The sequence below is a fragment of the Lissotriton vulgaris genome, chromosome 2_1, assembly GCF_964263255.1.
Source record: "Lissotriton vulgaris chromosome 2_1, aLisVul1.2, whole genome shotgun sequence".
NCBI lineage: Eukaryota > Metazoa > Chordata > Amphibia > Caudata > Salamandridae > Lissotriton > Lissotriton vulgaris.
The window spans coordinates 603,781,325-603,853,413 of record NC_141687.1 but is presented as its reverse complement, the minus strand read 5'-3'; positions in this window follow the sequence as shown (position 1 = coordinate 603,853,413).

Here is a 72,089-nt window from a genome sequence, read left to right as displayed (position 1 = left end):
AATAGGAGAACTGATGGGCAAAAGTTAACTTCATCGTCGCACATCAAAAGGATCCTAACTTAAGGGTATGCAAACAAAATATCGATGTTTTAATATCGATATACCATAATATCGATTTTTTAATATCAAAGGGACATAATATAGAAGGTAAGTAATATCGATTTTTTTAATATCGAAGGGACAGAATTTCGGAGGTAAGTAATATCGATTTTGTTAATATCGATGTAAGTAATATCGATTTTTATATGATTTTTATGTATATTATTATGTATTTAATATGTTTTCTTTTTTTTACATGTAATTTAAGTAAATTTTGTATTTTAGTACCGTAGCGGGTTGTGGGTTTATAGGGGAATAGGGTGGGAAGTAATTTAATTATACTAAATTAATTATACATTTTTTAGGAATTATAAAATCTTTTAAATTAATTTGCAATTAATTTTTATTAATTGGTAATTTATTTTAATTAATTGATTAATTAATAATTATGTTTGTAGTGGGTTATAGGTTTATAGGGGAATAGGGTGGGAAGTAATTTAATTATACAAAATTAATTATACATTTTTTAGGAATTATAAATTAATTTTTATTAGTTGGTAATTAATTTGTATTAATTGGTAATTTATTTTAAATAATTGATTAATTGATAATTATGTTTGTAGCGGGTTGTTGGTTTATAGGGGAATAGGGTGGGAAGTAATTTAAATGTAAATAAGTAATAATTTATTTTCATTAATTGTTATTGCTAATTATATTGTTATTGAATTAATAATTTGGCATTCATTTTTAATATTTGGTAATACATTTTAATTAATTGATTAATTGATACTTATGTTAAGTGTATTATTTTATTATTGGCATTTGTTGTGCGTTTATAGGGGAATAGTGTGTAAAGTATTTGATATGTAATTAAGTAGTTATTAAATATTTAGTTGGGTATTGATAATTAATTTATTGGATATTAATTATTAATTGGTAAATATTTTATAAATAATTATTTATTGGTTCAGATTAATTCAATAAATAATTTTTTTAAGTAATTTAAAATATTAATTCTTTTTATTAGTATGTTCTTTTTAACTTCTACGCTATCCAACACTTTCCCTACTTTTGCACTTTTTGGAGTGGGAATAGTAATTTTTACCCCTATGCTATCCAACACTTTCCCTACTGTTGCACTCTTTGGAGTGGGAATAGTAATTTTAACCCCTACGCTATCCAACACTTTCCCTACTGTTGCACTCTCTGGAGTGGGAATAGTAATTTTTACCCCTACGCTATCCAAAACTTTCACTACTGTTGTACTCTCTGGAGTGGGAATAGTAATTTTTACCCCTACGCTATCCAACACTTTCCCTACTGTTGCACTCTCTGGAGTCGGAATAGTAATTGTTACCCCTACGCTATCCAACACTTTCACTACTGTTGCACTCTCTGGAGAGGGAATAGTAATTGTTACCCCTAAGCTATCCAACACTTCCCTACTGTTGCACTCTCTGGAGTGGGAATAGTAATTATTACCTCTACGCTATCCAACACTTTCCCTACTGTTGCATTCTCTGGAGTGGGAATAGTAATTTTTATCCCTACCCTATCCAACACTTTCCCTACTGTTGCACTCTCTGGAGTAGGAATAGTAATTTTTACCCCTACGCTATCCAACACTTCCCCTACTATTGCACTCTCTGGAGTTGGAATAGTAAGTTTTACCCCTACGCTATCCAACACTTTCCCTACTGTTGCACTCTTTGGATTGGGAATATTAATTTTAACCTTACGCTATCCAACACTTTCCCTATTGTTGCACTCTTTGGAGTGGGAATTGAAATTTTTACCCCTACGCTATCCAACATTTTCCTTACTGTTTTTTTGGGAGTTTGAATAGTATTTTATTCCCTCTGTTATTTAATATTTTTTGTATTGTTTTAGTTAATGCATTATATATTAATGGAAAAAATATTAAAAGTGGATACTTTTTTATTTGTTTTGCATAATTATTTTAATTTTATTTATGTTATTATTTTATGTGTGTAGATGAATTTGCAATTTATAATATTTTTTATTATTTATAAATTATTACAATAAATATTAAAACTAATTATCAAGTAAGTATATATACATATGTATATGTTTCATCAATTTTGTATTAGATCATGTATATTACTTATTAATTTTAAATATTATAAAATTATTTTAACTATGTTTATTATATTTGTAAGTATTTTTTAATAAATTTTACAATTTTTTTTAATTAAAAAAACGATATATTTTTTTAACGATATTTTTGACAGCGATATTTTTTTTCTTGATGTTTTAGTACTTACCTTGTTGTAGATAGGATATCGATATTGTTTGCATCGATATTATTGCTTTGATATTTTTTTATGTGTATATTTTGTGTTTCTATATTTTGTAATAGATCCAACCTGAGTTGGACACATGCAATATGTCTACCATGCTCAGCATGCGTTGGGAGGGCAAGGACCAGAGCAGACTTTGGCAGCACTGCGAAAGTCACAGGACTGCACTGAGATGGAATATCAGTATAATGCACACAGTGACCTACAGGACAGAAATAGTGCCTTTATGCAGAAGAAAATATGTAACTTGGTGACGTCAGGTGAGTGAACTTCTGCTATGTCGGCCCTTCCCCAGTGCTTACACTTGCATGTGGTGATTTCCTGTGTGATAGCAATCCTACTTATTGCCTATAGTGATTCACTTCGTTGAGCATGACTAGTTCTGCCCCAGCTCTGCCAGTCATTTTGGCGACACGTGCCTCATGGAAACGTTGCCTGATACTCTAGCGCTCCATTTCAACTCTGCTTAGGTTCATTTGAAGGCTTTCAAAATATTGTGGGGCTTATTTACAAGCCCCTTGCAACACTGTTGCGCCGCCGTTACCTCACCCTCTGTGATGCAGCAGCGGCGTAAACAATATATCAGGTTGTGGCATATTTACAACGTGATGCATCTAGGCAGGTGCGTCACCTTGTAAACCTATGTGCCACATTATACCTGCATCCGGTATAAGGTAAGCAGGGTGAGCGTTCCCACACGAGAAACCCTCCTAGACGTGGCGCAGTGAAATCTAGAAGATTTCACTGCGCCACTTCTAGGGCGCCACTTCTTATGCACATTGTTCCTCTCTCCTCCCCAACCCTCACTTCAGTGTCACATCCCTCTCCGCTTCAGAGGGGCAATAGAACTGCAGTCCTGCAGCTCTCACTAACACTGCAGTGTGGTACACAGTTATGGGAAGGTGTATTGTGCATACCCCTAAACTGCATCAGGGAAGAAAAGGTGGAAGGGAATATCAATATCTTATACCTGTTCCAGCTGAGCAACAAAACAAACTGCAGACTGCAAGAGAGTAACATCTGCTCATAGCACCATGTTCACCAGTGCTAAGTGATAAAGATCAGTGGCGTTGCCCAATGCAACAGTCTTTTTTGGCACCTCTCTCTCCAGTGACCTCCTGCTGCATGGATTCCCTCACTACCACCCGTCAACAGTGCCCCGCATCTCTCAATAGGCTCTCTTTCACATGAATTGCATTTGTTTTGTGGCTCTACTCATACCAGTGCAAGATGTTGAAGCACTTTACACCACACACATTATATGAACACAATGAACCATATGGCTGTGAATCGGTATATAGGGAATGTTATAAATGACAGTGAGGACTACAAGGTGTAGGAGCCACATTACATCCATTCTAGTAGGCAGTATGTTTGAAGAGTTTTAGTGTGGAGAAGCACACATTCAGGATGCTGAACATACCACAGTGTTTGGGTTTGGCTTTGCTAATAAGACTATGGGGCAGATTTATGATAACTGGTGCATCCCCAGGGATGCGCCAGCTATTTTGCGCCGCTGCTCCGCCACCCATGGTGCGCCACATTTACAATGCGGCGCACCAATCGGCAAAAACGGCACAGATGCGTGATGCATCTGTGCCGTAAAGGTGGCGCATTGCTGGAGTTGCTTCGCAAGCGCGACGCAGCTCCAGCAAGGTTCAGGGGTGCCCCATCTTTACAATGCTGCATCAAGACCTACGCCTGCTTCAAGCAGGCACAGGGTTTTGACGCAGCATTGGCCTGAAAGTGACTGAGTGCAATCTTATAGATTTCACTCAGCCACTTTTGCGAGGCGCACCTGCCCCGGAACGCCCACCCTGCGTCGGAACGCTCACAAGTGGCGCAGGGCTTTCCAACGTGACGCATCTGCCTTGATGCGTCACGTTGTAAATGGGTCGTAGGGATGCGCCACGTTTACGCCGCAGTTGCGTGACGCAAACGTGGTGCATTCCCAACATAAATCTGCCCCTATATTTCTACCACAACTAACCCCTTTTTTGCAACAGTAGTATAATGAAAGAGTGGGGAAAAACAGAACATTCTAACCCATTTGTTGCAGTTTGCTTGCTGCTCTTTGATGGCAGCTTATATGTCACTCTGCTATATTAGTATTGTAACCAATGAAGTACAAGTGAGAAAAAGATCTCTGTGGCAAAAGCAGTAACTCACTGATATATCCACATAAAATACAGTTCTATCATCTTCATGGTACAGGTTATTTGCAGCAGGTACATTAACCCTCTGCGCTACTTTACGATGAGTTACAACTACCACTAAACAAAATTCCATCTCCCTTCAGCAGGAACAATATTCACCAGCGTTATCATGACATTTTTATTGTTGCTTAAAAATAGCTGGACATATAAAGAACTATGCAGTGGGTGCTTTTAAACACATAAGTTATTTCTAAGGACAGCACTACATCTCAACACCAGGTGCGTTAAAGACAGCCCTGATGTTTCCTCACCACAAAGTTAAATAATTTTATAAATGGTATACTGACACTTGCCTGAAACAACTTTCAACGGCTGTAGGCTCTGATCTCCTTCGATCTACAGCCCCGTGTGCACGTCTGCACACATTTCCCAACTCCTCACAGGACGAGATGGGGACACGGAGGCTTGTCCCATCCTGTGATTAGTTTGGAAATGGGTGGAGTTGCACTGGTACACGGTGTAGCCTTGCTGATTTATCGGGAAACACAGGGCTTAAGCTCAAAACGCCCAGGTTGTTTTCAGTCAGCGGGCTGCACTGCGTCATAGGAGGCAGTGGCCCTGCAGACCTCAGAGGATCAAGTCTGAAAAGAAGTAAGCCCTGTAAATCTTGCCATCACAGGCACCTGCACACTAGCGTCTTTCTAAAGAGCCTGATTTTGCCAGACCTTGCACAGAGCGAGGGTCAAATGCGCCAAATAGTTTAGTATTGTCAAGTTTTTGAAGAATAAATATGAAATGAGAATTGAGGAAGGGGGTGTGGGGCTCAGCCCTTTTGCCCCAATAAAGCAGCCACCTCTGTATCAGCTAAAAAATATTGGGAGGCAGAAATATCGGAAAATAAATATTGTCATACACAAAAATTGTGAATCATGAATGTCGTTGGCAAGAATATCATTTTTTTAGGAAAGTAATATAGTTTTTGATAATATTGATGTTTTTTAATATCATTTGCAAAAATATAGTGTTATAAATATTATTTTTAATTATTTGAATGTGCTTTAGTTAATATATTAATTTTCTTTTATTGTTGTTTATATAAAGGTTATTGTTTTAATATAGCTTGCAATTTTAAGTAGTTTTTAATTTTTATTTAAGTTTTTTATAGTAATTTATAGTGCTGTAGTGGGTTATTGTGTTTATAGGGGGACAGGTTGGGAAGTACATTTAGAAATTACTAAATAACAATTAATTATGAATTGCTAAATAATTTTTGTATTGATTTAAATTATGTAATTTATGAAACACATGTTATATTACTTATATTTTAGTTGCCGGATGCTAGATTTGTAGGGGTCTAGGGTAGGAAGTTCATTAATAACTGATTAATAATTTAATAGTAATCATCAATTAATTATTGAATTAATTTGTTAATATGTAAAATATGAAATACTGATATATTGTACTAATCTTTTAGTTCCGGGTGCTAGGTTTAGTAGGGGTCTAGGCTGATTAGTTAATTAAGAAATAATGACTTATCAATAAATTATTAATTGTCATTCATTTAATTGATTTTAAATATATAAATAATGGCATACCTTTATTAAGTTATGTTTTAGGTGTTGGCTGCTAGGTTTGTAGAGGTATGGGTAGTAAGTTAATCAATTAATAATTGATTAACAATATTTAATAATTGATCTTCAGTTATTTTAATAAATAGTCATTATGTAATTTGATATTATATTACACATATATATTTAATATACAGCCGCGGTCCGTGGAGGGAGTTCCGGTGGGGCAGGCAGGTGGGGCGGGGGAGGGGCAGGGTGGGGGGTGATAAACACCGGAATATAGATGATTGCAGGTAAGTAACCAATTAAATTAATAAAACAAATTTCGTTCTGTGCCCTGCATTGCAAAATGCGATGCAGAGCACAGAACGAAATTCGTTTTATTAATTTAATTGGTTACTTACCTGCAATCATCCATATTCCGGTGTTTATCACCCCCCACCCTGCCCCTCCCCCGCCCCACCTGCCTGCCCAACCGGAACTCCCTCCACGGACCGCGGCTGTAAATATAGTTATATAAGATTAATACTGTGTATTAAATATACATTTTATTACATATATATTTGTTAATTTTATATTAGGAGTTTCAAATTTTTTCTACACTCAAGGTGTTACTTATATATGTAATGTGTTTGAAGTGAAGTACTTTCCCTACATTTGTTGCGGTAAGAATAGTGAAATTAATCTCTCTCTTTGTCATTTGACAACTTCTCTACTGTTGTACTGTTTGGAGTGGGAATAGTACATTTTACCCCTCCAAAGTCCAACACTTTCACAACTGTTGTGGTGACTGGAGTAGGAAAAGTAAATTTCACCCCTCCAAAAGCCAACACTTTTCCTACTATTGCACAGACAAGAGAGAGAATAGTAAATTTCACTCCTCCAACATCCAAAACTTTCTCTACCGTTGCATAAACTAAAGTGCAAATAGTATATTCAATATTCTCTGACTCTAACAGTTTTAATAATATTGGTTAATTAGAGATTATGCTTTGTTTTATTTTTTGTAATAAACATTATTTTTTTTCTTCTAAATGTGTTTCTTGGTATTTTTCAATTGTACATATTTTATTTATTGTGTACATTAAGGAATATATTTTATCTTATTACATTTTTTAGATGTATTATTGCTTTATTGTGTATGTATGACGGGGGTTGACCCATTGCCCCCATGCTTTCTACTGGGGTGAACATAGGCAAGGTGTGAATAGTACTTGAACAGACCAATGGATGAAGTAGGCTGACGAATGACTCTGTATGCACGTACATATGCATATATTTTAACTATATGTATGTGTGCGTGTGCATATAAAAACATGTTTTATTTGAGAAACAACTAAAGATACCTCTAGGCCAGACCTAAAACATTGTGTATGGTACATTATATTACATCTGTTTTTTTACTAGGTAGAATGTCATTTTCTTGAGACCTTTGATTGAGGTTTTTTTTAACCAGTCGGCCTCTAACCATTATGTTAAGTGTAAAGGCCAAGCCTGTTATATTGTTAATTTTGCAACTGTGTGTGTCAATAATTTGGTATCCAGCCTACAATCTTAATTATATATGTTTTTTAAACTACAAACACAAAGCACATTATTTTTGCTCTGCTTCTCCTCGCACCTTCCTCTATTCTGTTTTTACTAGTGACGTATATGATTTCACCTTGCGGGAGCCTCGAGACTGTGCGCTAGGCAGCGCGCTCTTTAAGGTAGGCCTGGATTAGAGGAAGGCCCAGCTCTTTGTGAACGCACAGCAGTCAAGTTCATCTAATAGAGCTATACTGCAGCTTAATTTAAAGGCTAGTGGTAGCCCCACCCTCCTCATAGCCTGGTCAGGAGATGCTTTGACTTCTGCTACTAGTAAGTAACTGTTCTTCACAGCAGCCTAGGGTTTCAACACAGGGGTTTAGTGTAGACTGGGGGCAGAACTTTCTCTGGGGCCGATCTAGGATGCCAAAAAGCTCCTGTCCCCCAAAATATATATATGCCAGCCCTACATTGCACGACAAAAGTCTAATTCTCCTAAGGTAAGCTTTTTCCAACACCTTCTACAAAAATCTTTGGAAAAAACACAAAATGCTGTATTTCACTGCACGTTTTTCAAGTCGTTGCAAAAAAAAAAATTTGTCCTTTTATGAAATTCTGAAATCGACTACTGAATTGCTGCAAAGCTGCATAGGCTGTCGTAGCACCTAAGATTAATAGTTGTCTAAAGCAAATAAACTCACCCTTACTATCAGCATCACTTGCTCATGCTTCCTCTTTCTCCTTCTCGCTTCCACCCATCTTTTATGTCTTGTCTTTAACCCTTCGTTGGGTTTGCTCTCCTTACTTGCCTGCCCATCCTTCTCCATTGATCTGCTGCCACGTAACTTATTCTCACCCATCCCTCTGCTTGTGTCTGTTTTATGAGGAGCACAGTCATGAAACCCTCCATCATCTGGTCCTCAGTCCTAAGATACAATGTGGGGGCTACATCAGCAAAGCAGCGCAACGACGACCTCAAAGGAAGTGACCTCACAGGAGGTGACTTTACAGCCCACTTATCCTAATGTCTGTCTTTGCCTAAGAACTGTGAAGGGATTTATGCCAAAGTGAATTTAAAAATATATATTGAAGGGACTAATTGGGCGAATTTTGCGAATCTCGCGTTCGCGAATTTTGCGGATTTGCAAACTCGCAATCCGCAAAATCCACGAATTCTCGCGAATTTGCGGATTTTTTTTTTTGTGTGTTTGCGCGGGTTTCTGCCAGTTCGCGAGGGTTTTGTACAATGTCGCAAATTGCGAACTTACCTGTCGGGTCGCAAGTTTCGCGAACTTGTTGTTTCTACGTGTCCAGCCTGTTTGGGACACTCTTCTTCATCACTGCCACTCTCTGTCACCACTGCCACTCTCTGACTACTCATGCCACCCTCTGGCCCACCCATGCCACCCTCTGTTTCATCACAGCACCCTCTGGTTGTCCAGTCAGTGTACATTATTGTGGCAACGCAAGCACACCTTCCCTGCCTCAAGTGACCTGAATTAATTTGGGGCTGATTAATGTGTCACAGAATATTTTTTTAGCTGGCACCTGCTTCCTTAGTGCTTCCTGATTAGTGATCTTTTGCACTTGCTAAGTGCTTTCATTGTTGCAAAATTAGTTACAACACCTGCCCTGCCCCAACTGACAATAATGAATTAGGGGCTGATTAATGGATTTGAACTTCCAGCCTGGCTCCTGCTTGTCTCCCTTAGCTGTAATTCAGGACCTTTGTGGCATATGTGTAACTATTCTGAGGTTCAGAGCAGGGTCACATAATAGTTGCAACTGGCAACTGAACTCTGGAGGGGCCCCTCAGGAAGCACTACAGGAAATGGCTACTAATGATGAGCCTGAACTTTTGAACCTGGTAAGTAGTTTCAGTTTTGCTAAGATCGTATTTCTGCAATTTTGCACTTATTCGCGGGGCGCGAAGTTGTACTGGGAAGCCGCGAACTCACGCGAACAGTGCGAACAGTGCGAGCAAAATCCGCTGCTCGCGGATTTGCGGATTTTGCGGGAGATTCGCGAATCTCGCGGATTGCGAATTTACCGAAAATCCGCAAAATCCGCGAGCGAAACGGATTTTCCGCCCATGCTTAGACTAATCAATGAAAGAATAATATGTAGTGTGCTCACCAAGTGCCACAAGTCCTTATAAGAGACTGTCATTTCCATTTAAATGTAAACATTTTGGAACGTATACACTATAGGGCCTGAGTCACAAAAAACTGCAAAGGTACTTTAAGAGAATGACACCTCCCTTATGCTTGAATGTCAAGTTGAGCACAGCAGACACGTCCATTCTGCAGGATATTGTGTCTGGTCTGTGTAGATGCAAACAATCAATCATCATCTTTATCGATTTAAATAAATAAAACATAAATGAATTACAATAAAATAATTACAATATATAATCATCAGCACAAACACAAATTCCATAACTGCATGGATAAAAGAGAAAGTGCATAGTACATCATGAAAAGTCTCTGAGAAAAAGGCACTACCTCCCACAGTGCGCTTCTGAATCCCATTATTAAACAAAGATTAAAAAAACACTCCCTTAAATACACCTCATGAATCTAAAACCCGTACCAAGAAACGAAAATGAAAATCCTATAACACGTTCAGATACCATGGAGCATATCTGCAAATGATCTCGGAATTACAGATTCAAATGCTTGTGACCTAACAGGGAGAGAAGTGCCTCACTTAAAGAAAAACAGAAAGGGGGGGCTCAAATGTCAAGTCAAGTCAAGTCAAGTCATAAAATTTATATAGCGCACTACATACCCAGAGGGTTTCAAGGCGCTTAGGAGGGGGAGGATGATTATTTGTCAAAAATCCACGTTTTAAGCTGTTTTCTGAACACTAGGTGATTCTGGGTGAGGCGAAGGTAAGCGGGGAGTGAGTTCCATGTTCTGGCAGCCAGGTAAGAAAAGGATCTGCCTCCCATGGTGGTCTTGTTGATGCGAGGTACAGTGGCGAGGGCTTGGCTGGAAGAGCGAAGTTGGCGGGAGGGGGTGTAGAAGGACAGTCGAGAGTTGAGGCAATCTGGTCCGATGTCGTAGAGTGATTTGTGTGCGTGGGTAAGCAGACGGAAAGTAATTCTCTTATTGACGGGTAGCCAGTGGAGGTCTTTGAGGTGACCAGAGATGTGTTTGTTGCGTGGGATGTCTAATATGAGCCTGGCTGAGGCGTTTTGGATTCGTTGTAGTTTCTTCTGAAGTTTAGCGGTGGTACCTGCGTAGAGGGTGTTTCCGTAGTCCAGTCGGCTCGTGACCAGGGCATGGGTGACTGTTTTCCTTGTTTCGGTGGGGATCCAGCGAAAAGTTTTTCTGAGCATGCGAAGAATGTTAAAGCAGGAAGAGGATACGGCGCTGACTTGTTTGTTCATAGAGAGTGAAGAATCCAGGATGACGCCAAGGTTCCGTGCGTGGTCTGTCGGGATGGGTGCATTTCCGAGGGCTTCCGGCCACCAGGAGTCGTCCCATGCAGAGGGGGATTTACCTAAAATGAGGACTTCTGTTTTGTCTGAGTTCAGTTTCAGACGGCTTTGTTTCATCCATTCGGCGACTTCTTTCATTCCTTCGTGTAGGTTAGTTTTGGCGGTGCTGGGGTCCTTGGTGAGAGATAGGATCAGTTGAGTGTCATCCGCGTAAGAGATGATGTTGAGGTTGTGTTGGCGGGCGATGGCCGCGAGGGGGCTCATGTATACGTTGAAGAGGGTGGGACTGAGTGAGGATCCTTGTGGTACGCCGCAGATGATTTCAGAGGCCTCAGATTTGAATGGTGGGAGGCGGGCACATGGGCACACGTATAAAAGGTTCACTAGCTTAAGCCCGCTATACAAAAATAAGATCATCAGTCATGGCGTATGAATACGGATTACATTTACTGCTTGCATAAAATATCAATTAAACCAACAGCTCAGCCCTGCATCGATTTCCCGAATCTTACTGCTGCTCTGCTTTAGAAAAGGAACAAACTCAGACATCGGGACTGCCTATGAGCTGAAGATAAAATAACGCATCTTTACTCCCACGAGAGTTTCGTTTCTTAAACATTGACTTAAGATAACATAAAAAGAGAAGTCTGTAAAATGTATTTAAAAAACATAAAGTGCAACAATGCTTGGACAGACGACCCATCGCATGGGCAGGCCAGTGCAGAGAACTTTGGGGCCCCGAGAAACATAAACGTCGGCAAAAGTCCTAAAATGCTCTCCCACTATGTAAGGTCGAGAGATAAATAATAGCAAACTGCGGGGAGGCAGAGAACATAACATAATCTTTGGCAAAGCTCTTCCTGATTTCGGGAACCACTCTTTTGGGTCTAATTATGAGTTTGATGGTGCGGGGGACCGCCCCTCCAGAATTGGCAAACCCATGTTTGAACCGCAGCAAGATTAGGGGTTTCCTCCTGTCTGGCGGGCTGTTCTTTGGTGCTCTCAAGGCGGTGCCTATGAACATAGGCACCCAGTGGTAACGTCAAAGGCAGTACCTGCACGGCATGGACTGCTGCAGTCCAAGCTGTGCAGGTACTGGTGTGTGTGCACACAGGAGGGCACAGGAGATTTACTTACTGCAATTAAAACATTGTGATCCCTCCACTTTGTCTCCATTGTGGAAAACCCTGGGAAAACCATGGTAAAAACTTCCTAGTTAAAAAATGAGATCAATGATTGAAGCCCATCCGCACCATCTAAAGGAGGCTGATCGGGGACCATCTCCGAGGTCAACAAGGTCATGAGCATCTAAATAGTAGCCTAGAGCCCTCCTACAACTGTCAGCAGAAGCTGCGGTCACTTGGCCCTCAATATCAACCACTAGCTTGGCATTAAAGTCCCCACAGATAGGAACATTTGGTTGGTGCAACACCACCCCCCTACAGGCTTCAAATATGTTAAAATAGAAAACAACTGTGCATAATCGACACATTCATAGTTTATAAAAATCATTATTAGAAAAATGTCCCAAATAAAAATACAAGGAACTCTCATTATATTTAATAAGCAGAACATGAAATGCAAGGCTCCCGTGTCTAACACCGTGACTACAACGTTAAGCTTCAGATGGACCCATACGGAAAGGTCTCCCTTTGCTCTGCCACATGTAGAAAAGATTGTGGGACAAGAATAAAAGGAGAAGACAGCACAAAAAATAGGGGTGGCGGTCAAAGTTTCCGGCAAATCAATTAAGTCATATTTGGCCATAAGCTTGCACCAAGCCGGGTCGATGATCTTGTCCTTGATGCCTGCAATGTTCCAGCTCAATCAGGAAAAAGGGCGATAGGAGGAACCAACCCATGTATGTTCTTCCTCAGCACAGCTCCATGCACCTCTAAGTTACCAATGAAAGAAGACACTTCATTCCCATGGAGGAGTCAGTCAATATCAGATAGAACTTCAAAGCCGTTTGCTCTATGAGCACAAATCCGGTCTGCCACACGGGATGAGGAATAGGGTGCCTGATTGGTTGTATGTGAGACCTGTGATTCCAAGGGCATGGTCACGACTTCACTAGGACAGTTGACAGATAATTGGGTTGGAAGATGTTTATGTGTGATGAAAGGAAAGGGGCAGGGTTCGTAGAAGTAACCTGAAAGATCTAAGGCTATACGGCCCCTAACAAGAGCTTTGCTTGGGGCCCCTAACAACAAACGGTGTACCAAGTTGAGAGACTTAATATTTACAATAAAAGTCACCCTAAATATCAACTGGGCCAGACCTCATCCAACCAATCCTTCCGAGTTAACAAAATATCTTCCACGACGAAAAAAGGAAGGCCCCTGTATTGAGCAAGCCAGTCCAATACTTTGTTAAACAATCCCTCGTAGGTCTCTTCCTGATCCCTGCGTAGAGGGGGAGAACCACCACGTGGGGGCAAGCAGCAGGAGGAAGGTTGATAGGCCCGCAATGCTTAAACCAGATCTGCTAACCAAGTTCCCAGTACATTGGGGATTTGTTGAGGGACTAGCTCGCCTTAGATTGAATGAAGCCTCTCTCTGAGACAGTAATCGTGACCTAGAAATTGAAGTTAAGGTAATGATAATAATTCCTATTTGTAAAGCGCGAACATATCACGCGCTTGAGGGTTTCAAGGCACTGGGAGCCATCGGGGGGATGAAGTGAGCTATAGCTCACATTCACAAAATGCTGAGCTGAGCTAATGCCGATGATCAAACAATGAACCCCCTGCTCTGGAGTCAGCCACTCTGGCCACTGTGCCACACCTCTCCCTAGGTAGACCCGGTGTCTGAGAAACAAAGCTGCAACGATCATTACTGAGAAGTAACCACCTTGCTCTTTCAGATGTTTTAGAGCTGAGCGAATTAGGCTGACACACTTACATAAATTGACTGACCACGGTGTCTACACTGGTAAGTGTGGAAATTTGTTGCAGCTGTTGTGGGAGAGATGCTAGATGGGACTCAATGGCTTTCATTTGCTCAACAAGTAGAGAGAGTTCTACTTGCAAGAGTGCCTTAATTTTAATAAAACAACCATCCATAAAAACCTCCATAAGATCCCCGCTGCAGATGACGGCGGAGGAGCCATCTATCCCCGATTCACAACTTGGCTAGTTTGATTGAATGCTTCTCTTGATTTGTTCCAAGTTCCCTGCTTAGCCGTCTTTTGAATAACAGCCTGCTGTGGGCTATTAATGTCAATCATGACCTCAATGATCACACCAATGGTACCAGTAACTGTGATGCTGGAGGGCAAACTGGGCACTGAACTAGGGTTAGAGCATTCTGGGGATGCTCGTCAGGTGGATGCAGGGGACAACACCTTCCAACCCAGGTATTGAATGGGTCACAAACATGCAGTGAATTTACTAACGATTGCTGCAATCTGTTTATCAATTGCCTTGTTATAATTTAAATTGGTGGGTGCTTACATGGCATATGTTTTATATTATTTGTGTAGTTTATGTGTGGTGCAAATGATTTGCATACACAGAAACAATACTTTATGTAATTGAATATTCTTCTGTAGTAGGTACACATAGGGGTCTTCCTGGGTTTGAACACTTTGCTTGCACTGAATACAGTGGGATGATTTGGCGTTCTCAGATTGTAAATATGGTAAATGGGATGTGCTTAAATGTTGCACTGCTTGACAGTTTCTTGGGAAATGTGTCTCATCAAGCACTGGGCTTCCTTTTTTCCAGTGTTGTTAGTATCTATGGCCCCTCCTAAGTAACTCTAGAAAGAGTGTAAAAGCTACATTCATTTAGAGCAGAACTTGAAACTGTTTGTTTCAAGAGGTTTACATCCACAGACGGTATGCAAAAAATCTCTACCAACTATATTTCTTAAATTCCTGCTTGAAAATGTATATTTAATTAAACTTTTACTTCCATCCCTTATGCTTTTTGAATGCTCATTTGCTTCCCACATACATTCTGCCTGCCTCTTCTAATACAAATTTCATTCATGTCTGTCTTAAACTCTTTTTGGAAACCATCATTATATCTATTAATTGAAGAAAGCATTTGCCTCCTCTAGTGATCACACCTAAATAATTAATTATGAAAAAGAAACTAATGCGTGGAGTAGTTTCCTTAAGTGTTCAAAACGAACGTCAATAACTAATGGATTATCCACTAATTTGTGGCTCCCAGGTAGCGTTCTAATCGCTGTAAAGTGATTTAATGCCTCATCTTCCCACCATCTTATTCCTTTTGCTCTGTATAACATGGGAGCCGGACAGAAAAAATACCAATCCACCAAATCTGATATCAATACCCATTTGGGGACTGGTCTAAGCTTAACCCAGAAGCTTGGGGGGATTTTTTTTTAGAATTTTCAGCCCCCAAGATACAGGGCAGTATTGATGAAGCATGTTCCATTTGGCAAAGGTGGATCCTCCAATCAATGGACAAGGTTGGCCCTAAAACGACTCCCAAACTAAAACCGAATACCAAAAAGGCACCTTGGTTCAATGCCTAGTTAGCATCCTTATGGAAAAACTGTAAAAAAGCTGAGAGGGAATGGAGGAAAAACTATGACTTGCAACTTAAGGCCAGCTAAAAGATGGCCTTCAGAATTTACCATAGCAACATCAAAGATGCTCAGGCAAAACATTTTGAAAAGAAGATAACCCGGGCTCAGAATACATCTAAGGAACTCATCAACGTGGTTAAATCCCTAACTACCCCAACCTATGATAATTCTCCATCCCAGGCCTCAAAGGATAAATGTAATGATCTAGATACTTATTTTCATAAACAAGTAATGGACATATGCAGCTCCCTCCAAGCAAGGATTGAGACAATTATAAGCCAAGAAAGAGATCAATGCTGGATCTCCTCCACCCCTGCTGTAACTCATTTCCCACTCACTTATCATAATAATGTTCAAACTCTTATGGAAAAGATCAGATCAGGTTCCCCACTAGACCCGACTCCACCCCACATACTCTGCACGGTCATTGAGGATTTGCTTCCATCAATAGTGAAAACTGGTAATCTTTCATAAAAGGCAAGCAAAGTTCCAAAAGCCTGGAAACAAGCAATAATCAAACCACTTTTAAAAAAAATCAATCCTAGATTCAGCTCAGCCTGGTGATTATCGACCTACATCACTTCTACCATTTATTGGTAAACTACAGGTGAAACGTGTAAATGGAGCACTATCAGAGTTTCTGGAAATTTACCTCTTCACCCCACGCAGACAGACTTTCAGGCACAACACAGCACAGAATCTGCACTATTCGCAGTGGCAGAAGAATTCAATATGACCCAGGATCAAGGCAGCCTAGCCGCTATTCTATCTTCAGATCTAAGTAAGGCATTTGATACTGTCATTCCATTCTGCATAATAGACTTTTGGAAAATGTTATTCAGGACAAAGCCTTGGAGTGTCATGCATACTTCCTAAAGGACAGATCCTTCCAATTCATGGAAGCTAACTTCTTTTCAGACACAATGCCATTGACCTGCAGGGTGCCACAGGGCTCATCAGGAGTTTGGCTTTTCCATGATTTCATATGCAGATGACACACAGTTGGTGGTTTCACTCGACTTTAGAACTAATGGCGAATCAGATTATCTAACGCCTTGTTTGGAAAGGGTAGTGGAATGGATGACAAGCAGCTGTTTGAAGCTGAACGGGGACAAAACTGAGCTGATGGTCCTCGGAAATGAGCGGTCCCTAGCAACCGTAAATTTTGTATATACAGGGAGCTAACAATGGAGACCCAAGCAAATAAACAGGCAGGTTCTTGCTTCAGGCTACTCCGAACACTCCATAAGATTTTGGAGCTTATCCCTTTGCAGGTAAGAAAGACAGTAATACATGCACTGGTCGCACCACTCCTTGACTATGGAAACTCCCTCTATCTGGAAGGATGAAAATGTGTTATAAAAAAAACACCAGGTTGTGCAGAATGCTGCAGTTAGTCTTTTGTGTAAGTTCCAAATTCAGGAACCAGTGGAAAAGCATTTAAGAACACCAAACTGGTTACCGATGGGGCCAGTGTTAAATTCAAGGCACTTTGCCTAACACACAAAGCCATAAATATCAAGGGGCCCAGTAAAATCAAAGACCTTGTGGGCTCATATGTCCCCTACAGATGTCTTAGATCTCGCACTGAACGTCCACTAAAAATGACTAGAATCAAAAGAGCCAGATGGGGCAGTAGACTTTTTTATTTTTTATTTTTATTTTTTAAGTTTTATATAGCGCTGGCTAGACTCAGAGGTATCAGAGCGCTTTATATGATCAAGATAGTATAAGGCAAACATGGTATGAAAGCATAAAAACAGAGAAAGCAGTGTGAAATATCAAAGTAAAAACAACATAATTACAAATCGAGAAGGAATAAAACAGGAGCTGGAGCAATACATTAACAAGTAATTTAGGTAAAGTGGAGAACAGGTAGAAGGACATATAAAACTGAAACAAATATGGTATGGTGAAAAGAGATCAGGAGTTGGGCACATGTTAGGAGTGCAGGTTTTTTGGGAGGGTATTCCAGATAGTAGGGGCATTGCCAGAGAAGGAGCGAGATTGTGTGGTTTTCTTTTTATACAGAGGTGGGATTAGGAGGAGGGCGTTGGTGCTTCTCAGAGGACGAGTGGTACCAGCGATGAGGAGTTTCTTGGAGAGGTACTGCAGAGTGTTTTGGTAGAGGGCTTTATGAGTAATGCAGGCAGTTTTGTAAACTGATCTCCCTTTGATAGGAAGACATTTAAGTGATTTGAGAGCTAGCCCTCCCTACCACAGGGTCACAATGTGGGAATAAAGTGTGAGATGCCCAGTCCGGTCCACAGAACAATCTGTAGGTGTATGTCATCTCAATTATTTCAGCCGATACCCCTCTAAAGTTAATGATCTCTCTCCAAGGTTGATACGAGAGCTCCCTGGATCACACAGCCGAGGTCCAAAGAGAGGGCAAGTACAGAGGTCTGCAGACTGGGTAGAGTGTCCGAACTGCACAAGGGAAGTCATAAAAGCTGAGGAGCTTTGTCTATAGAACATTGGCAGGAGCGACAACCAGTTTGGGTTTTAGGCAGACACAAGCCATCAGCTGCAGTCATTTTCCTGGGCCACACACATCAGGGAAAACCTCCCAGTGCCTCACATCTGCCACTCAGGATTGTCTACTTAGTACTAACAAATGAGGCAGGGGTCAGCACCATCTTGGAGGCACATGCAGTCCCGCTGTTAGAGAATCTAGGATTCTCAAAATCTGCCTTCTGCTGCTACAGCGTACCTTACTCACCAGTATGCCATGGTCATTCGTATTTGTAGTGAGCCAACCAGCCACTACGTAAGTGGTTGGCTATACATGCAAACGGACGGCCGGACACGTTTGGATGATGTAAATAAAAGGTGCCTGGACTGCTCATGGCCACAGCACATTGCATGCTAATTACTGTGTCATCGTGTGTACGTGCTTGTGAGCAGGGACCCATTAAGGCCCCTACCTAAAGGCTTTACATTGGCTACCTACTGCATGATGAAGGCTGCAAGCAGGCGATGAAGACCGGCCTGTCGTGACAGCACCACTAGTGACAGCACTTCCGCTTTGCAATCTGACCCGAGAGGCCCCGCACCGAATGCACACGTGCCCGAGAACTCAGGTGGAGGGCCCACGATGCACGCTGTGGAGTGCTCAAGGCTATGGAGCATACCAACATGAGCCTGTCTACCTGCCTGGTGCATGGGAGGAGAGTCTGCCTTTGTTCTCCGAACCTGAGAAAGCGCCTACACCAGGACGACTGCTCACAAGAACAAGGAACAGGTCCAGTTCACCAGCCAAGTGTAACCCCAGGTAGTGGAAGGAGGTGACATACCAGCATATGGGGAAGTGACAATTTGAAAACGTGGGTGTAAGAAAAGCGAAGGCGTGTGACCCACTCAGCAGCACAGTGTGGCTGCTCAAAACCTTATGCAAGGAAGGGTACCAAGTAGCGATACCTGACCGAGCGCAAGCTGCTACGCCACCTGCAGGCTGCCGGGATCCTTGAAGGAGACCCGCTAAGAGGACAGCCGACTTAGTGCCACAAGAGGCACCGAAGGCAGCCTCCCAGTGTATGGGACGCTCAGGAGTCCGGTGTGCCGTGTCACTTCCCGGTAGAGGGGGCGGGGTGAGGTACATATATCTCTCCCCGCCCACTGGGCGCCCTCTTTGCCCACTACCTCGATGCGGTTTTGTTCGTCCTGGTGACACCGTGGCATCTTGGTCTGGCATCGGTTTGTCTGGTGAGTGTGTGGGCATTGTCGCCCCCTCCCTCCCAACTCTTTCCCATTGTGTCTCTGGCTCCGACTGCGTGTTGGAGCCGGGTCCGACTGGGCAGGGGATTGGGGCTTGTGTGGTCCCTGAGCCCCCTGGCCTGGCAGTGTGTTGTGTGCAGGGGAAGCAGCATGGGCCTTGGGTCCGCGGTCTGGTCGGGCTCGGCTTCTGGCATAGCCCGGGGAGGGGGCGGTCGCGGAGCGACCGTGGTATTGGGCTGTGTGGTAGTGCTCCGGAGATCAGTCGGCCAATAGTAATTGAGGTGGGCCGGACAAGCACTTTGTGAGGTGTGGCTGGATATCGACTGAATCACAGGTTTGTCCCATACAGACCCTGGACTGCCTGGACACGCAGTCCAGCCTCACGAGGTCGTCGTCGGGGTCGTCGTCGCGAGGGCGTCGAATGTTGTGCAGGCCGCCAGGGGCCTTCGCCCGGAGAGACAAGCCTCATTGTAGTTGGACGACTGGGGTCAGACGGTTTCCAGGGTTCTCTGATATAATTATGTGGGAGTTGGGGCCGGTCCGGCAAATGCTGCAGCCTAATTGAGGAAGGTTTTCCGGCTTGCGAGGGGGTTAGAGAGCTGCTTTGTGTGGGCTCGCGGCCTGGTCAGGCAAAGGTCCGATGTGTTTTTCGGCACCTGGGCGGCCTGTCAAGGGTCAGCTGGGGGTGAAGGTACAGTTAGTAGTTTGCGAATCCCCTAGACGGCCTACCCATATGCTTTTCACTGGCCGGAGTTAAGTGGAATCTTGGTTGCAATTTTTTCCGGCCTGGGAAGCTCTCATCCTTTGTTTTACCTTACTTTCTCATGTGTGCACCACCGGCACTTGTTACAGCCTGCCTCCAGTTGGCACTGTCTGGCTAGTTTTAGGGATGACCACTACAACAAGCATTGAGTTATTCAATCACATTAAAATTACTATTGCCTGCTGCCCAAGCCATTCTTTAGCTTTGGGGGCCTGGAATAGTCGGAATTGTCATACTTGGACAAGTGTCAGGGTTAGTAGTTGTAATGTGACTAGGAGCGGCAGCACGGCTGGAGCAATGTGTGGGGCAAACTGAAGTGGCTACCTGACGTCAGTCCTAGCAGATAGTTGCACAAGTGTCAGGGTCAGTAGTTGTGATGTCAATATGCTTGGGAGCATGGTAGGAGCAATGTGTGGGGCAAACTGAAGTGGCCCCTTGACATCAGTCCTGGCTGATAGTTTTCCACAAGAAGTACTTCACGTGCATAATCAGGTGAGGTCCAAACTTGCATCTTTCACTTTTATACCATGCAAATCACAAGAACTAATTCTCAGGCTCCTGCAGTAGGTGTGTGAAAAGGTTGGAGGAACCTGGCAAGGGAACTGTGCCACGTGTGGTTGGTAGCTTGTGTAGCTCAGTTTGGGCATGAGCACGGCCTGTCCTGTCGCCGGTGGTCGGCGGAGTTGGTGGCCTGTGCTTCTAGCAGTCCTGTTTGGTGAATGCGGGGTGACCATATTGGCACTTTCACTTGTTTGTGGTAGGTCACCTTGTTTGGGGTCCGTTGGTCAAAGGACTGGCCAGGCGTCTTCCTGCGTCAGGTTGGTGAGCAATAACTTTGGGTGTTATGGTGTGTGTGGTAAGGTTTGGGCAGGGAGACTCAGGCCAGTCCTTACCCTTTGGTCGACCAGGATATCCTGCGCAAACTCCTTCAGTGGGGATCATTTCAGGGATGGGGCAGAGGGTTCAAAACTTGTCAGCAGGGACACAGCAACCCCTTAGTCGCACCCTGGCAGGGGAATTAAAGCTTCCCCATTGTCTAATTTTCAGTGACTGGAATTTGGGTCACGTCCACAGAAAGAAAAGAAGTGTAAAGGAATAGCAGTGCATGAACTGGGCTCACGTAGCATTAAAGCAAGCATATATGAAGAATTGGTGGGTGTCAGATATTATTTGCAGTAATATCAGGGAGCTGCGGCTATGTTCCAACAGTGTGAGGTAATTGTGACTGTCATGCTTTTTTTTCACATATTACTATAGGTGCAGGGGGAAAGACGGTCACTCTTCCAATAGAGTCACAGTGATACACACTTTTCAGTCGAACTACACATTTGCTTGCACCATGAACTGACAAATGTATCTCTGCCCACCTTATCTTAAGTTGTATCACAACATCACCATCTTCAGACTCGGGCCATTGGCATTTGGTGAAGCAGCAGCAGGTTGCACAGACCTTGGGGCCGGCAGTCGCCTCCCATATACCTCCTCCATTCCAGCCCACACTTAGTTCATTCCGCTCAGACTCCACTGCTGGTCTGGCTGATACAATAGCCTCTTTCTGGTATTATCTCTTTGGACACATATTGGCACAATCGGGCCATGTATTGTTTGTGTCTTCGCATGAGGGCCTGCGATTGGTTCGGCGTTCATTTCCCCATTTGGTGTCTATGCCTAGGAAAGATTTGAAAGGACACTGTCTCCAGGCTCCTAATTGATTTTGCCATTGTCGGACTGGAGACTATGTTAAGTCAATTAGATCAATTAGTTGGGGCAGCTACAGTGCACCAAGCTTTCAGTTAGGCGCATTTGATTACATCAACCATGGCCAGCTATTGACTCCTGGGTGGGTAGTGAGAGGATACCGCCCATCGGGAGTTGTCTGCTACCACTAATTGATCTATGCATGTTGCAGGCCAGGAGGTATGCCAGAAGGCATGATAATCTTCAGTACAGCATGGTCGTGTCAGGCCATATTTGATGCCAACAAGTAAATAGAAAGACAACAGATGGCAGAAAAGTTATTGGCCGGTCACATATTCGGTCCCCTAAATCTTACAGGAAGCAAGGTCAAGGTCCTATCTAGGGGAGCAGGTGCAGTAGGGACTATGCAGAGCGTAGAATTAGACTCGGCCAGCAGTGGTTATTCCAGGACGCTTCCTCTTGGTTATGAGACTGCCTGCCCCTTAGCTGGCCCAGCCAGATGGGTAGGAGGAATGTATGATGTTACAACACATACTTTTACAATGCATCAACTGTTGTTTTTGCATTTGTCACCCCGAGTGGTACGGGTATGCTCAGACGTGAGTCCCGTGATCTCCATGCCACTGGAATCAAGCTATCCTGGCTGATGAGGGCTGAAAGCCCGAAACTGGTCCTAGAATGCTTGTTTGCAGTCCAGGGAGGACCTGGCTTGGCAGTTCAGGCTGGACTGTTCCCATGGGGCACAGGGTCAAGACTGATTTGCATATTGCTGGGTTCAAACTGAAATTGCATGTTGAGCAAAAATAATGATGGATTTAGGCCCAGATCTCTGTACTTGGGTGAATGTGTTCCATTGTTCTGCATTCTGTCCATCAACTGTTTTTGCAATAGGCAACAATTGGAGGCATGTTAATTAGGCTTTTGCTTGCCTAGTCCACAGGGGGTTTTGATGAAGATGGGCTTCACCTGCTAAAAGTGGCCTTGGACTTGTTTGCTGGACCTGGGAGAAGCCCGGGTATCAGCTGGATGTAGGTAAAGATGCCTACCCTTGTCCAGAGGGGGCATGGACAGGTTTGCTGGACCGGGAGAGGGGTTTGAGCAAGAAGGATGTAGGTAAAAATGCTTAGGTGCATACTGGAGTGTATCAAAAGGTGTGCAGTGCTCATTTAAGGGTGTTAAGCAACCCAACATTTCTTTATTTTGCCAGGATCTATGGTTGGGTATATGGTCTTTCGTCTGTCTTCAGGGTGGCACGAGGGGCGGAATGCAGGAACCGGAGACAGGTGTTGTTTCCACCAAAGAGTTAATTTGGTTTGGGGTCCTAGGCTAGTGCTGGAACAGCTTGCTGAAGATAGCTGCAGCACAGACTAGGTGGGGGGTGTCTCCCCTCCTAACAGTGGGACATACACATAAGAGACAATGAGTTTTCTTTCCTGAGTAGGAAGGCACTGCTGTAAGAAATTAAGTCCTCCATGCATAAGATAGCAACTATTGAGGGACATGTGAGTTATAGGGGTCAAGGATAACCCCTTACTTAGTGAAGCAAAGGGTCCGGTCATGGAAGGCCAGGAAGCCTTGCGCTGAAAAATAAACTGCGCCATGCATAAATTCACTGAACAAGAGTAGACATTATTTGGCTGGGATACCCAGGCATGCACTAGATCTGCTTGCTGAAGAAGCTGCAGCAGAGTATGGGGGGGGGGGTGGGGATTCCTACTTCTAATGTGCGGGTCATGCACCTGGGAGGGATCTCCTGGGAGAAGGGCACTGCTTCAAGCATTGTCGTCACCATGTGTAAGTTGAACAACCAGCTGGGGACCTGTGAGATATGGTTGTCTGAGATAACGCCCTGGTGGGTGTGGCAGGGCGCCCATTCAAGAGAAGCCATGGAGGTCTCTCACAGGAAAGTTCAGGCCCCATTGGCTGCTCTCCCACCATTCAGCTAAATAGATGTTCTTCGACTGCCAAGAAGAAGCAAATGGGTAGAAATATTGCAACATTTCTTGAGCACGATGCAGGAAACGGACAGTGCCCTGAAGCGTTACATGATGGTACACATGGGCAGGGACAAACTATATGATCTATTTGAGAGTCTTCCAAACAAGGGGGAGCCTGAGGATTTTATGCAGTCATGGCAGTGTTAAATAGACACTTCGATCCACAAATGAACCCAGACTATTAGAGGTTCAAACTTCGACGTGTATCAGGTGGAAGGAAAATCTGTGGACACTTTCTTTGCGAGGCCAGGCGAGCATGCGCACAGGGATCAACAATCAGGATGAAATCCGAGCGCAACTTGGCCTGACCTCGTCAGTGCCGGTTGCCCAACCCACCACGTGCCTCCTCCTGAGGTCACTTGGTCCCCCCGTTACCGCCGCCTGTTCGCCGCTGCCCCTGGAGTCGAGATCTTCTCTGCCCCCTGGTCTCTCCTCCGTTAGTATCAGTATTTGTCCGCTGTGCCCCTGATTGTGTACTTCAGTTTTTTTTCTGGTTTTCGACGGAGCCCCTGATTTTTGTATTTCTCTATCTCTCGCGTCTGCCGCCTTTTTCCCGCTGTTCCACCCCGCTCCCTGCCGCTGCTCCCCCGCGGCCCCCCCCCTTTCCTTCTGTTTCCTCTCCCCTCTCCCATTCGCCACCCCGCTCCCACCTCCCAGCTGCTCCTCGCTCCCACTGGGCACTTAAGGTTGTGGCCGTGCGACGGGGAGCTGTGACCTAACCTGACCTCGTCAGTGCCGGTCGCTCAACCCGCCGCATGGCTCCTCCTGAGGTCACCCGGTCCCCCTGTTACCACCGCCTGCTCGCCACTGCCCCTGGAGTTGAGATCTTCTCTGCCCCCTGGTCTCTCCTCCGTTAGTATCAGTATTTGTCTGCTGTGCCCCTGATTGTGTAATTCTGTTTTTCAGTATTTGTCCGCTGTGCCGCTGACTGTGTACTTCTGTTTTTCTTCTGTTTTTCGACTGTGCCCCTGATTTTTGTATTTCTCTATTTCTCGCGTCTGCCGCCTTTTTCCCGCTGTTCCCCCGCGGCCCATGCCCCCTTTCCTTCTGTTCCCTCTCCACTCTCCCATTCGCCACCCCGCTCCCCCTTCCCAGCTGCTCCTCCCTCCCTCCTCCCCCCACTCTCCATTTATGGCAGAGACCGCACGTACGCGCAGCGTTCACGTGCAGCGTTCACGCGCAGTGGGTGCGCCGAAGGTGCGCCAAAGGCAAGCCCGTCTATACCTGTCCGCGCCTGGACCGCGCCCATCGCCAGGACCCCTGGCCCTCGTCGAGGTCATCGCACCCGCCGGACTTATGACGCCACCACCCTCAACGCACTCAACACCGGACGGATCACCACCTGCTACTGAGCCTCCCCGAAACGCACCCACGGACCCTTCACCTACCAAGCCTGCAAGTTCACCTGCCTCCAGACCTGCACCGCACCCGCCAAACCGAGCACCAGCAACAACCACCTCAAGTGCATCCTGCTCAATACCCGCTCTGTCCACAGACACGCCGTCAAACTCTGGAACCTGCTCGACACAACATCACCAGACGTCGCCTTCCTCACAGAAACCTGGATGAACGCCTTCTCAGCACCCGACATCGCCATAGCCATCCCGGACGGATACAGGATCACCCGGAGGGACCGTGTCAACCAGACTGGAGGAGGCATCGCCATCGTACACAAGAACACCATTCGCATCTCGACCAACTTCACAGCCGCCGAACACCTCCACTTCCAAATACACACCGATCCCAAGACGACCCTCAGAGGCACCCTCATCTACAGACCCCCGGGACCACGCACACAATTCAGCAAAGACATCGCAGACTTCATCAGCCCACACGCCTTCCCCTCCGCTGACTACATCCTCCTAGGGGACCTCAACTTCTACATGGAGAACAACAAGGACAGCAACATCACCACCCTGCTCGACAACCTCGACAATGTCGGACTCAAGCAACTGGTGAACACCCCCACCCACTACGCCAGCCACACGCTTGACCCCGTCTTCTCCTCCAGAAAGCAAATCTCCTTCAGCCACTCCACCGGACTCCATTGGACTGACCACAGCTGCTCCACTTCAGCTTCAGAAGAACCACCATGCACAACAGGTTCCTCCCCGGAGCTGAAGCAAGATCACTGCCGAACAGCTCACCACCTCCCTCGGCCAGAACCCTCCCGCCAGCACAACGGAACCCAACGAAGCAGCCAGCAACCTCACTCAGTGGCTGACCGCCTGCGCCGACGTCCTCGCTCCACTAAAGAACCCTACCAGCAGGCCCGGCAGCAAGAAAGCCCCCTGGTTTACCGACGAACTCAAGGACTCCAAGAAGAACTGCCGCACCCTCGGGAAAAAGGGGGTGGTGATGGATGGAGCATCTGAATCAATCAAACACTCACACCCAGTCAAAAGATCTGGATTTAATCCATCACCGTTCTTTAGCCCACTCTGCCACCCCAGTTCAGACATGGCTATATGCAAATCAGTCTGACCCTGTGCCTCATGGGAACAGTCCAGCCCAAACTGCCAAGCCATTTCTTCCCTGGACCTGAAACAAGCTTCCGAGGACCGGTTTCTGGCATTCCAGACATCTTCAGCCTGGCTTGCTTGAATCCAGTGGCAAAGTGAGCAAGGGACTCACGTCTAAGCATACCTTGCCACACTTATGCCAAAGCGGTACCGCACCCTCGAGAAAGCCTGGCGCCACGACCAAACCACAGACAACATGACCGCCATCAAGCACGCCACCCGCAAGCACCACCAGCTGATCCGCACCACCAAGAAGACAGCATTCAAAGAACGACTGGACAGCAACACCCACGACAGCAAGGAACTCTTCAGCATCGTCAAAGAGCTATCCAACCCCAACGCCGGAAACAACAACATCACTCCTTCGCAAGACCTCTGCAACTCACTCGCCTCGTTCTTCCACCGCAAGATCGCCGACATACACAACAGCTTCGGCGCACCAACCGCACACCTAACCCCCGAACCAATGCCCCCCACCACCACCCTCTGCAACTGGACCCCGGTCAGCACCGAAGACACCACCCGCACGATGAACACCATCCACTCCGGATCACCAACCGACCCCTGCCCCACCACGTCTTCAACAAGGCCGACTCCATCATCGCACACCATTTCCGGGACATCATCACCACTTCCTTCCACACCGCCACCTTCCCCGAGAGCTGGAAGCACGCCGAGCTCAACGCCCTCCTGAAGAAACCAACAGCGGACCCCACCGACCTCAGGAACTTTCGCCCCATCTCGCTCCTCACCTTCCCTGCCAAAGTCATCGAGAAGACCGTCAACAGACAACTCGCCGCCTTCCTCAAGCCAAGTGGATCCCTCGACTCCTCGCAGTCCGGTTTCTGAGCCAACCACAGCACCGAGACCGCCCTGATCGCAGCCACCGATGACATCAGATCCCTGCTCGACAACGGAGAAACAGCGGCCCTCATCCTCCTGGACCTCTCCGCAGCGTTTAACACTGTCTGCCACCGCACCCTAGTACAGCGCCTCAGCAACATCGGAATCCAAGAGAAGGCACTGGAGTGGATAATCTCGTTCCTTGCCGGAAGAAGCCGGAGAGTCCGCCTCCCCCCGTTCAGATCCAAGGCCACCGAAGTCATCTGCGGCGTACCACAAGGTTCTTCACTCAGCCCTACCCTCTTCAACGTCTACATGAGCCCCCTCGCAGCCATCACACGCCAATACCACCTCAACATCATCTCCTACGCCGACGATACCCAGCTGATCCTCTCCCTCACCAATGACCCCGCCACCGCCAGAACCAACCTACACAAAGGGATGAAAGACGTCGCCGAGTGGATGAAGAACAGCCGCCTGAAACTGAACTCAGACAAGACGGAAGTCCTCATCCTGGGATCATTGCCCTCCGCTTGGGACGACTCCTGGTGGCCCCCTGCCCTGGGCACCACTCCCAAGTCAACGGACCACGCACGCGACCTGGGCTTCATCCTGGACTCCTCCCTCTTGATGACCAGACAAGTCAATGTCGCCTCTTCATCGTGCTTCAACACCCTGCGCATGCTCCGTAAGATCTTCCGATGGATCCCCACCGAGACCAGGAAGACCGTCACCCAGGCACTCGTCACCAGCCGACTGGACTACGAGAACACCCTCTACGCCGGAACCACAGCCAAACTTCAGAAAAGACTCCAACGCATCCAGAACGCCTCCGCACGACTCATCCTGGACATCCCCCGACACAGCCACATCTCCGGCCTCCTGGGAGACCTGCACTGGCTCCCCGCAGCAAGAGGATCATGTTCAGGCTCCTCACCCACGCACACAAGGCTCTGCACAACCTGGGCCCCAAGTACCTCAACAACCGCCAGACCTTCTACACGCCCTCCCGCCAGCTACGATCAACCAGCCTCGCCCTCGCCACCGTACCACGCATCCGCGGAGCCACCGCCGGAGGAAGATACTTCTCCTACCTGGCAGCCGAGACTTGGATCTCCCTCCCCATCCACCTACGGCTGACCCAGGACCATCTCTCATTCAGGAAGCAACTCAAGACCTGGCTGTTCGAGTAGTAGCGGACCCCCCCTCCCCTAGCGCCTTGAGACACTTCTGGGTGAGTAGCGCGCTTTACAAATGCTATGATTGATTGATTGAACTTATTGACGGCTGCCAGTCGTTCAACCTCTGTAAGTTGATTCTGCGCCCACCTAGTCATATCGCTGGACGAAATCCTGATCCTTGCCAGGTACTATTAGCTTGCAGACAGCTAGGCAGGAGCATGGAATCCACCCTTGCTCGCAACGTTCCAGCTGCTTAGGCTACAAGTGGGGTGAGGATTAAAACGCCTTGTAGTCCTCATTGTTTTAAGTAACATTTCCTATACATTGGTTTACACACTTGTATGACCTATTGTCTCTTTATGATGTGTTTGTGATCTGAAGTGCTCTGTCACTCTACACTGGGATGAATAGTGCTAATAAGTAAATATATGTGAGAGAAGGGCTAAGGGGCTATGTGGCGCACCATTGGAGAGTGGTAGTTAAGGAATCTATGAGAAAGGAGGTCATAGGGGGGCCAACAAACATCGTCGCACTGGGCGCCACCAACGATAAACCGGCCCTGGACTTCTCTTTCCACCAATTTCCTTAGTGAGATGCAACAACATTTTACAAATAGTGTTCATTACCGGTTATTGCAAGTCCTAGTAATGTCTATACTTAAGATGTAAGTCTGCCGGACGCTTTGTGAACATTTAAATGATAAAAGACAGCAATAATCAGAGTTTAGTGACCCTGTTTGCTTGTTGGCCCGGTGTCACTACACCTGCTACACCAATGGAAGCTAAACATAGCCATGGAATTTAATTAAGTGCTAAAGCAGGGGTAGAAGTGCATAAAAAGGAGTGTGGGGGCTTGGTTGCCACCTTTGCCAGATTCTCTACTAATAAGGTGAAAAAAACTGCTTTGGGCGATTTTCCTAAGTTTTGTGTCAATGGAACATTAAAATACTGGTCTGCCAGGGGCTAATTCTAACTGAACCAAAGCTTCACATATAATAATTATTACCACCATGAGCCAGTCTGACGAGCGGAGCTCGGATCTAGCTGGCGCTGCAATCATCAGGTCACTGATAGAAAAGGTTTCTTTGCCTACCGGCCTGCTCCCATTAGGCGGCTGTACCATCCACTACAAATGAACGGCAGCTGCATCCGTCATCTTCGATGACGTGATCATGGGAGCACAGTTGCCCCTTTTTTTAAGAAGTCCGATGAGTAATTAACTGGCTGGTTACCGAGGATGGCTAATTAAGCCGTTGACTGACAAGTGACGGGCATTGCACCAGTCCTATTTAGTATATTATGAAGGTGTGATTTTTCTGCTGGACTCAACCGGAAACAATATGGCGACTCTTAATGTTTGAATTTCCATGTGGAGTGAAAGAAGGGGAATAATTGCCGGATATTGCACGCATCCCCTGTAGAGGGGCAGGCACCATAATCGGTGCATGAGTGTGGGAATGGCCTTTTAATTATTCAGTCCATGGATGATTAGCACTATTGCACAGAGTGGGGCTCCTTGCAATTAAATAGCAATCAAGCAAACTGCAAGCAACTTATTGGAAAAGGAAAGGCTAAGATATGATGATCCCTGCACGCACTCAGACAAGCTTTGCTGTAGTAGAATTGTTGCTTTGGAAAAAACATTAAGCGATGGGGCTTTGTCATTAGTTTCCAGATAAAGAACTCTAAGGCAGCACTATTCCTGCTGCATCCCTTATACAACGGACTCTATTAATAACCAATGCAGTATCCATTTTTAGGCCCTTATTGGAGTGTGGAAAAGTGGGAGTCCCACCATATATCTGAGCAGATGCCATGCCACCAGACTAGCAGCTCCACAGCCCCATTTAGAGTCGGGTGGGTGGGAAACAATGGGTTTGTGGCAGCACGGCCACAACTGGCTCCACCCTTTTAAACTCTTGACCTGTTAGTCGAACTCCCATTGTAGGACCACGGACCACGTCACAATGGCAGTCGTCCCACCTTGTTTAGGGCTGGGCAACTGCCACTGCCCATGGTAAGATGCTAACATTAGCCCTCGCAGGCCTGGAGAAGTGTTCACAGCATCAGGGCCCTTGTCATTTTGATTTTTTCCTAAATAAACTCCCCTATGGGGGTCTGCTTAAAAAAAAACAAATAACGAATATGAGGGGCCCTATTATGTAAAATCTTAAAACAGGTGTGCCAGGCGCAAACAGGGAAAGTGCACCCTATTACATGGAATAAGCTGCCTTCATGGAGCACATTCCTGTGAAAAACTGAGCGTCTTTGCTTCTAGATCCGCGTCTGTAATACGGCGGTGTGGTGTGCGCTCTAGTCTACGAGCGTGTACGCGATGACACGTCACGCCGTAGACGAGAGCGGAATGCGCACGCATGCGCAAGAGACACTAGATTGAAGGCGCGAAACGGGCTTTCGGCAGTTGGCGACCGGAGCTCAAGCTGAGAAGACGCTCGGCGCTCTATGCTCATAATAACTTTGTATATCTTAAATAAATAAGTTCTCCACCTACCAAGGCCCAGAGTATTGAGTGTGGGGGCAAGGAAGGAACATTATATTGGCGACGAGGCTGGTACCACGAACACCATCGAGCACAGTGGAAAAGAGCAATCACCCTCCAACAGCCCTACACCAGCCAGAGGGACTGAACAGCTACCAGCACGAGCATAGGGCGTGGCAGCAGCGCGACAGCACCAAGAGCCGGGACACTAGCCACAAGCAATCAGGCCAGTGCTGCCCAAGGGAAAAGAGCCTACAACCAGCACCCTGGCAACCAAAGGCACCACCCCACAGCCAGAGGAGGGGGCGCAAACAGACAACCCCACGCAGGCAATAAGGGACAATACTCCAGGTAGTCCCAGAGGTCAAGGTGACGCGGCAGGGAGTGCAGGAGCATCCAGCGTGCCCGACCAACCCAGTGCCCAAGCAGTAGATCCCAGAGGCGAAGCCAAGATGGCAAACCAAGCTTCAGCCCTGATGGCCCCCATTCCATTCCTACCCCGACCAGGGGAACCTCAGTTAAAATGGGAGGATTCGAGGGAATACTTTAAGAACTACATAGAAGCACTGGAGGACGAAAATGGAGAGGAATACACCCCAGCAAGGAAAAAGAGATTGTTACTCCACAATCTAGGCCCGGAGGGGGTGAGAGTGTTCGCTAACATTGTGCCCAAGGAAAGGGGTGCGACAGAGACGGATGTCTTCAAAAACGCACTGGAAGACCTGGACAACCACTACCGCCCGGCAGTGTGTGTTTCCATAGACCGTTACAATTTCCAACAAAGGAAGCAAGAGGCTGGCGAGTCCATAGACGACTACGTGGCTGCACTCAGACGTCTCGCCATCACGTGCCAATATGGGGTCCTGCAGGATGAGTACATTAAAGACCAGATAGTAATGCATACCACCAACAGGGCCGTCCAGGACAAACTGTGGGCACAGAATGAGACCTCACTTAAGGAAGTCATAGCAATGGTGAAAAAGGCAGAAATGTCGAAACGCTGCGCAGATGCGGCCAAAAGAGAAAGCACGCAGAAGCAGATGATTAACAAGATAGATGAAGCAGCTACATCCAACAAACAAAAAGGATCTTATGGAGAACAGAGGAAGGAGACCAAATGGACCGGGAAACAGACGGGCCGCCCCAGCACAGACAGCAAGTTCTCTTGTTATAGATGTGGCAGCGCAGCGCACTCTGCCCAGGATAAACGCTGTCCGGCGTTTCGCGCCAGATGCGCGTTCTGCGGCCTGGTCGGCCATTTTGAAAAAGTATGCCGCAAGAAAGGAAAGAAAACCACTGTCAAGTGTGTGGAGTCAGCGACGTCGGAAGTCAGCGATGAAGACGACCAAGAAGATGGAGAAATGGTACTGTGTATAGAGGAACAAGTATTGGAGGTGACGGGAAAACGCAGAGATAAGCCCCGCACGGACATGCTCATAGGGGGAGTGAAGGTGCATGTGGCAGTAGACTCTGGTTCTCCCTGGACCATAGTTCAAAGATCCATATGGGAGGAAGATTTCGCACCTGTAGTAGGGCCGGACCTACATCCACCGGACATCAGGCCCATCTCATACACAGAGAACGTCATACCCTTAGTGGGCTGCCGAGACTTCACATTCGAATTCAGAGGGAGGTCAGCCACCTGCACACTGTACGTGGCAGAGAAGGGCCCTTCGGTACTGGGATGCAGAGACGCAGGGGATCTCGGGACCATACTCAACCCCGGCGGGAAAGAACAGATACTCTTAACGGACGAGTGGCCTCTCACCAAAGAAGAAGATTGGAAATCAGCCTACCCCAAAGTTTTCGAGGGTACAGTGGGAAAACTGGACAAATTTGTCCACAAAATGGTCATCAAGGAGGGGGCAATACCAGTGACGCACAAGGTCAGGAACATCCCCATATCCACCAGAGAAGCAGTGAAACAGGAACTGCAGAGACTGGAGAAACAAGGCATCATAGAGCCAGTGGACAGTTCGGAGTGGCTGTCCCCCTTAGTGGTGGCCAAGAAACCGAATGGGAAGGTTCGTCTCTGCGTGGACCTCCGCGAGCTCAACAAATGCCTCATTGTGGAGAAGTTTCCCCTGCCCAGGATTGAGGAGATGCTAGCAAGGACAAAAGGTATTACCCATTTCTCCACCATAGATCTCACGTCAGCGTACCATCAAATAGAGCTGCATCCAACGAGTAGAAAGTACACCTCCTTTATCACGCCCTTCGGGTGTTATCGATTCCGCAGGATGCCCTTTGGGTTGGCGTCCGCGGCGGCGGTATTTCAAAAGTTGATGCATCGGTTGTTTAAGGACATCTCTGGTGTGCAGTATTTCCAGGATGATATTCTGGTAATGGGCTCCACCAAAAAGGATCATGACAGCAAACTAACCAGAGTGCTCGAAGTGCTACAAAACAAAGGCTTAACAGCGGAGTGGAGCAAATGTAAGATTGGGATGCCCTCAGTCACGTACTTGGGACACGAGATTGGTACACATGGAATCTCCCCGAAGGAACAAAATGTGAAAGCCATCAAGGATGCCAAAGCCCCTAGAACCAAAGAGGAAGTGCGGTCATTCCTCGGAATGGCCGAGTACTATAGTAAGTTCGTGAGACACTTTGCCACCAAAACGTACAGAATGCGACAACTCATTAGAGACAAGTCGAAGTTTGAATGGGACACGGAAGCGCAAAACGAATTTGAGACGGTAAAGAACTGCATCAGCCAAGCCGTTCCCTTGCAAGGATACGTACCCTCAGGCAACACCATCTTGACGACAGATGCAAGCGACAAAGGCTTAGGGGCAGTGTTGGCACAGGAGAGGGAGGATGGAGCAGTGGAAACCATCAGTTTTGCTTCACTGGCTCTCTCCCCGACGGAACAAAGGTACAGTGTCATTGAAAAAGAGATGCTGGCAGTCACTTGGGCCATGGGCAAATTTCGACAGTTCATTTGGGGAACTAGGTTCAAGCTCCAAACGGATCACAAGCCCCTTGTCAAAGTCCTGACGTCTTCGGGCCATGACACTGCGACCCCAAGAATAGCAAAAATGACACTAAAACTACTGGACTACACATATGACGTGGAATATCTGCCAGGAACTCAAAACAGGGTAGCAGATTACCTCAGCCGAGCTTCAGCTATGTAGGAAGCACCGGAGGCGGCCCCGGATAAAGAGGAGATGGTAGCCAGCATGGAAGACCATGAAGTGACGATTAGCCGTCAAGAATGGGAGGCTGCCTACGAACAAGATGCGGAGAAAGCGGAAATAAAACGACACCTCACGTCTGGGTGGCCGGACAAGAAGAAGCTCACAGAAGGAGCGCGGAAGTTCTACGAGATGAAAGAGGAACTGTCCTTGAGTGATTCAGGGGTCTTTCTATACAGAGGAGAAAGGGTGGTACCACCAGAAATCCTGATACCCAGAATATTGAGACAACTACACGAAGGACATCTGGGCATTGTAAAGACCAAAGCACGAGTCAAACAAATGTATTGGTGGCCAGGCATGGATGCCCAAATAGAAAGGCTAGTGAGAGAGTGTGGACAATGCAATGGAGCGGACAAAATACTACGGCCACTCAGACCAGCATTGGGAAAGTTCGAGAACCCACAAAACCCATGGGAGAACGTGGCCATCGACATACTCGGGCCCATCCTGGATAGCAGAGGAGTAAACAAATTCCTGTGTGTGGTAATAGACAAGTATTCCAAATGGCCTGAAGTCGATATACAAGAATCCATGGACACCGACACTGTGCTGAAGTTTCTAACGTCCTTGTTCTTAAGAGAAGGAATACCCAAATCCATACTTAGTGATAATGGACCGCAATTCGTCTCGGACAAGTGGACGAGGTTCATGAAGAGGAATGGGATTGAATCAAAACACACAGCCATCTACCACCCGGCATGCAACGGCCAAGTAGAGCGGTTCAACCGCGTGCTCATGGGCTCCATACAAGCAGTCATCTCGCAAGGAAAAGACTGGGAAACTGAGGTAATGAGCATGCTATGGGCTTACAGGATCACCCCCTCTGTGGTGGGGTACAGCCCCTTCCAAGTGTTGAGAGGCCGACTCCCGTTCACCCGGGACAATGTAGTGTGGAGGGAGAAAACCATCACCAGCAAGTGGTCCCCTGCAGTGGTTCAGCACAACCTAGAGAAGGCCCAGAGGATTTATGCTGCACATTATGACAAACGACGCAACGCGAAGGACACAGAGCTGGAAGAAGGAGAATGGGTCAGGGTCAAGCTTCCTACCCTACAAAAGAAAGGAGAAAGCAAGTATAGTCAGCCCTTACAGGTCAAAGAAGTGCGAGGCAGGGCGGCTCTCCTCAGCGACGGCAAAGTGTGGTCCCAAGACCGCATGGCCAGAGTCAACAGGATTGTAACGTGGCCCAAGTCCGAGGAGGAGGAGATACTGGTGGGGTCTGAAGAAACAAGGCCTCCCTTGGGGCATAACTCGAACGATCTGTGGGAAGGAGAAGGAGATGACAGGGTAGTGGAAACTCCCAACACAGAGTCTACCAACAGGGACCATACACCTGCCGGCGAAGTACAGAGAGAAGATCAGAGAGACGGTGAGAGATCACTGAGAGAGAGAGAGATGGAAGAGAACAGTCCAGTAAGGTACACCCGCAGTGGCAGGGCAGTTACTGTGCCCTCCAGATATAGAGACTTTGAAATGAGTGGACACTAGAACAAGACTGGTATTGTTATTGCAGTTATGTTGCCCTCCAGATATAGAGACTTTGGGAACAGTGGACACTTGAATTTCATAGGGTATTGTTATCTTTGTTATTGTTAAAGGGGGGAGATATGTGGTGTGCGCTCTAGTCTACGAGCGTGTACGCGATGACGCGTCACGCCGTAGACGAGAGCGGAATGCGCACGCATGCGCAAGAGACACTAGATTGAAGGCGCGAAACGGGCTTTCGGCAGTTGGCGACCGGAGCTCAAGCTGAGAAGACGCTCGGCGCTCTATGCTCATAATAACTTTGTATATCTTAAATAAATAAGTTCTCCACCTACCAAGGCCCAGAGTATTGAGTGTGGGGGCAAGGAAGGAACATTATAGGCGGCGCGGGCCCAGAAGCAAAGGATTCCCTAATTTTTGGGCATGCCCTCATGCAAATGAGGTTACACCCCCTGAAGATAGCCCTTTATGTGCGCCAGCATCGGTATTACAGAATGGGCTGCACACGCGTCTGTCGCCTCTTCTGTAATACCAAAGTGCCCAGGGGGCGCACTAAGCTGGCGGAAACGCCTGTTGAACCCTCGAGGCACATATTTAACACGGCTCCAGGTGGACCAAATAAACAGAGCACCACACCAGCGGGTGCACTGAAGGCTGCGGGACCACAGCCAGGTACTTGGGGATCTCTTAACATGACGAGTGGGTCTCACTTGGAGAAGCGATGGAGTGGGCCTCCGTGGGCCTGATGGGCTTGCAGGCCTTCCGCCATACCTTAAACGTGGCCTTTAGTGTCTTTATGAGGATAACAACAACAACAAAAACCAATGGATATGGTATGTAATAAGTACATGCTAACAGAAAAGGAAAGAAATAATGAAGATGTAAAGAATAATGTGGTATCTGTCAAACATATGAGGAGAAACCATTGAACTTCAAAATTGCAATACAAATAATAAATAGAACCTCATAAAAATGAAACAAGAAAGCTCTTTATATAATTTTGTATAAAGTGGTAGAGTGCAGTTACAGCCCAAAACGGATTGTTGTACTTCAAACTCTCCCTGCTGGCCCCCTTGACAAAGAATGTGAATGTGGCAAAGGGGCTCCTACACGCAAATGAAAATTAAATTCCGATCCATGGGTTGAGTTAAGCCTCCTGTGTTTGTACTGCAGACTCTGGAGGGCTGTGCTCGATCACAAACATATCTGCAGCAAGGGATATTGTGTGAACAAACTGCTCAGGGGTGCCTTTCAGCCTACCGCGTTCTGGAGCCAGATCCATGGGAGAGAGTTCCCCAACCAGCTCATTAGAATAGAGGCAAGAGGATTGTTTTTCATAATGTCCATTTTGTCCATGTTAGACACGTAGGCCAGGATATATGCCCACTCCTGTGTGGATTAGCACAATACAGAGCCATGCCATGGGAGCGCCATGCAAGGGAGGTGTATAGAGCACCATGAAGAATCCAGGAGCACAGGAAGTGATGCCCAACACAGCACAGGTGCTACTGTGGCAGGCCCTCTTGTGGCAGGGAAGGGGATATACATGTTCATCCAGCCTGCTGGACCTCTAGAGAACTTTTGGGTGGGACCCCCAACAACAACCTTCAGGAAGATTGTCACCTTACCAGTGAAAGACAAAGACAACTTGAGAGGGTCTCACATGTTACAAAGGCACTCACAGTGTGCTCTATGGATAGCTCTCACCCTGGTCTTATTGAAACAACACGTGTGTAACGCAGCAAATGTCACACCACATGCCCTGGGAGGGGAAGAAGGACCAGTGGGTATGAAGACTGCGCAATTCAGACTGGAAAGGATAAAGGGGGGTAGCCTCTGTGCATCCATCTCTAAAGTCATCTGAAACAAATCATCATTCAACCATTGTTTAATATGAGGTCTCAGTAGCTACACTCCGCCTTGGGTATATACTGTGAGAATAACCCCTGGACAGCTCTGACGTTGAAAGTTTCTGATACATTTGTAGCCCTTCTGGTGGACCCACAGGTTGCTGAATGCACTTTGTGAAATACCTGGGGTAGAGCAGAAAGAGTGGGGCGGCGCCTGGGTAGCACGGCTATTGAATCATGGGGGGACCTTTGTCACTACGGGTGGTATAAGGCAGCTGGTGGACACAGGAGATGTTCACTGGCAGCTGATTTTTTTTATTTTGGGTCCTGTCATATATGCCATGGTGTGACCAGTCTGGAAGAGCACATCATGGTTGATTGCTCATGTGGAATGTGCTGGGCTTGCACTTTCACTCTGTCACCTGGCATTCTGTAGCCTGTCCTCATGCTGAGACCGAAGAATCGCCTCTGCTGTGCACATTTGCTAATATCAGGCCGATGATGCAATGAAAGCCAGCCCTGAGGAGTGAGGCCTCTTTAACCAGAAATGCCCGCCCAGTCTCACTCTTTTAGAAAGTCAGATAAGGCGCTGTGGGCCAGACCTGTCTGTGTAGTCAACAATGATGGTCATGCGGGGACTTGGGGGACAAAACCTACATTGGGAAAAGTCAAGTTGGAAGTGCCAGGATGCAACCTTCTATTGATTGGAAGGACAGGGCTGGACGTCGTCCCTCTGGATACCTGGGCCGCCGGGGAGCTCTGCCTGCGAGTCCCTTGTAGCAGGGCTCACATGCACATACAGCTGCAGCCGGTGGAGGACACTGAGGGGGATGCTTGTGGGCGCTTTCGCGTACTCCTAGCATGCTACTGCCTACTTCTGGGAGACACTAATGGATGCTTGAGGTCGGATCGTGCTTCCATGTGACTGCTTACTGTCACCAGTCATACATTCCTCTAGCTCAGTGCAGAAGTGTCACTCATCACTGGCACTGAAGTCTCATCCCTCCCAGCATCAGAAAGTTGATGGTGAACATTTTGAGTCAGAAAAAAAAAATAGCTGCGTGGTGCTAACTTTGCATTGAAATGCGGCAGACAGAAGGTGCTTTTGTCATTTGCTCAGCATGTAGCTGTAGGCATGAACCAATTCTCCTAATTTGCTGCTGAAATACAGATGAGAAAAGTAGGTACCGGCATAGACAAATGTTGGTCTCTGTAATGGAGCTGAATTTCCACCATGGCTCCCTAATGTACTTTAGGTCAGTAGGAGCTCCGGCCGGCACCTCTTGTCATGCCTCAGTGGAGGATTCCTGGAAAGACAAAGAAGGCAAATACTTCGATTACTTGCTGGTAATCCCATTACTATGAATATATGTGCTCCTCTCATTCCGTACATCAGGAGGCACGCACGCATCTTGGAGAGTTGGTCTCAACAGCCCACCTAAAAGAAAAATATCAAATTTGTACCTCACCCTCCAGATGTACCTTTCTATATAAAGAAACCTTCGGAGTTGACCAGCACAGTAAACCAACGCGATCAAGGTTGAGCACAAAATATTTGTGAGGACTGAGATGAGGAAGTAGAATCGAAGAAATATGATTGTGATGAGCAATTTAACTATTACGATTCAGAAAAGGGGGTGGTGATGAACAGAGTGTCTGAATTAGGCAGACCCCTCTTACCCAGTCCAAAGATCAGGGCTTGATCCATCACCGTTTTTTAGCTCACTGCACCATCCCAGCTCAGAACCTGGCTACATGCAAATTAGTCTGTTCCTGTCCCAGTGCATGATGGGAACAGGGCAAACCAAACTACCAAGCCAATTCTTAAACTGGGAAGGAAACAAGCTTCCGGGGACCGGTTTCTGGCATTTCAGCCGTCGTCGGCCCGGCTTGCTTGAATCCTGATGGTGCAATGAGCAAGGGACTCACATCTGAGTATACACTTCCACGCTTATGGTGGACAAAATGATTCAGAAAAGGGGGTGGTGATGAACAGAGTGTCTGAATTAAGCAGACCACTCTTACCCAGTCCAAAGATCAGGGCTTGATCCATCACCGTTTTTTAGCTCACTGCACCATCCCAGCTCAGAACCTGGCTACATGCAAATTAGTCTGTTCCTGTCCCAGTGCATGATGGGAACAGGGCAAACCAAACTACCAAGCCAATTCTTATACTGGGAAGGAAACAAGCTTCCGGGGACCGGTTTCTGGCATTTCAGCCGTCCTCAGACCGGCTTTCTTGAATCCTGATGGTGCAATGAGCAAGGGACTCACATCTGAGTATACCCTTCCACGCTTATGGTGGACAAAATGATTCAGAAAAGGGGGTGGTGATGAACAGAGTGTCTGAATTAAGCAGACCACTCTTACCCAGTCCAAAGATCAGGGCTTGATCCATCACCGTTTTTTAGCTCACTGCACCATCCCAGCTCAGAACCTGGCTACATGCAAATTAGTCTGTTCCTGTCCCAGTGCATGATGGGAACAGGGCAAACTAAACTACCAAGCCAATTCTTATACTGGGAAGGAAACAAGCTTCCGGGGACCGGTTTCTGGCATTTCAGCCGTCGTCGGCACGGCTTGCTTGAATCCTGATGGTGCAATGAGCAAGGGACTCCAATCTGAGTATACCCTTCCACGCTTATGGTGGACAAAATGATTCAGAAAAGGGGGTGGTGATGAACAGAGTGTCTGAATTAAGCAGACCACTCTTACCCAGTCCAAAGATCAGGGCTTGATCCATCACCATTTTTTAGCTCACTGCACCATCCCAGCTCAGAACCTGGCTACATGCAAATTAGTCTGTTCCTGTCCCAGTGCATGATGGGAACAGGGCAAACCAAACTACCAAGCCAATTCTTATACTGGGAAGGAAACAAGCTTCCGGGGACCGGTTTCTGGCATTTCAGCCATCGTTGGCCCGGCCAATTCTGTTCATCACCACCCCCTTTTCTGAATCGTTTGTGGCCACTATAGGTGTGGCAGGGTATACTCAGACATGAGTCCCTTGCTCACTGCATCATCAGGATTCAAGCAAGCCGGGCCGACAACGGCTGAAATGCCAGAAACCGGTCCCCGGAAGCTTGTCTCCTTTCTGGTGAAGAATTGGCTTGGTAGTTTAGTCTGCCCTGTTCCCATGATGCACTGGGCCAGGGACAGACTGATTTGTATATAGCCAGGTTCTGAGCTGGGATGGTGCAGTGAGCTAAATAACGGTGATGGATCAAGCCCTGATCTTTGGACTGGGTAAGAGTGGTCTGCTTAATTCAGACACTCTGTTCATCACCACCCCCTTTTCTGAATCGTTTTTGGCCACTATAGGTGTGGCAGGGTATACTCAGACATGAGTCCCTTGCTCACAGCATCATCAGGATTCAAGCAAGCCGGGCCGACGATGGCTGAAAGGCCAGAAACCGGTCCCCGGAAGCTTTTCTCCTTTCTGGTGAAGAATTGGCTTGGTAGTTTAGTCTGCCCTGTTCCCATGATGCACTGGGCCAGGGACAGACTGATTTGCATATAGCCAGGTTCTGAGCTGGGATGGTACAGTGAGCTAAATAACGGTGATGGATCAAGCCCTGATCTTTGGACTGGGTAAGAGTGGTCTGCTTATTTCAGACACTAAGTTCATCACCACCCCCTTTTTTGAATCGTTTTTGGCCACTATAGGTGTGGCAGGGTATACTCAGACATGAGTCCCTTGCTCACTGCATCATCAGGATTCAAGCAAGCCGGGCCGACGATGGCTGAAATGCCAGAAACCGGTCCCCGGAAGCTTGTCTCCTTTCTGGTGAAGAATTGGCTTGGTAGTTTAGTCTGCCCTGTTCCCATGATGCACTGGGCCAGGGACAGACTGATTTGCATATAGCCAGGTTCTGAGCTGGGATGGTGCAGTGAGCTAAATAACGGTGATGGATCAAGCCCTGATCTTTGGACTGGGTAAGAGTGGTCTGCTTAATTCAGACACTCTGTTCATCAACACCCCCTTTTCTGAATCAATTTAACTATTACGTCATCAGATCCTTATTTACATCAGGAAGATATACCAAGGCAGACATGAGCAAAATTGATCACTCACACAAGTAGCAAGCCAGAAAGAGTAAAGTTGTAGATCAAAGGAGGAAGGGCTGAACCAACAGGGCCATCCGAGGTCTAAGTGCCAGTGTCAAAAGCAAATGAACAAGTACTAGAAGCCCAAAAGATAGACTTTCCAAGTGCACCCAGAAGAGCAGACCCCTGAAAGAGAGAACACCTGAAACAGTGACCGAAAAGAATCAGAAGAAATCAAAGAACACACTGCCAGCAACAAAGAGAAAGAGAGCCAGAAGAAGCCAGAGGCAGCTGCACAAAGACTATCTAGCGGAGCAGCCACATCCCAATCGAAGCAAAAATGTAAGCTAAGGTCAATTATCCTAAGGGTGAAGTGGATAAGTGTTGGACATGAATAGATCCGAGAGGGAGACTGAAACCTTCTAAAGAAACCCTACTCCAAGATCCCTCTGGGACCCAAGGAGGGAGGACTACTAACAGGCACAATGCTACACTCAAAACTAGGGATGTGTGAAATTGTGTAAATTGTTTCTTGTGAAAATTCACAAACTTCCATGACGATTTTGCAAAATCATGCTTTGCTAGTGAAAATTGAGATTTGCCAGTATCTTACATAACTGTTTTTTAACTGATTGTGCCCTTCACATAAAAAAGTATTTCAAGATATCGACAGGAGACTACCTTGAAAATGTCTTTTAGCTAGACATTTTCTGTACAACATGTCTCCCACTTGCACCTCGCAAGACTTTTTAATGAGAGATGTGGGTTCGAGTAAAAAGATTGCACGAAATCGTGTGATGGGATAGTTGAATATCCTGCACAGTGGAATTAGGGAATTTTGCAAATTTCCTGCATATTTAAAATCCCACTCAGGATTTCTAAAACATGAAATAAAGATACACCATCCTGCCCTTTATACCAAAGACAAACCCAAAGGGAAGCATGGTCAAAAGTCACTCATCACCTACGAGGGAAAGACCCAGCCAGCAGATGAGGTGCACCACGGTAAAAGCCTACCAGAAGGTCCCAGAGAAGAAAACCTCACACAAAGTGGCAAGGTCTGGTATGTTAGAGAAGCATACAAACTTAAAGGGGTATGTTCATGCAAGCTATGCTCATTGCTATGCAATAGGATACAAATCTCTGATCCATAGCATAGGTGAGGGCAGTGAAGTGCAGGGCCTGCTGCTAACAAGGCCAATGACTAAGAGAAATACAATAGAACATGAAGCAAGGAATCAAACAGATCTATACGCCAGGATGCTCAGCCCCTGGTCCATGTCCAAATGAATAAAAGGGACAAGAGTGAGACCAAATCATACAAAAAAGGCAGAGAGCGAGTTCAAAGTCCCAACACAAAAACACTTAATAGTAGGTGAAATACAGTCATGGTATTTCAAGCTCTCACCCATTAAAGAGCATTTGGGAAAACTACCACCAAAACCCAGAGCCAAGAGCCCAGCAAGAACATTTGCAACAAAAAAAGAATACCCAGGACATCCCACGCCCCAAGCTGCAAGGCCCAACTGGCAGCCAGGACCACAGAACCCCAGAAGTCCAAAAGGGAAGCCCATAAGAGGACAACCAGACTGAATCAGCAGAATAAGCAACCCCAAGAAGTAAATACCAGAAATGCACAGGCTAGCAAAGGCAAGCACTGTAGAGTGGAAAGGACAAGACCATCACACAAGACATCAAATTCACAACCCCAGTACAATTCACGAACATGGGGTGGCCCACATAAGCTGCCAATGGCATCTCACATCATCTTGGATAGACTCCAACACAAATATGGCAGGAGAGGCCACAGGAGCAAGAAAAGAAGGTCACACTACAGGAGGTAAAAGCCTTTCCAAGCACCCAGAAGCAAACATCAATGTGTAGAGAAAAGCAAGAATCAAGCAACAAGAAACCAATAGGGTTCCTTAATGGCTAAGATACCGAAAATCCCAAGTTCAACACGGAGCAAGAGCACAAGGCGCAAGCAGCAAAAGGATCCAATGTACAAAGGATAAAGGCATCCAATCCCTATGACAAAGACACCCAGATGCAGACCAGTAAAGAACAAGGAGAGGGACCAACCATAAACCCTTCATTTCAACTGAGACCCAAGCATCCCTCAATATGACATATCAGTAGGCACATTCAAGATGGCCTCAATTCCTGCAGCATAGTCGAGGGAGTGGGTAACACTCCAGAACAAAATCATGCTAAGGGAGACAGAGGGCCATCCGACGAGGGAGCCCCCATAGAATGAAAGAGACCATCCCACGCAAGGTAAAGTAGCACTTGGGGCTACCCTCCACGATACTGCTTGTTATACAAGCAAGAATGTGGAATCACCCACTAAAAAAAAACAGAAACCCCACTGGAAGACTTAAAAGTCAAAATGGTAAGTCTCTGGCACTCAACTTACACAGCACTGGGATATCATCAAAAAACCCTGACAAAGGGAAAAAAGGGGCTATGACTAGCAAATATAAATCCCAAAGCTAATCAGAAGTGAGAGGAGCACTTCCAAAGTAGAACATGAAAGTACAAAGAAGCCCAAGAATAAGAGGACAGTTTTTCCACAATAAAGCAAACATGCCGTTCCCTTCACAGATGCCAGACATTGAATGGAAGCAGGGCAGACTACCCATCAAAATCATGAGCCTTAAAATAGGATAGAGTGGACAAGAAGACCTAGCAACAATGTAGAAATAATTCCCAGGAATGAAATGTGAGGAGCCAAACCAAAGCAGAAACCAATAGGGTAAAACCAGAGCGCAACCTACAAACACCAAGCCCATCAGGAAGAAAGCATAGATAACAACATAAAACCAATCTGTGCATCATGTTGCGCCACTATAAAATGGCCCAGCCCGTGGACCAACCTTATTTTTACTGCAGAAAGCACTGGGAACACCAAGTACCACCAAAATACATAAGGAGTGGAGTAAAAAAGCCAGGCCAGAAGGAAGTAACAACACTCATAGTATGGGAGTATTGCCTCCATACAAACATCAGCCTGGAGACTAAAGGAGGCAAAAGAGCAAAGGTGCAGAACACACAGAGAACAATCAAGCAACAACATGAAACAGAACACAAAGGGCAGCCCCATTACCAACTTTCACACATACACCAACATGGGTGAGTAAGCAGGGATGAAGAGTAAATCAAGGAGGCAAAACTACATTCGACAAACACTATGTCACTCAACAATGACCAGAGATCATGCACAACTACACCTGGCAGGGCTCTAGAAACAGTGCCATAACAAAACTCTGAATCATATCAACCAGAAAAAAAAGGTAATGGAGGTCCAACCATTGGGCCCGCCACAGAGCAAGATAAGTCCCACATTCCACACGTCTGAGTCCCAGATTAAACACAGGAGGAAGACCAGTTGCAGTCTAACCCCATTCAAAGAGTGCATACCCAATCTTAGCCCCATGCACATTAGGAATACAGAGTAGGGAATACCAGACATCAGTACTACCACTAAACAGCCTATCAGTAGATCCAGCAAAAAGGAGCAGCTCCCTATGCTGAGCACGCAATTCAGTCTCTAGCATATAGCCTGATGAGGAGATAACACACATTGGAACAAGTGCATCCCATAATATCCATACCCGGGCAATAATCAATTCTACTTACCTGCGCTAGATTGATTATTGCCCGGGTATGGATACTACAAAGTCCACCCCGTATTATGGAATGGTGGTCTCTGGTCAAAGAAACATATGGTATTGAGTCCTCATTAGCTAAAATAAGAGAAACACGATCATGAATTAAACTGGACAACATTTGGGGTACATTTATTTAATATTTCATATGTATTTTATACGTATTTGTTACTTTTGTTATGTTATTGACCAGCGTTGTTTCGGAAAATAATAATAATATATATATATATTTTTTTTTTAAGTAGCTTTTTTTCTTTCTTCCTTCTTTTCTTTTCTTTTCTAATCCCTATAACATATTTGATTGGACTGTTTCTCATGTTGTTAATAAAAAAAAATATTGAAAATTAAAAAAAAAAGAAGTGCATCCCAGCTACAAACAAAGATAGTGAATAGGCGGGGACACACACAAACAGCCCTAAATCCAGCAGGGACTAAAGTTGGAAATCCAGGACCAGTCAGCATACCAGCAATGGCAAAGTAACGCAAGTGCTGCACAAAGGACAGGAACAACCTAGCCCGAGCCCCAACCATGGAGCAGATGGAGAAGGGTCCACACAGCCACCCAGCCACGAAATCCATATCCATTGTAGAGATTTTTTGCATCTTCATGCAGATCAAATCAAACACAATCTCAGAAAGGAATTAGTGATGAGCAGGTCAGACATTATGAAGCCATGAATCCCCATGAAGCCAAGCAGGGAGAATGGGACACTCAATAGCCACCAAGAGGAGTTGAGACAGTGAATATCTTGACGTCCCAAACCCAGCAAAGACATTAATGGAAGCCCAGCAGGTAACAAGCCGGGAACTAAAAAGGGGGAATTTACCTGTCCCCCAGTGACAGGAACTCAAGTATGCCACAGCGGGCACAAACACCCATCCACACAGGCAGTACATGTTGGAGGCCCACACCCATTTCTGCTAGTTAGAACGGGTAATCTACATCCATCAATGGTAGCTCATCAATATCCAGTACAGAAACCACAAGTGCACCCTCAAGCCCTGCAGAAAGCCTTTGAAAAGCAGACAAAAAAAGTAAGACAAAACACTGGGACCAGCACCACACAACACCAAACAAGCCCAGAAGGGAAGCATGGGTGCTGACAATGCCAGTCGAGGCCAGTCCACAAGTCCAGCAGTGCCCAGGAATCCAGCACAGCAAAACAAGGTCTACTCTACAGCGCAAACAAATGACATGCAGCAGAAAAGGCCCAAACAGAGCCCACAAGGTAAGCAGCAATCCTCATCCATAGATAACAACCACAGGACAACTACGTCCCAAAGACAAACAGGTTTGTGGGAAGAGGTAGTCCTTTAAAGGCACCCCATGAGGAGGGTAGTTGGATTTTTTTTTTTTATTTCTGTAGTTTTTTATTGAGTAGGATGTCTGTTTCCTTTGTGGGAGCACAGTTGAGGGTGTTAAAAATGGGGGGAGGAACTGGGAGGAGGTTAATTGCAGACAAAGCAATCTCCGAGAGAGAGAGGGGTGAACGACAGAGAGCGGCAGAAAAAGATAGAAAGTGAGAGGGATAGAGAGAGGGAGAGAGAGAGAACGCTCTAGTACTCGTTCATTGCACTCGTAGTAGGCACAAGTAAAACACTGAGAAAGATCAAGACAGCCAGTACAACATTAGAGGAGTTTTGAAGGCTAGAAACACCTCTGAGATGCTTTTAAGCTAAAGGCACTGTATAGATCAACTATGTAAAAATCACAGTAGCAGTCGTATTTAAAAAGCAAGATTTCCGCCTTGATCAAAGGAATAGATAGTGACTAGCCACTTGCAGTTAGAAGGTAAAGTACTGACGATCACAGGAGACAGTTCTCAGAACAAGTCTATAACTGTTTTCAATAAAACCCAATCAATGATAGAAACCAGGGAAAAATGTAAACTGAAGAAGGGCTATCAAGTAATTAAAGTTAGGCACAAGCACAGTTTCATCTTGTTGCCTGATCAAGAGCCACAAAAGAAAACTGAAAAGCAAATACTCCAATCAGACCTGGATGTTTGTAATGTTGCCCATTACGGCCATACCAAGTTGTGGGTTCCCAAGGGGACGTTCTATGACCCCACCCCCTTGTGCGTGCCGGTGGTGGGCTGAACCAGCGCCCACACCGAGGGCACGCAAGTTAAGTAATAAATAGCCCGGAGGACTGGGCGTGACCAGGATAGTAGCTGGCCACCAGTGAAGCTAACGTGTGGTGTGTGCATTATCTATAGGCCACGTCGCAACACTACAATGTTCACCCTACTAATACAACATCGGGAGAAAGCATCAAGATTTCAGCTTCAGGAGCCAATCCAGTATGTTTCGATTGATGAGCTGACCCAATGAAGTCACCGTGCAGGCTCAAGACCTGAGGAGATCCTATCAGGAGAAAGATTGGAAAGAGCTCTGTAGGTTCCCTGGCTCGAAAAAAAGAACTTTTCCTTAGGAGAATGTTAATTTATCATAGTCAAAATAAGTAGGCAGATCGGGCATGGGAATAGAGAAAGACGTTTCTGACACAGAATTTAGTGTATTTCGAAGACAAGGAGACAATAAGAGTGGACGTATCAAAGAGAGAACCTGCCCCAAGTGTTGAGAGTCACAAACCTTAATCAAGGCGCCTGGAAAGAATAAGCTCACTTTCACAATTACTTCGGCAAGGAGCAGAAATCTGACCCACAGAAAAAAGTAGCTGGAAATCCTGCCTGGTTTAGACAGATATACCAAGAACCATTTAACTCACTCCTGGTGGCACTGAAGAAGCACGCAGCATCAGACTGGAAATAACTGAGACATGGCAAGGAAAGGAAGTTCGACAAAACCTTCGTCTAAGAGGAAAGCCGCGCTCAAAGGAATAACTCGAATGTGTGTCAATGACGAAAGATGGCCATCTGAGATTCAAGATTAAAGGTACAAGCAAGTACGAGGAAACCAAGAGAGAGGACAGAAGGCACGTAGTGTCTCCATGAAGCAGCCTTAACTCATCGTGAAGCCTCAGAAAAGAATAAAAATAAACACAACGGAGGTAGGTAGAAGATTTCATCAGTCCAATCATCAGAAAACAAACATCCTGGAGAAGGATGAAGTAGACCATAGTATCTACCGGTGGAAGACCAAACAATAAGGGCCCTAAAGAACAGAAACAGAAAAACGACATGTGAGAAGGAGTCCAGGATAATAGAATACTGATAATTCACCAGAATGTTTCAATTTATCACGAAATCTATAATGCTGCTACTGTCTTTGAACTTTCTGGTTCTGATCTCAAAGAATTAGCACAGTAATACTTCAACTTATAAAACTCAAAGGTCCTCATCTATGCTGGGTCTAGGTAACACAAGTATCCGCTCATTTTGATATATCATATATTTTTCACAAAGAATGTTAAAATATACGTTTTGGGGCTACAAAATTGCACACTGTACCTTGTGTAATAATAACTACATTCTGCCCTAAATTTAATTCAGCCAATCCTATGGCACCTTGATAGTGTTTTACCTAGTGGAACACGAACACTTGGCGATTTTCTTCGGCTGTTATAATTCTAAGATTCAGACTCCTTACCTCTTCTGGAGCATGTATGTTTTAGCTAAATACAACCAGGACTACCTACAGCTCGGGGAGGATTATGCGGAAAGCAGGGCAGTCAATCGGTGGTCTTTGATCCTCCATTTTTTCTGTGAATGTATATAGAATCACTGGACTGTAGTGCCCGGCATTGTATTGTTTAGGTGGAAAGTTCACATGTGGAATGTTGCACTCCATTTGCAAACTTAGGGCCAGGTGTAGTATGCATTTTAACATACGCACAAGCTCCAACACGTTGGTTAAGAACATTAAAATGCTTTTTCTTATGTACTTATTCCATTTTAGGAGTTGGAAAAGTTTTTCCAACTTCTAAAATGGGATTGCAAAAGGATATTGTTTCAGTGTCTGGAAGGAGCATGTTGTAGTTTTGCAACAGAAATATGGTCACAAACATTGATATTTTAACTGCAGCTAAAGGGTGTGGTTTTGCATTTGGAAAAGAGAAAGGGACCCCTTTCCCTTTGGGAGTGTAAAAATAAGATTGTTGAAGAGTGGGCAGTGGTCCCGCATTCCTTTCACCATGTTCAAGCTGCTCAGGGAGAGCAGGACAGAGTTACTCACAATGCCATCAGCATTCCACTCAGGTGGTTGCTTGACTTCCTAACCAAGAAACTCAAAAGATCTACTCAACCATTCTTGATGCGAACAAAGTTACACTGAAGCAGGACTCAGACAATCAGGCACCCACACCATCTTTTCGTGGCGTAACGAAACTTGAGGTGGCCCCTCTGCAAAGTACAGCCCCCCTTCATGCACCACACCTAGTCAGGAGCTCTGAGGCCAAGGGAACACCGCCTGTGCACAGTGCCAGAGGGGGTCCCTGGAGCTTGGGTCCCCCGAACCACGAGGGCTGCGAGGGCTACTTTTACGCCCCTGCAGTCTCTTACTGACCAGCACGGACTGTCAGCAGTATCTCCAGTCAGGGGCGGCTCTAGGCTCATGGCGGCCCTGGGCAGGAAACGTAGGTAGGGGGCCTGGAAGAGGGGGTCCGGGCGGGGCAGAGCGCGGAGGCCAGTGAAGAGGGGGGGTCAGGGTGTTTGGAAGTGGAACAAAGCCGGAGGCCGCCAAATCCCTGCCAGGGGCCACCACGCAAATATGTATCCATCCTCAGAGGATTATTATATTAAGGATATATATATTGGCGTGGTGGCCCCTGGGGTTTGGTGGCCCTGTACAGGTGCAAAGCTTGCACATGCCTAAGGCCGCCCCTGCTCCAGTTCCCGGAGTAACTGCGCCTTCACCGCTATTGCACATGAGACCTAGGGAGAGATTTACAAAAAACAAGCATGAAACAGAACAGCAACCAAAGTTGATGTGCTGAATTGTACTAGAGAAGAGAGCAGCCCCAATCATATTTAGTAAATAAAACATGATGCTACTCTCTTCCCCCTTCTAGGCACTCTTCCATGCTAGCTAATACCACACATACCATTGAACCATATTGCTGTCTAGCAGAGGGGCTGTACTAGAAGGATAGCCTTCTATTACAAGATACTATGCCTTAACATTTTTAAGACGTTTCCCCACATAGGATGTATGCTATACAGTGCAGCATAAATACATAAGGAAAAATAAAAACATTCCTCCTACTTTGACCTGCCTCAAAGGGGCGTTGTTTTCAATGGAAAGCTTGGTCAGACAATTTTATCAGATAAGGCTTTGAGTCAACAACCAATGGTGATTGCAGTACAATGTCCACACACCAACCATAGAATGCCCCCTTGACGCAATTTGCACTACAAAAAGGGTACTTTTCGTGCTGGAAATTAAAGCCATATCACGCCTTAATTTGTGTGGCTCTGCAACTGCACAATCCCCTGATAAATCTCCACTCTAATGTTCCCCTCTCATGAGGGAGATGTCGCAGAAACAGGGAGAATTAGGAATTGCAGCTTTTACCTTCAGAATTTTAAATATAACAAGCATTCTGCCATGTTAAACAGGAAAACAGCACCTACAATAAAGAATGTGAAAAGACTGATGGTAACATATTCAAGGTAAAAAATCCATAATAAGCTAAGCTAAATTTCCTTAAAAGAAGTTGACACGTTTTAGAGAAAAGTACTTGACACGTTTTAGAGAAAAGTTCGATGTCAACTTAAATTTCTAATAAAGTCGTGCCATGCTTGGGTGACTACCCTATGAGCTCCCAGGCGGAGTCAATTATATCCTAGTACAGCTGTGGTGTAAGTTTATTTATTTTGGCAAATACTATAGGCTATATTTTCTTTTTACTGGGCCTGCTCACCAGTTGTGTAGCGGTAGTAGACAGAATTTGACATTGAGTAGTCATTCATTGTAAAATGCTCCAATATTCTTTAAGGACAGATGAATTGAGAGAAAAGCATTTGTCAAATGGAGTACTTTTCGCTGACAGTTCATATTGAAATTTGACGCTCTTATAACTTTTTATTTAGCTGGTTGTCATAGGCATAAGGCATCGGAGAAATCACATAAGTTGTGATGTACCATCATGTAGACATATCTTTTTATGTGGTCTTTGCTGATCAGTGCCACATTTGTGGTGCACTTAAAATGAGATTTAGCAGTGCTTTCAGAAGCCAATCACCAAGTAAAAAATGATGAGAGCAAAAAATATATGAAATAGAAGTACACGAAGCACATTGTGGCTTTTTTCGCACCAAGATATATATTTTTATTGTGGTGTTGTCTGCGCTCCACACTCACCTAACAATATATTGATTGAAATCCTCGAATAAAAGAAATCTGACCTCTGTGCATCGTTTGAATAAAATACACCAGACCTGGGATCCTTCTGAGCATCTGTTATGAGAATGCTGCTGTTCACCAGGAATACACGCAGAATATCAATTATGTAGTATATATTACTTTTGTATGGAGAGGGGCTTCTGTAAGGAGGGGAAATGCTCTTTGATCAAAATGTGCCAGAAAACAAATGAGAACACTGAAAGATGGGCAAAGAAGTAGAGGATTCTTGATGGCAAGTCACTGGGAACTTGAGTGTTTTTTTTCAATAGAAATACACTTCAAACGTAAAAATGTATAGCAAAGTTTGACTGCCTGGGAATGACAGAGCTTCAACAAGATGTGTGCTTTCGAGATGTGTCAAACTTAATTCTGGGTTTGACTAGCTTCTCAACCTCACAAAGCCTCAGGCAATGGCCACAGGGTAAGAGTGGCAGCAAGAAATGCAATCAAAGGCATCAAAGTGACTTAGATGTTGAGTAACCGGCACACCCCAGATCTTCATTTCAAACCACGCTTCGTGGTGTATCTGAAACTGTGAGCATAGCCTTGTGTATCATTGTGTATGTAATGTGCGCTTTTATAATTCATGGCCATCCTTCTCATTTTATTGAGCTGGACCAGCGATAGGTCATGAGCATGTAAAGTTCTGCAGACATGCTGCATTCAGTATTGAGTCGACTCTCATTAAGTGCCCAAAACTGCAACCATGTCCTTGCAGTTTCCCCATACTTTCAACGAGAGTACTTTCAATCAATCAATCAGAGTACTTGTAAAGCGCGCTACTTACCCGTGAGGGTCTCAAGGCGCTGAGGGGAGGGGTGCCGTTACTGCTCGAAGAGCCAGGTCTTGAGGAGTCTTCTGAAGGCGAGTAGGTCTTGGGTCTGCAGTAGGTGGGTAGGGAGGGTTTTCCAGGTCTTGGCGGCGAGGTAGGAGAAGGATCTGCCGCCGGAGGTTGTTTGTTGGATGCAGGGGACATCGGCGAGAGCGAGGCTGGTGGAGCGGAGCTGGGGGGTCGGGTTGTAGAAGTTGAGTCTGCTGTTCAGGTAGGCTGGTCCAGTGTTGTGGAGTGCTTTGTGTGCGTGGGTGAGGAGCTTGAAGGTGATCCTCTTGTCGACGGGGAGCCAGTGTAGGTCTCTCAGGTGGGGGTTGATGTGGCTGCGGCGGGGGACGTTGACGATCAGTTGGGCGGAGGCGCTTTGGATGCGTTGTAGTCGTCGTAGGTGTTTGGCTGGGATTCCTGCATAGAGTGCGTTCTCGAAGTCCAGTATGCTGCTGACGAGGGCCTGTGTCACCGTTCTTCTTGTTTCGGTCGGGATCCACTTGTGGATCCTGCGGAGTATGCGGAGGGTATTGTAGCAGGAGGAGGAGACGGCATTGACCTGTTTAGACATGGAGAGGGATGAGTCGAGGATGAATCCTAGGTTGCGTGCATGGTCGGTGGGTGTCGGTGCTGCTCCCAGTGTGGTCGGCCACAAGGAGTCGTCCCAGGCTGAGGGGGTGGGTCCGAGGATGAGTACCTCCGTCTTGTCCGAGTTTAGCTTCAGACAGCTGTTCTGCATTCAGTCGGCAACGGCTTTCATTCCCTCGTGGAGGTTGGTTTTGGCGGTGTGCGGGTCCTTGGTGAGGGAGAGGATGACCTGGGTGTCGTCGGCGTAGGAGATGATGTTGAGGTCCTGTTGGCGGGCCACATGTGCGAGGGGGGCCATGCAGATGTTGAACAGCGTCGGGCTGAGCCCTGGGGGATGCCGCAGATGATGTTGGTGGCCTCGGATCGGAAGGGCGTGAGGCGGACCGCTCTGGGTTCTGCCGGAAATGAAGGATGTGGTCCACTCCAGGGCCTTCTCTTGGATTCCGGCTTCTAGAAGGCGTGTCTTTAGAGTGCGATGGCAGACCGTGTCGAAGGCGGCAGACAGGTCCAGGAGGATAAGGGCTGATGTTTCGCCGTTGTCCAGTTGGAGCCTGATGTTGTCTGTGGTGGCGATGAGGGCTGTCTCGATGCTGTGGTCTCGTCTGAACCCGGACTGGGACGGTTCCAATATCTTGTTGTCTTCCAGGTGGCGGGCCAGTTGCATGTTGATGATTTTCTCAATGACCTTCGCCAGGAACGGGAGCAGGGAGATGGGCCAGAAGTTCTTGAGGTCCTTGGGGTCTGCCTTGGGCTTCCTGAGGAGGGCGCTGATTTCGGCGTGTTTCCAGCTTTCCGGGAATGTCGCGGTTTCGAAGGAGATGTTGATGACCTTCTGTAGTTGGGGTGCGATGGCAGCGTCTGCTTTGTTGAATACGTGGTGTGGGCACGGGTCTGACGGAGATCCTGAGTGGATGGAGTTCATGACCTTGTGTGTCTCGTCATCGTTGACGTTGGACCAGGAGGTCAGGCGGTTGGCACTGGTGGTGTTCACAGAGGAGGTGGGGTCTGGCATAGTCAGGTGGTCATGGTGTTGAAGCTGTCCTGGATGTCAGTGACCTTGCGGTGGAAGAAGATAGCCAGTGAGTTGCACAGTTCTTGTGAGGGCGGTATGTCGTTGGCGTTGGCGTTTGCGCTGGGGTTTGAGAGTTCCTTTACGATGCTGAAGTGCTCTTTGCTGTCGTGTGCAATGTTATCCAGGAGGTCTTTGAAGGAGGATCTCTTGGCTAATCTGATGAGGTGGTGATGTCTGCGGGTGGCGTCATTGTGGGCTGCGTAGTTGTCCGGAGTGCGTTCGTGGAGCCATATCTTCTCCAGTTTTCTGCAGGCACGATTTGAGGTCTGCAGCTCATCGGAGAACCAGGTGGCTCTCTTGCTGGCGTGGTTGTCGAAGGGTTTCTTGAGTGGGGGCGAGGGTGTTGGCGCAGTCGTCGATCCACTGTCTGAGGTCGTGGGCTGCGGCGTCTGGGTTGGTAGGGTCAGTGGGTGGGTTCTGGGCGAGGGTGGTGATCAGTTGGTCTTCGGTGACTTTGCTCCAGCAGCGTCGAGGCAGCTGTTGGGTGCGGTGGTGCGTGGTTGGTTTGTTGAAGGTGAAATGGATGCAGCGGTGGTCGGTCCAGTGGAGTTCGGTGGTGTGGTCGAAAGGCGACGTGGGTGCCTGTGGAGAAGATGGGGTCCAGTGTGTGGCCAGCGGCGTGGGTGGGTGCGGTGACGAGTTGTCTGAAGCCGAGGTTGGCGAGGTTGGTGATCAGGGTGGCGGAGTTGGTGTCGTTGTTGTTCTCGAGGTGGAAATTCAGGTCCCGGAGGAGGATGTAGTATGTGGAGGCGAGTGCGTGGGTGCAGGCGAGGTCGGCGATGGAGTAGCTGAATTGTGCTCGGGGTCCGGGTGGTCTGTAGATGAGTGTTCCTCTGAGGGTGGTGGTGGGGTCGGTGTGGATCCGGAAGTGCAGGTGTTCGGCGGTGTTAAGGGTGTCGTCTGCGTGGGTGGCGACCTTCAGGGTGAACTTGTGGACGATGGCTATTCCTCCTCTGATTCCGTAGGCGCGATCCCTCTGGTGATCTTGTAGCCGTCTGGGAGGCTATGGCGATGTCCGGCGCCCAGGAGTCGTTCCACCAGGTCTCGGTCAGGAAGGCCACGTCTGGGGCGGAGGTATCAAGGTACTTTCCGTTAGTGAGGGCCTTGCCATTCCACAGCCGCGTGGGTATGGGTTTACAGGGGCAAGTAATGTAGAATAAGGACCTGGCAATCTTTATTGGTTTCAAAATTTGGGAAACACTATCCCGCACCTCTAATACTTTTTTTTATACTTTACAACATGTGCCTGTATAGAGAATGTCCCTTCTTCTCCTGAATTATCACAATTGTAGCTGTTCAGTTCCCATCTTTAATCCAGAGTCCAGTGTACTTGAGAGACATGTTGGGTTGCACTAGCCTGCACCTGTCAAGGTATGGTCACCTCTTACCCTCGCCCAGTTACTTGCAGATCGATTTGTCCCACATTCCGTCACTACTGTATTAGTCACAGTGTTTCGGGTTGCTGGGTTGAATTCTTTTGAGCACCGTTGAAGATTTAATCTGTGATGAGTTTCCTGAAAAGGGTGTTCTTGATGCTTTAGGTAACAGGCGTCTTCTGACGTTCGTAAAATCAAAACATTCTTTACTTTAGTCACTCAGGATAACATTGTTTTGTATTCACGTATTGATGCATGGAAATCCCTCTTAAGTGTTTTGAGTGGTTTTACCTGATCCCTCTGCAGTGGCTGAGACGCATTGCTTGAGCTCGGTTTAATCTAGTGCTGTCGGTTCAGTCTTCGTCTCTTCTAGGAGAGCAGTTGTGGTTCCTGATTGCACGCCCTTCACGCTATGCTGAGATCTTGGCAACAGGTTCAGCAATATTCTTGCAGCTTTTTGGTTTCAGCTGGGATGCTGTTTACATTCCGCGTGATCTCTGACATTTATGCAGATGTGTGCTCGTCTGCACTGGTGCACGAGTCACAATCCTGCTGAGCTCGGCTCAGTGATTCAGGGGTTATTATTCCTTTGAAAAAAGCACTCGTTTGTACACGAAAGCAGTTTATATAGGACTCATGACATGGAAGTTGAAACCCATTTGTATGTCCAACCTTTTCTGAGAAATGATCACCTTATATTGTCTTCCTCTATAGCAGTAATGAAGGTTGATTGCGACATTTTTCTGATTCGCCTTAGCCCCACTCTGGTACCCCACGCCGTGGTATTTGCCTATGCTAACCGTACGATTGAATTGTAGCGCTTCTGAGGCATTATGCCCCACTTTGGCGCTTGATAAGCAAGACTTCTCAAGTAGCTTTAGTTTGCATTCTTGTATTATGTTGAAGGTCGGATGTGTTCTGTCTCACTGATTTGCTCCGCACCTGCATCATTTCCGTAGTGTCTGCCAGATTTTCTCTGTTGGTGCCTGTGTGTGACTATGACACACTTATAAATGTGTTCTATGTGCAAGGAAGCCTTTTCTGTGACTCAGACTATTGATTTTTGTTTTTAATAAATGTGTTCAGGCTTCGAGTCGGCGTGAGACAACATCTTTTTTTCTTCGACTTGATGAAGTCCTCCTGTGGATTCTTGCCAATGAATCTTCTAGTCCATGAGGACAATGAATTCCGCTTTTGAGTGTAAAATCGTTTGCTATCATCGGAGGGCGGAGCGCCAGGGTCATAAGAGAATAACATGGTCTTATATTCACATCTGAGCGACCTGTACACGCTGCTTCGTTTGTCTCTTAAAGGACACTGCATTTTTGTGCAGTGACACCGACAGATGTGTGACCCATTTTCTGTTTTGTGAAGAAGTCTTCATGCTACTTTAGATTGTTTATGAATCACAAAAAGTGCATAATACAATTCTTAAAAGGTACATATGTAATGGAGGCATGGATATGTCTACCACTCCTTTGGGGAAGGCAGTCAATGGTTCATGTGGTTACTGAGATGTCCCTGGCCCTCACACTCGTCACTTGTTTGTCACAGAGAGACAAGTGCAGCTTCACACATTTCGTCAGGATATTCAATCTAATGGGCAGTAAGCATCACCAGCGCACCAAGCCCCGGGTACAGAAATCAAACTTAGTACCCAGTGCTTTAACCACATCGATGCTGATGACGAGCTCAGCTCGTCATCAGCTACGGCGCTCGTATGCTGATGACGAGCTGAGCTCGTCATGTAACGCAGTAATTTGAAAAAATCCACACACAGCGGGAAAAGCAGCCACAGCGATGCGGTTAAATGGAAAAAAATAAGTGCAGGTACTCACCAAAAGGAGCACTGGGCGGAGTTTAGGGCGGGTCTAAGGGGGACCAAGGGGCGGGGTTAGCTTTTTGACCGTGCCAAGGTTGTATGCACGAAATCTACATGCATTTTATCAACCGCCTATGGACTACATGCTGCTTCAGCCTGCCTTAAATTGAACTGGTGGCCTACAGCCAACTGAGCCATCTGTCCAGTACTGGTACTCTTTTGTAACATGCACACTTCACTTTTCTCTTGTAACATACTGTTTGCTACTTCTTACATTGTGTGGCCACCATTGCCTCATGTAACGTTTGTTCTTGTGCTGGAGTGTCTGCCATTTATTGCAGTACTATACCTCTACTTGTACTTTTATGCTTTTGTAACCTGCACACATATCACTTTTTCCTCCTGTAATGTATCGTTTGCTACCTCTTGTATTTTGTTTGCTCACAATTTTCACTTTTGCCTCGTGTAACTTAACGTTTGTTTTTGTAATTTGTTCACTTGTAATTTTTTCCTCATGTATCATTACTGTTCCTATTGTAAAGCGCTCTGACACCTTCGGGTAAAGTCTGCGCTATATAAAAACGCATAAAATAAATAAACAAGTCTCTCCTGGAACATTTGTAAACCGGAGTTAGGGCCAGAGCTGACAACGTCTGTACTGGGGAACCAGGTGCCAATCTCCACAATTTTGATTGGTCCTAAGGTCTGTCTAAGGTCGATGAAATAGGAATCAGTGAGTGTGGAAGTGAAAGTGTGCAAGAAAGCAATTCAGATGCGTGGCGGCTGTAAAAGCCTTCCCATACGTTCTTTTGTTATGTCCTGAATAGTGCCTCCCACCGCCATCCATTCGATTTTACAGCCCCCTCTTAGCGCCCACTGTGAAGATCTTTGGATAAAAAAATGACTCAGCAGACACACCCCTGCTCTGATTTACAAAGTAGCTCATGCTGGGTCCTGGTGACGAGCTCCATTGATGGATTCCGTGCAGTGCTTGAAAGTTGCTGCCGTAGTATAACTTGAGAGATAAAGGGAGCGCGCTAAATCGGTTAAAGTCAGATCCCCATGAGTACTGGTACTCTCTTTCTTCTAGAAAAAAGTGTCGGTACTCAAGGGGAGAAAATGAAGAAGTGCCGGTACTCAGTACCGGTGAGTACCGGCCCATTTAAAGCACTGTTAGTACCTCAAACAATAAGCAAAGTTTCCACCAACAAAGCCGTCTCCACGCAATCACGTACCTAAGGCTTCCATGAGACAGGTGAGTGCACTGAATGTGCTGGCGGGCAGCAGACACCTCGGAGGGCAGTGGGCAGTGGGCAGTAGGGCGGTACATCCAATACTGAGCCTCTTGTTATTAATGGGGATCGAAGCCCATGCGGTGATAGTCAGAAACTGTGCACAGCTGTGGCCTTTTTGTCGCACAGCCTAGAACCATCAGGACTCTTACACTCTCAGCAGTCAACACTTAAGGAGCGACAGAACTCCCTGAAATAAAACGACACCTGCAGGTTTGGTTTACTTGATGAAGGTGAGTCGGTGGATCTCTTGGTGTGTTTGAAACAAGACTGCTGAAGAGTCTTTGATGAAGTCACTTCACCCCCTCCAGACTCAATGCTAACGGACTCCAGCAGAGCGCCAACCCCTCATGCAGATGCGAGACGTGACAAGCAGACAGGGGCAATGGAGAACGTGCATTGAGAACTCAGCATCCCTTGGCCACGGACATTGGCCCTCCCCTGGAGAAGCAGCAGCGCGCTCCGCGGTCTCCGTGGAAGCAGGAGGTGGGGGATGTCGAGGAGGCGCCCGTGGAGAGCCGAGCTAGGCTAAGAGGCAGATATGTAAAACCCCTGCTGCCTCAGCAATATCCTCGTGTGCACAGAGAGAACCGAGCCCGGGGTCAGCCGAGCACCAAGGACTCTCCAATGCTGCACCAGGGCTGCTACCGTCAGACAACGCAGCGCATCATCTTCTGACTTACACCATATCCCATGATGTCTCTGCTCCTGACCATGCAGTTGTGTCCACTGGGCTCTCGTTTTAGGTGGGAATTGGACAATGTGATCAAATCCACTCTAAAAACATGAACTGGCCTGCTCAACACCTAGGAAGGAATACTTCAAGGCTGTTTCACTTCAGAAAAAACGTTGGTTAATGGTATAATAGGGCTTTTGGGGGGGGCGGCCGACCAGCAGGAGGCCTGCCCCTCCCGGGGGGTTTTGGGCCAGGGGCAGCCAGAGCCCAGTGGGCTAGTTGGGCTCCATTGGTCAGATTTTGGGCTTCTTGGGTTAGGTCCAGGCTATTTTTGGGCTTGTGGGGCATATTGCCGGCCATGTTATGTCGCGGGCCACCATTTTGGTGGTTTTTGACATGACAGCTGGTGGGGAGTAACGTGGGCAGATTAGCTTTTCAGGTAGCATGGTATTTGGGCGTTTGGCGTGTTAGAGGTTTTAGTAGTAGCGTGGTGGGTTAGGCAACATCTCTGCGGGCAGCCTGAGCGAGCACGGTGTCGGAAGAGGAGCTTGGGGAAGAGCGTCGCTGACCGGGACCGACTGCAGCACTCCGCGGCCTGTGAACATGGCGGGAATGGAGGATACAAGAGTGGTGGAGGCGCTCCACCTATTGGAAGATGTGGCCTGCACGGACAAGCTGCGTCCATCATCAAGGTGATGCCCCCAGGCGGGCGACGAGCATCGTCGGTTATCGCCTGCAAGCCGCCGCAAGCCAGGAAGCCGGTGACAGTGGAGGCAGGGTGCGGACGCACAGCATATGTGGCCCCGAAGTTCATACGCCCGGGAAGCAGGAGGCGGGGCGCGGCGCGGTGGCCATCTTTGGTTTTTAAGGAGGGGCCTGGGGGGCAGCAAATCCCAGGGCAGTGCAGGGGACACGGATGGCGAAGCGGGCGGAAGGGAGGCACCCAGAAACAGAAGCAGGGCAATTAGATGGTGGTGGTGGTGCCAGGTCAGGAACAGAGCGGTGGGGGGGACGCCTCCGTGCTGGGGAACAACGGTGGTCCTCCCCATTGCTCATTGCCAGCGCGGACGAAGGGAAGGGGCAGTAGGGGTCACGGGTGCCGGAGGGACTGAGGGGGATGACCCGGGGCGTTGGGGTACAGGCCAGGTCACAGAGTCCGGTTGGGGGAGGGGCCAAGTGGGAGAAAGACTCAGGGGTCACCCAAGAGTTACTGGAGCAGGGGGATACTGGGCGACGGGTGGGGGAGAAGCCCGGGAGGCGGGCGGGGATCTTCCACGATGGGGGTCCATGCTGGCTTTGGATGCAGGGGGTGGCGCAATGGGGCATCGGTGGGCTGGCCCAATCGGTGGTCATTAGCGGCGGGTTGGGGGGAGCCAGCAGGATTGTCTGGTGTGGGGGGTGCAGGGGTACCGGGAGGGGGGCTGTGCGGTTTGTCGGGAACTGGAGTCTTTAGTATGGAGTGACAGGGAGGAGGGTGATGGTGGTTTGGGGGGGCGAGGCGTGGGGCACTCAGGGCGGGGTAGAGGGGCCCGGGGCCTAGCGGTCTACCCCATTGTGACAGGAGGCCATTTGTCCGGTGAGATGGGGGCTGGGATGGGGGGACCTTGGGAGGATTCTTGGGGGTTTGGTAACCTAGGGGATAGGTTTAACCCCGGTATGTTGGACTCCACTTCTTTCTTTTGGCAGAACAGCATGGCGAGGTGCTCAGGAGAGCAGCATGCGGCTTCAATCCACCGAGAGGATGGGCCAGCTCTGTCTTATATGGGCGGTCGCATTCCCACGACGGACCTAACGGTGGTGCCCTACGAGAGGCGGGGCGGTAAGTCCCCACCAGCCCCATCCCGAAGGGTCGATGCGGCCACCGGGAGATGGGGCGGAGGTCCGCCAGTACAGATTGGGACCCAGAGGAGTTGGGCGCGGGGCAGATGAGAGGGAGTGTCGACTTGAGAGACCTGCTCCACACTGAGCAGGCAGGATCAAGCAGGCTGGAGCCCGCAGAGGGTGGCCTCTGGCAGGAACGCATAGGGCTGACAGGGCTGGAGCTCGAGGAGGATGGCCCGTCCCAGTTGGATTACAATGAGGAGAGTGTGGAGGACGGAGAAATTGTGGAGCAGGGGCGGGGGGAGGGTCAGGACAGGGGGGCTCTGAAGGACTGGGTTCTTTAAGACCCAGCGGTGCCAGGGCACAACACCTGAAACCTTCGTGGGTAACCTGCTCCGGCGTACGAATGACTGAGACACGGGACACTTCCTTCGGCGTCAAAGATTCAAGGTTTATTTGCTGCAGGGAACACAGATATCACAGGAAGTACATCGAGTGTAGTTCGGGGAGACTGCTTCAAATTGGTTCTGTGGATCGCTCCTTTTATACAGTTTTTACCCATAAGACAACATGGCACACAAAAGTTTACAACCTGGTTCCCACCATTATCCCCCAGAGGGATCGCTTTGGTCACTTTGATACACATGAGGTCCGGAACATAAGTGCGGAAACATTTGGCGGTTCCCAACTGTAAAAACCCATCTTCCCAACATTAGTACATTCCAATCGGCAGTAAAACAGATCAAAATAGGAACAAAGACAGGTGCAGAGGAAGACGGAGACAGTGGGGAGATCGGAAAGGGTGTAAAAGGGGAGGTATCAGGGAAACACGAGATACAGGCATCAAAGGGACGTGCCTAATGAGATGCACGGCTGAGACAATAAGTCCATGCAGCAAGATGAGCCTCGGGCGGCACCATCTGCTTTACAGTAGCATCCCCCTCATCATAAAGACACTTACAAAGGACATGTGTCGACCGCAAATATCTTGGGAGTCCCAGGGTCGCGAAGCGGACATCGTCCGTTCGCTGGCTACTTGAGGGCAAGAGACAAAATGGATGCCGTATCTAAGATGGAACCCGTGGGTACAGATGAAAAACCCACATAACAAACGAACGGTTTAAGTTAGCACAGCGAAACTGCGCACACTTACTAAACTCGTCATTTGCGGTTCATAGATACCAGACTCGACCATATTCGTGCGAGTCGAAAACACCACATACAATTGTCACGGAACCTCAGACGCTCCTTTTGCCCTCATGTAGGCAAGCACTAGTCGGAATCATATTCGATATTCATCAGACCATCGAGATGTTGCTGCAGCATAACTCTGTCCAACCGAGTCCCCTTGGTAACAGGTGGCTGTCTCATACACGTTGTAGCACAGAGGCCACATAAGGCAGGACCGCACTGCACACAAAGGCAACACGTGAACAGGAACACCACAACGACTCCGATGATCATCAGAATCTTCCAACCCCAAGTCGACATCAGGCCCCAAAACCATCCAAGTAACGTCCAATCCCCTACATCCACGTGTATGGATTCGGAGATCTTATGTAACCTCGAGATGGCTTGATAGACAGTCGGAGCGTTATCCGGAATGAAAATGCAGCAGCTCGAATGGATCACCTTACATACCCCACCTCGATCTGCTAAGATGACATCTAAAACCATACGGTTTTGTAACGTCATAAGTCTCTCCGCCTGAAGTTCAGTGGTGATATTACCAAGGGCACTGGCAGTAATATTAGCTGTCGATTCTACCACTCGAGTCAACTGTCTCAGGTTCCTACTATTAACCATAGGCCCCCAAAACGGGAGGAAACCCTTGAAAAAGTCTCCTGCCTCTTGACCGGCAGTATCCTCTTCGCTAATTACGCCTCGCACAACTCTAGTCTTATGATAATCGGCATCTACAGTAAACGTCGGAGGCAACAGATTTGCAATGAAACATGAGCCCATGAAGTCAGCGGGCAACCATGCGTATGCACGATCATAGCAGATAAAGTACGTACCCTTGGCAGCCAGAAACACAGGGGACGAGAACATTGGCAGAATGTAATTTTCAGTGCAAGCACTTGCTCCAAGTCGGGCTTGCGATTTTCGGCCACGACCCATAAGACAAAAATTACCAGTGTGGGGTACGACCCATATTGGAGGCGAGCTTTTAAGCTGCTTTTCGCTGGTGAACGCACTATATTCACCTCTACTTAGGACCCTATAGGCTTGTACCTCTTCTTCGGGAATAAGCGAGGGATCATAGATATCGCTATCTAGATCCTCTATTGCTATCGACAAAGGTTTTTGATATGAGGTAGGACCAGAGTAGGGAGAACGTGGTTCTCGAATGGGGTGGAAACCCAGTGCGCTTCGAAACATTGTCTGAAATGCTCGAGCGGACCCTTGGGAACTATACGGTAACACCAGATATGGAATTCCCTTATCCGTAGTATGTGGCATCAACCCACACACCCAACAATTAGTAGTGTTAACCACTAACTGATGCTGATGAAGGAGCTGAATAAAGGAATTGTTGCGGAATTCTACACGTCTAGCCTGCTCATGGTTCGGTAACATATGAAAGGAATGAGGAGAAACAGTAGAGGTAAGGTTAGGGTCAGAAGTAGGAGTAGGTGTAGCGGAAGGTAAGAAGTAAGACATCATGTAATACACCCCACCCGCCAAAAGTGCAGAAGCAGTCAAAAACAATACAAACAGTTGGAATATAAAACATTTAGTACGACTGAGTTGCTGCAGCTTGAATCTATGAGCTTGTGCTCCTTCCAAATCGTTCAGCTTCGAGAATGCCATTCCCTACGACCGTCCGCAACGTTTCTTGACGCACTTCTGTGTTCTGTGTAGCAATAGTCAATCCCTAGGAGTTCCCAGGAACCGACGGCCTTTAACCTAGCGTCAAGACCTACTATCCAGAAGGAAGTACGCGCGCGGCCCTACGGCCTTCAATGCACAATATGTATATATATATGCAAAAACAAAGTCTCTCAGCTGTGGAAGCAAAAAGTATAAGGAATGAAGCTTAATATATATATATACAGGAATAATTACAGTAATACGAATGTTCAAAACTGATCACGGAAAACGGGATAATGCAGTTGTCAATATAACAAAGCAGGATCTTTATTAGTCTTTAGTGCGAGATCGGAAAAAGTATCGAGTTTTCCCAGGACGTGTCTGCTCGTCGAACAAAGGATCCGTTGAAGAGGCAGCATCCTGCTGATCAGTCGAGTGTTCTGGTCTTGAGTCTTTCGATGATAATTGTTCAACAGTGTCTTTCTGCTGCGCTGAGGTTTCTCCAACAGGCTGCGCGTCGCTAAAAGGCACAAACGCTGGCAATGCTTCGGTTTCAGTTGATGCAATGCCTTTCCTTACCCACGGGTCTGCCGGCAAAGGGATGGGGACTCGCTTGGTATGGGTGGCATGCACCCAATTCTTGCGTCCCTCGAGACGAACGGCAGTCCTCGTGGCCAGGAGCACCTGGTAGGGTCCAGTAAACCTCGGGTCCAGGTTATTCTTGCGTGAAAAATTTCTCGTCACCACCCAGTCTCCGGGCTGGAGCTGGTGGCCTGGACCCTCCGTCTGCGTCGGCAATGCTTCGTAAACCTGTTGGTGAATTAACCTCAGTTTAGCAGTCAAGTCATGTAGGTAATCGATCAACATTGGGTACTCAAGATCAGAGAACATTCCTGGCCTAGGAACCCCCCACACATTCGCCGGACGGCCGAACACTATCTCATAGGGACTAAGCCCTACTCGGGAGTGTACAGTTGCCCTAGTTGACAGTAATGCTAAAGGTAAAGCGTCAGGCCACGAAAGACCAGTCGTAGCCTGAATCTTCGCTAGCTTTAGTTTAAGGGTGCCGTTGTACCCTTCAACCAAACCAGCTGACTGGGGATGGTTGGCGCTATGGAATTTCTGATTAATTCCAAGGCCCTTACACACACTCTTCATCACACTACCCACAAACTCACTTCCGTTATCTGACCACACGACTCTAGGCATTCCATACCGAGGAAAATATTCCTTCAGTAGGATTTTTGCAGTAGACAAAGCAGTATTGTCCTTGAGAGGATAGGCCTCGATCCATCGGGAGAATGCGCAAACCACAACTAAAACGTATTTCAGGTTATTGCATCGCTCCATATGGATAAAGTCCAATTGAATCACCTCAAAGGGATATGAAGGAGGAGCAAAACTGCCAGGAGGAGTCGGGGTTCCTTTGCCAGGATTGTACATCATGCACACCATACAATTTTTCACCAGACGTTCAGCACATTTCGTGATACCATCATTCTTCCATACAGGAGACAATAATTTACAAATACCTTTCGCGCTAATATGTGCTAACCCATGCGCCATTGTCACAACGGCCAGCACATACGCATCCGGTAACATCCATCTTTTCTGATCAGACAAATCAATCCAACAACCATTCGCATCCAACTTTCCCGTGCTTTCTTTCCACTTCGCCTTTTCAGTCTCGGTGGCCCCATTCTGAATTTCTTTCACACTCTCAATAGTGTCTTCACACATACTCGATTCTGTAGGCCACCTAACCGAACTCGTCACATACATTCAAGTGCTAAGGTTCCGGGCAGTCTCCTTAGCAATCTCGTCAGCAAACGCAATACCACGACCAACATCATCCGTCACCTTACGATGCGCACTACATTTAACAATCGCTACTTGCTTAGGCAACGTCAGTGCATCCAAAAGATCATTCACAAGTTGGCCATGCTGAATCTTCGTACCATGCGACGTCAAGAAACCTCTCTCTCTCCACAATCGTCCAAAACTGTGTGCGACGCCAAATGCGTATTGGCTGTCGGTAAACACATTCACACGTTTCCCTTTCGCTAACACACACGCTCTAGTAAGAGCAATCAGCTCTGCAGCTTGGGCAGAATTCTGATTTAATCTTGCAGTCTCAACAACAGTATTCAACGTTACAACAGCATAAGCAGTAGTCACATCGCCATTCGGCAACTTAAAACATGACCCATCCACATACAATGTACCATCCGGATCTTCCAATGGGGTGTTTTTAAGGTCCACTCGACCTTTTGTTTCTTCTTCGGTCCTCAAGTAGCAATCATGTTCTGCTACTTCATCTGACTCTGTGCTAATTGGTAACAAAGTTGCCGGGTTCAGAACATTACAACGTTTTATCTGAATGTGGCTTGCCAACAACGTCAACTCGTACCCAGACAACCTCGCACTCGTCAAGTGCTGAGTTTTCGTACGATTCAAAAGAGTATCAACTGCATGCGGAACCATCACCGTAAGCATATTATCCATGACCAATCCTGCTGATTGTCGGATGGAGACCGCAGCTGCCGCTGTTGCTCGTAAACAACTCGGCAATGCTCTAGCTACCGGGTCCAAGGTCGAGGAAAAATATGCACATGGACGTTGCTTACCACCAAAAGGTTGCGTTAAGACACTCAAAGCACAACCTTCTCTCTCGTGAACATATAATGTAAACGGCTTACTATAGTCAGGAGTACCTAACACAGGAGCCGAACACAATGAATCACGTAGTTCAGAAAAACTTCTCTGACATTCTTCCGTCCATGGCAAAGGAGTCGAAACATCCTTGCACGTAAGAGCCACTAATGGTTACGCCAGCAATGAAAAATTCGGAATCCATTGCCTGCAGTACGATGTAATACCTAGAAAGGCACGTACATCTCTTTGGGTTGTTGGTACAGCCATTCGTGCAATCGCTGCAATTCTCTCTGGGGTCAACCTCCTTCCCTCCTTTGACAATAAGTGACCTAGATAGGTTACTTCTTGACAACAATATTGGAGTTTAGTAGGTGACACCTTGTGATTCAACTCACAGAGATGTTGCAGCAACGACACTGTAGCAATTTTGCAAATGTCCTGAGTATCAGCAGCCACCAATAAGTCGTCGACGTATTGGATTAAGGCCGCACCAGCCGGCAACCTAAACGCATCCAGTTGACCCTTCAAGGCTTGACTGTAAATTGATGGACTCTCACAGTAGCCCTGAGGAGCGCGTTTGAACCGGAAGCTGCGTCCACCGAGAGAGAAACCGAAAAGGTCCCTGCTCTCCTCGGCAATCGGGATGCTAAAGAACGCATTCTTTAAGTCAATCACCGAAAACCACGATGCAGAAGCTGGAATCAGAGTCAGTAGCGCCGTGATGTCAGGCACAACAGGGAATTGAGGAACCACAATTTTATTCACCTCCCGTAAATCGATAACAAAGCGATAAACAGGCGGTTTGGAAGGATCCGTACGTTTAAGAATGGGCAGCACAGGGCTGTTGCACACGTTTCCCCGAGTCTCTTCAATAACATCTTTCTCGATCAGATCATAAATGATCGCTAACAATGCTCGTTCACCATCAAGGGAGATACGATATTGGGGAATACGTGGCAAACGCACATTAGATTTCAACTGAACAACATAAGGGGAGATATCAAGTAAGCCCACATCATTCGGACCCGCTGCCCACAAAGACGCAGGAAGAGAACTCAATTCCGGTGGGAGCTTGTCGAGAGACAAGTACATGGGAGAGACAACCCTCTCTCCAAACGTAAGCTGTACTCCCGCAGGAGTACAATACAAAGTCGCATACAAACGTTTAAGCAAATCCAGGCCCAAAAGATTTTCACCACAACTAGTAGTTAGAATCAACGGAGCCTGAAGCTCACGTGGCCCAATTGTGAGGGGCAAAGGGCGCGAAACTGGATTGCTAACGGGGGCGCCAGAGAATCCAACGGAAACATTTGTTAAGCCAGACAAAGGTGCGCCAGGGAGTTTCGAATGCTTAATGGAACTTTTCGCTGCACCAGTGTCCAACAGAAAAGGCTCAACGACGCCCGATGTAGCAACTGAGACGTAAGGCCCTCTCTGATCAACCGGAACTGATACCACTCCCTCTCCTTGTCTTTGGCTGTCCTAGTAATTACTGTCGTCAGTTCCCTGATCGACGTAATAATCATCTACATTGTACTGCGCAGATCGTCCTTGCGACGATCCACGTTGATCGAAACAATTATCGGAATTTGATGAGTTATCTGAGCGATCGTTCTGAGCACCACGACCTCTACCACGTGATGCCTGCTGCGAACCACCACGACCACCTCTCGATAAGTTACCACTGTTACGCTCATTTAGGACAGGACAATTGAATTTAATATGACCCTCTTGTCTGCAATAAGCACATTGATTGTACCCCAACGAAGATCTTTGAGAAGAGGAGTCATTACGATTTTGAGATCTATTCGATTGCGACTGCGATCTATTCTGTTGCGAATTACTCTGATTTGAACGCGGAGGATACGCTTGCTGGAGCAACACTTTAGTCTTAAGCTCTTTCGTCTTTCTATCAGCGCGGTCGTTCTCTTCTTTCTCTCTGTTCTCATAATATTGTGCTGTAGCCAATATCTGAGCTGAGGTAGAAACGGCCCATGCACTTTCGGAATTCTTTAATTTATTGCCCAAATCGGGCAATAAGTTCGAAACAAATTTATCCACAAACAACCGTTGACCACCCTCAGTACTCATATCCTGACCACTATGATCGATGAATGCCTCCTCGAACCTCGTAAAGAAGTCAGAAACACTCTCGTCCTTCTTTTGCTTACAAGCTGACAATTTGTCCCAATTTACCCTCATAGCTGGCATAAGAGTTTTCATTAGCGTTATAATTCTTTGAGGAAGGGCAGTAATCAACTGCTCGGGTTTAGCACCACCAACTTGTCGCGCATCTGCCGCTACAATGGCCGCCCAAGCACCACCTAATTCGTTTGCGTGATTTTCCTGACGAATCTTAGCCCATACCGGTTGCGGTACGACATTGCCGAACAACATATCGATATCGGCTAGATTCATTACCGTAGCATCTACGAGCTGCGATAATTCTTTGTAATATCCTGCAGGATTCTTGCGAGGGTCAGGCAAAGATTGCTTCACCTGTAACACTTCCGATCTTTTCCATGGGAGATGTATCCATACTCTCTGGAAAAACGGCGGGACCGGAGGGTTACCTCCAGGGTTACCTGGCATCCAAACTGGCGGAACTTCACGCATAGTAAATTGACCAGACTCATCTGTCTGCCTTTCGACATCCTCAACAAACATGGCTTGAGGTATTGGAGTGGGACGAAAAGATAGCAACCGTTCAACAGCACGTCGAACATTGGTATCCACTATCAGTCCAGTCGAGAACTGAAGCTGTAGATCAGACAACGCGGTCAGCACCTCGTCAGGCGCATCGGCCGATATCTGATCACGAAGAACCTTACACATTTCCTCGAACACGAATCTTTGGGTTGGTATATTGAACTGACAAAATGTGTCGAGTACAACACGCGGTGGGTTTCTAAGGGGATGCGTCATCCAACCCATCGCCATATTATATAGCGAAGCACGTTCCCTATTACCAGGAAGCTGACTACGTCTCTGAGGACCATCTGATCCAGCGGACCCAAGAACAGGTCCGAGCGAATGAAAGAAACTAGCCGCAAGAGGAGAATTACGACTGCGAGTAGAGGGAGAAGCATAGGACACAGGACTGACAAGTGAAGGAGTAGAAACAGTAGCAACAGCAGGAGTTAGTAAAACAGGAGCAGCAGCGTGAGCAGGAGTATGTGGAAGCGGAGGAGCAGTAGGAATAGAAACAGACGAAGGAGCAGGAATAGTCGGAAGAACGGGTGCAGGTTGAGGAACAGGCAAAGGAAGAATAGGTGCAGGAACAGGTACAGGGGGAATCACAGGTGCTGTGGTACCCTGTACGTATGGAGGTGGCGACTTCATAAGATAGGACATTAAAGGATCCTCAACTGACTCATCCTTCGTTTCCGACTCCGTAGGCAAAGTAGGATAACATTTATCTATCGTCATACGCTGTAATCTGTCAAACACTTCCTTTTCCCTAACTTCCTTATCATGCTGGAACTGCTCTGCTTTCCTTACAATGGTACCAGCGCTATCTCGCTGATTTCGTTTAGTCTGCCTGATTTCTTTCTGTCGGGCTTCTTTGCGCCACAACCGAAAGGCATCAAACATGGCCGGCCTTGACTTTTTCGCGAACAATTTAACCTCTAAATTATCTAAGATCGGGGCCTCGAAGCTACCATGTGGTGGCCAGCGAAGGTCACCATCCTTCTTTGTATATTTGATCCAGTATTCATTAAAAGTAATCGGGCCTAGCCCATGTTTGCTATACAGTTCATACGTGGGAGTTCCAACCGGAGGTATCGGACACGAGTCCTCCAGTCGGGAATCCGTACCACAAGGCCTGAAACAACTAAACAAAGTACTGCGACCAGGCATCTTGCACACTAGCCGAGTTTCACAAACTTCAAGGGTTACGGGATTTACCAAGTCCCAGCAAAGAACAAAACCCTCGGTTTTTGGCGGCTGCAGTCGTCAAACAACACAACAAAGTACGCTAGCAAAGTGTCACCGACAAAAACACTCACACAGCGTTAACAACAAAAAACACTTGCTAAAGTGTCAACAACCAAGAATTCTGGGAGCGACCCACAAATACTTAACTCAAAGATCAATGGCGTCACCAGGAAGGCCCGTCAATCGTCTCGCTATACCAAAGGTCTACGCCAGGCGCCAAAACAGGTCTACAGTCAGGGCAACAGTCCGTCGCAGCCGTCAGGAGGCAGGAATCTTCGCGGGAAAAGTCTTCGGGCCACTTGTTTCGACAACAGGATCGATGAAGCGGAGTGCACCTTCCCTCGGAGATTTCACAGGAAGTTCCTCACGATCGTCGGGCTTGGACCGGTACCACTGATGCAGCCCTACGTTGGGCGCCAACTGAAGGACTGGGTTCTTTAAGACCCAGCGGTGCCAGGGCACAACACCTGAAACCTTCGTGGGTAACCTGCTCCGGCGTACGAATGACAGAGACACGGGACACTTCCTTCGGCGTCAAAGATTCAAGGTTTATTTGCTGCAGGGAACACAGATATCACAGGAAGTACATCGAGTGTAGTTGGGGGAGACTGCTTCAAATTGGTTCTGTGGATCGCTCCTTTTATACAGTTTTTACCCATAAGACAACATGGCACACAAAAGTTTACAACCTGGTTCCCACCATTATCCCCCAGAGGGATCGCTTTGGTCACTTTGATACACATGAGGTCCGGAACATAAGTGCGGAAACATTTGGCGGTTCCCAACTGTAAAAACCCATCTTCCCAACATTAGTACATTCCAATCGGCAGTAAAACAGATCAAAATAGGAACAAAGACAGGTGCAGAGGAAGACGGAGACAGTGGGGAGATCGGAAAGGGTGTAAAAGGGGAGGTATCAGGGAAACACGAGATACAGGCATCAAAGGGACGTGCCTAATGAGATGCACGGCTGAGACAATAAGTCCATGCAGCAAGATGAGCCTCGGGCGGCACCATCTGCTTTACAGTAGCATCCCCCTCATCATAAAGACACTTACAAAGGACATGTGTCGACCGCAAATATCTTGGGAGTCCCAGGGTCGCGAAGCGGACATCGTCCGTTCGCTGGCTACTTGAGGGCAAGAGACAAAATGGATGCCGTATCTAAGATGGAACCCGTGGGTACACATGAAAAACCCACATAACAAACGAACGGTTTAAGTTAGCACAGCGAAACTGCGCACACTTACTAAACTCGTCATTTGCGGTTCATAGATACCAGACTCGACCATATTCGTGCGAGTCGAAAACACCACATACAATTGTCACGGAACCTCAGCTCTGAGTAACGGTGTGCCTAGTTTCTTACAGAGAGGTGCACAACAGGGATCCAAGGTGGATAGAGTGACGCTCCACCTGCATGACGGGTTAGGCGGTGGGATCCAGTGCGGATGCCGACCTTGACACCAGCACGGCACAGAGTGGAGAGCGGGTCGGGCAGGCCTCCACAGACCAGGATCTCAGTCGGCACCGAAGCGAGGGGGGGAAGATGGGGGTGCGTTTGAGTAAAGAAACGTACATGCGGGACATGTGGGTGGGGCCGGAGGAGGCGAATCCCGGCACGAGCGGGGCCTCGGGAGGAAAAGACGATGTGGGGGCGCCCAAGGAGGGCAAGGAAGGTAAAGAGGGTAAGGAGAGCCATGATGTCCCGGTGCACAAGCTGCCGTATATGGGCATCACGAAACCTTTGGGGGCACATTTGTCGTCAGCCACCAAGGAGAAGATATGGAAGGGTGAGTATGTGGATATTTTTAAGT